Source organism: Pygocentrus nattereri, chromosome 7, assembly GCF_015220715.1.
Source record: "Pygocentrus nattereri isolate fPygNat1 chromosome 7, fPygNat1.pri, whole genome shotgun sequence".
NCBI lineage: Eukaryota > Metazoa > Chordata > Actinopteri > Characiformes > Serrasalmidae > Pygocentrus > Pygocentrus nattereri.
Genome location: NC_051217.1, coordinates 28,015,494 through 28,087,582, shown reverse-complemented (window position 1 = coordinate 28,087,582; position 72,089 = coordinate 28,015,494). Strand labels below are relative to the sequence as shown.

Genomic DNA, 72,089 nt, shown 5'->3' with positions numbered 1-72,089 from the left:
AATGACCAGAAATGTTTTATTACACCCCTCTATAACCTAAGAATGGCTCAGCCAGTTTTCATTGAAGTCCCTGTAGTTACTGAATAGTAAGTCTTAGTAAATAATAAGCCTGGGGTTAATTTCACAACTATATGAAGTATAGAGGTGCATTTGGGTTAATGTTTAGGTAAGATAATGAGCTAACAGAGCATTGGATGCTGATGAGGAATTCAGTATTTGAATTCTGGCACGTTGAATACTCAAGTATGCACATGCCCTTTGAGCAGCTGACATGTTTGACATTAATATTTATATACTTTACTATAATTTTTTACTTTTTAACACTCAATCTTTTAACTTTGAATACATGCTTCTGTTGCTCCAATGTCTGGAGCATTTTGAACTGGTTAAAACACTTAGTCATGATCATTTCCTGATGTTACCAAATGTAGAGTACATTCAAGTAATGCAGATTATTCTTCCAGGTATTTCATATCTTTTTACCGGTGTTGATGGCCTCAGGGAACTTACTATCGTAATATCATATCTCCATCTCTTCTTCCTCTTCTTGACAAGAGTCAAAAAAGATGTTCAACAGAGAAATCCATTCATACCGTCCTGATGTTTCAACATCCTGGAGTGTACACTGCTCCAGTTACTCACATGATAAAACTGTCTCCTTCCTCGAAATGTTAAAAAAATGAATGAATGGTTTAAAAAGATAGCCATCTTCCTGCAGGGTTTAACTTTCTCAACAACCTACCTGCTTCCGGCATTTCTATGATATGCATCATCCCTGAACAATAATGCTTACCTGTTTATCACAAAACACACTAAATAGGCCGAAGCTGCCTCTGTGTACTTTTTTCAGATACAGTTTGTGCAAACCTCTAGTTCACTATTTTCAACATCAACTTCCAAACTAAGGGTACCACTATCAAATCTATGATTCTGCATCACGACTGGAGCCGCCATCAGTACATACAAGTTTATGCCCATCTATGGCCACATCCTCACGTTCTCCAAACAAATCAGTGCAGTGTCAATATGCTGAGAAATTCAAGGCCACCTCATGGTGATTAAAGGCATTAATTTAAGAAGTCTGCTGTTGCCCAATTTTAAGAAGTATTACTGTGCAGTACAAATACGTGCAGCAATGTTTTACTTCATGGCAGAACCTTCACCTGCTTTGGCATTAATTGAATAACAAAGTTACATCTTTTCTCATTTGAAGCTACAAAAACCTATAAACATCACAAAATCCATTTCTCAAAAAGACAATAACTGTTTGTAGGAAACTCTCTTCTACCTCAGTGAAGCTTCACATTTCTACCATTTCAGTCCAATGTTTTTGGCAATGATTTGCATCCTGGGAACTCTGACTATGTTTTATGATGTGGTTAAGGCAAGGAATAAGCAGTATGTCAGACCATTATAACTAAGGGAATATTATGACATTTGAAGATCTTACACAAGGGGACCTTCTAAATGACCTTCTGGACCCCAAGAATTTTAAAAATCTAAATTTCAATGGGGGTCCCTGGCAATAAAGTTATCATGATGTTATGCTGTCAGTTAGGAAAAAACAGACACTGAAATACAAATTCAATGAAAAGTCACTGTGCAGCCTACTAAACCCGCTAGTTGGGTTAGAGCAAAAATGTGGACTTTCTACGTAGCCCTGGGGTCTTGGTTGGGAATCACTGTCGTAGCATATTTGTAACTTGTCCAGTTTCCCAAAAAACTAGTGGAAAGAATGGACTCTTGTTACTCATTTTCCCAAACCGAAGAGATTTTTAAGATCTCCATAAATGTATGGAAGACCGCATTTCCAAAAAAAAAAAAAATAATGGTTAAACCAAACATTTTTTGCCACTGAAGCTATGCTATAGCAAGGAAGTTGCAGCCAGCTAACATAACCAACCCGAATACCTGGGGGTATTTTGAACACTTCTTCTAAAACATATGTTCAAAAAGATTTATAGGTTTCAACACACCAATGCCTTGACATACCGCCATTATCTTCACTAGAAAAGAGTAAACCACATACATTTAGGAGAAAGAGGCTAGGTTTCTATCCTTTCTATCTATAGGTTTCTGGTGGGTAAATCAAAATAATCATTCTAGTAACTCTAAACTTCAAGCCTGGACAAAGGACCTACAGGAAAATAAAGGGGGAATGGAGGCTTGTCTGTCTAAAGGCCCAGGTGCAAACATTCAATAGTAAATTAAAACTTCTCCAATACAAGTGGCTAGGTACATTGTACATTACCCCATCCAAACATTCTGGATACTTGTATTAAGTATAAACAGAATAAATGTACAATATTTGTGGGAATGCACTTTAATACAGGATTTTTGGAAGGAGTAATTGATTTAGTCTCACTGATGTCCCACATAGTCCTAAGTTATGTATTCGTCATATATTCTCACATGGCATCAAAGTAAATAAAGAATCCTGCTTGATCTTCATATGTCTATGTCTATCTGACTATGTAGTCAGATATGCTGAATAGCTGAGGAGCACTATATAAGATATGGTTCTGGGTGCATTGTAACCAAAATACAAAGAGTTTACATACACTTGTAACCCCCTGCCTTTTTTAGTATGATTCTTCACAATTATTGTACTAAATAATTTTATTATAATCTCTAAAATAGCCAATAAAGCCAAATAGCTCTTTCTTGATGTATGGCTTTATTGGAAGTATTGGAGTCATTGCAGTCAAAATATATCTTGCATTATCCCTTTTCACAATACCCACAGGGAAATTCATCTCTGTTTAAAAATATAATGAGGTTAATTCTTTAGGGGTATGGCCTGTACCCACTAAAATGACCCATTTCAATACATGAGCTCTGTTGAAAATCTCCAGCAGTTAAGCCCACCATCCATCAGTGTCTAAAGCAGAGGTCTTCAGCTCTAGACTTGAAATCCAGTTTCTGGTTGATGTAACTGGTTGGCCTTCTGTTGTCATACATAGCAGATCTACAGGTTCCTCTGACCACTCTTGTTGCAACAGGTATTGATTGAAAAACATCTATTTTCAGCCAGCAAAAAGTATAATAAAGTAAAATAATATTTAACACCTCTTTTATGAGTTTTTTCTTACACCAGAGGCACAGAACTCAAAGTGTTAGACACAAATTTAATGTCATTTTCCATGTATGACAAAGCAACACCTGTTTTGAAAAAAATATAAAAAGTTGTATAATAAAAGACATGGTCTTACTCAACCTGTAGGGAGAAATAAAATGTTTCATTTGACTTTTATCTCCTTTTGCACATTATGTACTCAATCCCCATCTCACATTACCTTGTTGGAAAACGACATTCGATATCACTACACCTCTAAATGCTGCTTCTTAACAGCATTGTTTTTTGGGTCAGTCTGCAGAGTTCAGTGTCCAGTTACAAAGTGAGGTGATTTCATAGTGGCCTCTCCTTTTATTTATAAGAAGCCCTTTTCAAATGGGCTACTTGATCTAGATCATAATTGAACCACACCTTATTTAAATGAAAGAACTGGGCAGTTCTACAGATAATACAATCTTTTGTTTTGGTTCATGAGAGCGTGTTAATGGCGCTGTTAGAGGTTACAGGTGCTGAGTAGGCCCCTGGTGGCTCAATAACTGTGCCACCTGGTGTCAATGATGTGAAACGTTGAGAAAGAATAACTTCAAGAGAATAATCAACCATTAACGAACTTGAGTCAAGATGAAAGTTGGCAAACTGCAAATCCTTCATCAGGAATAAAAAGTACCTGGAATTTTTGGGGTTCTGGTCCCTGTGTATTAAAGTAAACATACATGGTTGATTTGCTGATACTTCTGCTGAAATTTATTTTAAAAAGTATCAAATCAAACATATTTAAAGATTGACATTACTCATTAGCGTTATGTAATACATCTGCTCTTACTCTCATATTTTACCAGCTCGTGCAGAAGAACTTGGGAGATGAATAGCCAGTTTCCTCAGCTCAAATTAGTAGCTCTATTATTGAGATGATATGCACAAACTCCAGCACAGGTGTAGACTGAAGTAAGATTTTCTTTTTCCCTTTTGCCGGAACACATAATCCACAGTCCTTAAAATGACAAAACCAGGAAATAAGGCTGCCAATTTAATATGCCACCTCCCAAAAGGGTGGGCAGCCAGTGTAAAATTGAACCTTTCTCTTATCAGTATGCAATAGTGTATGCATAGCTGCACTCATTACAGACCAAAGCAGTAATTAAGAAGCATAACAAATATATCGTGTGACAATCAACACATGTTAAAACATTTAAACTTCCCTTTGAAGAAGTTTTTTTTTATATAGTTCTTTATCTTAAGCAGTCTTGTAAAGCCTTGCTTTATCATCTTTTATCATCTTTTATCATCCTTCATCTTGAATTTAACATTGTTGAACTTAATATTATAAAACTGTCTGGAGTTTTCTCCAAGTGATGGAATGACTTAATAGTATTAAATTAAAATTAAGTTTTGGTTCTTTGTCAAAGATTGAAATATCACAGTATTTCACAGTACATTATTATGACAACTTGAGAGCTTGCACTGATGTAGTCTTATGGTCAGAGAATGGGCAAATGTTGGTCTAGCATTAGTTTAGTTTTAAAATGTTGTAAAATTCTGTCACATGAATCTCTGTGTCAAATCTTTTAGATGATATTTTATTACATTTACTGCACTGAGGTAGCAATAGATAAGTGCCTTGGGTTTCAGTTGAGACATCATACATTCTTTAATATACAGGCTCCAATTAGAATTAAGCACAAGCAGTGGCATGCATTCAAGTTCTTTCATGCCCATCACCTTTCAGCTGTTCTAGACCCTCATGCCTCATACATCTCTTAATTACCAACACCAGTGGGATGTGTCTATGGTAAACACAGAGGTGACTTGATTTGGCATGCTGCATTACCCTGTGCATTGGGAAGTGACACCATAGATACAACAGGTCTTCCTCAGGTCACCTTGACCAATCTCACAATAATGAACTGCATAATGTGCACTGCAAATTGCAGGACAGACAACTGTCTCAATAAACTAATGTTTCTCCATTTTTATCTGCTCTTCCTCTAAATGGTCTTTGCAGTGCATTCTTTTTCATTTTTTTTTTGCTTGCAACATTTGATTTGATTATACTTTGAATTGAAGACATGATTCATCAGTAAGACTTTTACTGACATGTACTTAAACTATAAAAATGTTTTGATATGATTAGGCAAACTCAAAAAAAGGAGTAATAATTAATGACTTAACATTAGTGAATGCATCACAAATGCATGGTGTACATGTGGTTCTTAATTATTCCAAGAGTATTAAATTTGAATCTACAATAAATACATTTTGTGTCTTTATTCTATTCTGAAGAGCTGCATTTTGATATTATATAATTGCACGGGTGTATAAGGATGTCAGGTGCCATGATATCCCTAATGATTTTTGTTTACAGTAAACATGACAAATATTCAGTCCAGTCTTATAAATAGGAGGGTAGCTGGACAAGGTGGGGCAGTGCCAGACCTGGGAAACAAGGTGCTGGAAGCATACTTTTGAGGAGAGCTAAGGAGAGAGACTGTTTTGCTGTGGGTGACGTGAGCTATGAGCGCTAGATTTTACATTTTCTTTTGATATTTCCTGCTTATAATTTGTTAAAAACGAGGCAACAACAGAGACAGAGGAAAAGAGAAAGAGACAGAGAGAAAGTCAAGAAGAAAGACCAACAGAGCATGAGTGATTGCATTCTTGTGACCTGCAGCAATCTTCTATCTGGAAATCCACAGAAGAGCTTCTCTAGCAGGTAGGTTTCAGACTGAACATAACAATAAATTATACAGTATACAGATACTATTGAGCAACCTCTGGATTGATTAGATTCTCTACAGCTGGTATTAATTTAAAGCTAATTTTTTTGACTGGCTTGTAAAAATGTAAAGGGCCACTCCAGCCTAACACAAGTTAAATACGTTTTTTGTGTTGTGCAGTATTCTGTAGTGCAGACTTTTATCCCTCAGCCTCAGTGCTTTGACAGAATTCACATTTTTATGTAGTTTTCATGTTTTCCTTCATCACTCTTCATTTATTACAATAGGGTGCATTACACAAATATATCATACAACCACTGGGAATCCCTGTGGTGTAAACTGATTCAGACTGCTAGTCTAGCCACTAATCTATAGACTAATTAATTCTAGGCTTATTCAGTTATAAGCTATAGGCTAATTAGTGTCACTTAATTTGGTTGTTGAACAAAATTGTAAAGAAAACAATGACTCTATTACTATTCTGCAAAAAATAATTTATAACTTCAGTCCAAACTGAGGTAAGATGTCTAGATAGCCAGTTAAATACCTTGCTAATTTAAACATTTAGCTTATTGTCCTCTTCATCTGATGAGGCATTACTGTCACTTTATTTATCCTATTCTTCAATGTAATAACAATTTGAAGACCATTGTTATATAGCTGCAATCAGATATTCAGTTTTTTTGTGGTAATGTGGCTCTTAGAAATTTCTAACAGCCCTCTTCCAGACATACCAAAGGATTTGCATTTTTTCCTTCCCACTCTCAAAATATGTCATCAGAAAGTTTGTATCTAGTTTTTAAACTGGAAAATCTCATTGTAGAGAATACTGCAGGCTGATGTACAGATGTAGCAAAGATTATATTTTTGTTGGCCAGATTACCCTTTTAATTTTAATGGACAATAAAGTTGCCTATAGTATTAGCATGTTACCAGGGTGGACATAGTGTCAACAACTTATTATTTGAGTTTAATGATGAGGACAACATTAGCATTTGTGCTACATTGTTATGGCTGCTCGAGCTCATGACATGTCAGAACTATGTAGAAAACACTTATTATTGTTGAAGCAATTTCCCTGAGTGAAGCTATTTAGTTTCTGTTGATATCATAATGAATGTTTATTGTGTGATTTACACACAGAGAACAACAGTGACCTGAACTGGGAACAGATTTCATTGTTTAAGGCCACTGAGAAAATCCTGCCTACAATGCTCACTGGGGATATATGTTGTAACTGTATATTTTCAAATTTCTGTAAAGCTGCTTTTCATTTTCATTTCATTCGTTGTAAAAAGCGCTATACAAATAAACTTGAATTGAATTGAATTGAATGGACAGACCAGCATTGTGAGCAGGATTTATTCAGTGGTCAAACACAAAGAAATGTGCAATGTACCTAAAACACAGTGCGTGCAAAAGGCTCACTTTTTGTTTATTTACTCATAACAGGGATGTAGCACTATGCTGCAAACTGACAGTGTTTGAGGAGGAGCAATAAAATCTGTAGTCTTCTTGTTCTTTTTGCACACACCACTGTCAGTACTGGAATGTCTCAGAAAAAAATAAGAGGTATTATTATTACAAGGAAATCAAATGGTACAACAGAACATGGCTCAGTGTAGTAGCACAACAGGTCTGTTGGTGTTGTGTAAGACAAATACCTGTGGATCTTTCAGTGGAAAACTTTTGCAAGCCAGCATTACGAGTCTCAGTATTTTGAGATCAGTCCTTAAACCTACTTAGACAAAATACAGTGTTGCACCAGACATTATTATGCAGACTGCATTAAATGTCATACCCCATCCATACCCCACCACCATAAACATCAACTTCTGAAAGGCACAATAATAGGACATTCATGCTTTCAGGTAGAAGCTATGTATACTTAATCTGTTGCATTTTACTTATTCATTTGGGGTGCAGGAATGAATATTTCCAGGACTAAATAATGATAATAATTTTTTTACTGTTTCTATTTCACACTTTGAAGTCTTTGCATGAAGCACAAATTTCCTCTCTATGTTTAATATGTACCCAATAAAAACATACTTAGTTATAAAATAAAGCAACTGTTATTCAGTGTACTATAAGAACCCATGTCTGTATTCTCTCTTCAGACTGAGCTTCCTGTATTTTGAAAATGAAGTGCTCTATGAGACAACTGCTCAGAAGTTACTTGAAGAAGCATCCGCTTTGCCAAAATCGTTTAGTGACCAAAGATGGTCACTGCAACATCGAATATGGCAATGTGAAATACAAAAACTTCTTTGCATACATTCTCGACTTCTGGACCACCTTTGTGGAGATCCGCTGGCGCTTTGTTATCTTCTTCTTCGTGGCCTCCTTCACTCTTAGCTGGTTCATTTTCGGGCTCCTCTGGTACTGGATCTGCCGTAACAATGGTGACCTGGAATGGCAAAACCCCCCGGAAGGCCACAAACCATGTGTACTTAATCTAAAAGGCTTGACCACAGCTTTCCTTTTCTCGCTGGAAACTCAGACGACTGTAGGCTATGGTGGACTGGACATTACCCCATACTGCCCTGGTGCTATTGCTCTCATCATTATCCAGATTCTTGTTGGTGCAATTATTAACTGCTTCTGGTGTGGAGTGGTCATGACCAAAATTGCTCTTCCCAAGAAAAGAGTCAAGACCATCAGATTTAGTGAGGTAGCTGTCATCTGTCCAAACAAGGGCGCCCTCTGCTTGCAGATACGAGTGGCCAACTTACGCAAATCTCTGATGATTGGCAGCCAGATCTTCGGAAAGCTGCTTCGGACAAAAGTCAGTTCTGAAGGTGAGACCACCATCCTGGACCAGGTCAATGTTGATTTCATGGTGGAAGCTGGGAAGGACAGCCTGTTTTTTGTGTGCCCTTTGACACTTTACCATGTGATTGACAAAACAAGTCCATTCTTTGACATGGCAGTGGACACTCTAAACCAGCAAGAGTTTGAACTGGTGGTGTTTCTGGATGGCACAGATGAGTCCACCAGCTCCTCCTGCCAGGTCAGGACTTCTTACATCCCTCAGGAAATCATGTGGGGCTACAAGTTCCTCCCTTTCATCTTCCGCAACAAAGAGGGAAAGTATTGTGTGAACTTCTCCAATTTTGCTAAAGTGGAACCGGTACTAACTGCCAGCTGTGCTGAATGCTTTCACAACGAGAAATGCCATAAGCACTTTTCCACAAAAGGCATTGACAATCAAGGTTTTGAGGTCATTAACATTAGTGATCCTGCCAGTATCACTGAAATGTAAAGTGTGGAATTTAGGTACACCTGAGAGAGGAAGCTTTAATATTACTCTATTTTCTAATTTATCAACAAAATTTATGTGCTCTTCATCAAGATCCAGGAAATTTCTTCAAATTCCTTAAATTTGATGGGTTTATTTCTTTTATTTTATTTTTTTATTAGCTCTGCAACTGTATGCAGTCCATTTACATTGGTGCACTCTTGACGTCTTCTATACTTCAAGCAACATGCAGTCAGATTTCTTTAAAAGCAGGCTTATACAAATCATGTTGTGCTGTAAATTCTATCATAAATTAATATGCTTGCTTTATGATGTACAAATCAATTCTGTACAGTAGCACTTAAGTTTAAGTGTCAAATGAAGGATTTGAATGTATTAGGTCATGATTTTTGATACAAGAACTTGGTCTCAGATTTAGAATTTAGGTTTTTATGTCAAATAGTGTGAAATGTAAAATTTGAATGTATTACTGAGATTTAAAAGTACTGATAATATGGATGATACAGATACAGTTATTTGCCTCTTAAGGCCTAAAACATACTGGTTATAGCAGGATTAGGCTGTCCTCCTGAAGTGTCACTGAACATACTAACTTATACTGCACTGATTGTATAGACACCTACCTCAGGTCATTAAAATATTGAAAAGCCTCTCAAAATCAAACAATGGTTTAATAGTTTTAGAACTAATTTCAGAAGGAGTTTGGCACTCTGTAAGAAGGACTGTCCAATGGAACAACAATCATGATTTTTACAGCAATCTCACTCTTTCTACTTCAACATGGGACCAGATTATCAAGTATAAGTGTAAATAAATGTGATTACAGAATGAACAAATGGTGAAATTTACCTAATTTTGCATTTGCTGTTTTTTTTTTTTTGGAGACGTCACTGTTATCAACCAAATGAAAATATAAATAAATATAATGCATGAAAACAAATGTTTTTTCTTGAAATTAAGATCTAGATCTAGGAGTGTTAAAGAGTCTAAACAGTGGTTAATATCATACACCAAGTTATATCTGAAGGCAGAAATCTATAAAACTATCACATACTAAGTACTACAGAAAGCTGCTAATTCTTTCATAGCACCAAAACACAAGTGATGAGCAGTAATATAGCAGTTTTTGCTGTTAAAGTCAAAAGTTAAAAGCCTGAATGATTCCTTTTTACCACTCATCGGGATGTCCTTTAGCCCTTGCTCTCATCTTCCTGCCTCCTTACACCTCTCTTTTTCATCTACTCTTTGTCTTTTTGTTATGGCTGAAAGAACAAAAACATTCATTCTGCATGTTACCAGTAAAAGTACCTTCGAATGATTGTTAATCTAAGCTTCTGTCCAATCTAGACATTTTCAGTACAATGCTTTGGTAAGTAACAAAACACAACTTAATTCTCAGTTTTATTATACATGAAGATGAAACCATTTTTATGGACAGCAGTAAAGTCAAGAATAGTATGGGGGGAAATGACTCTTGGAATATTTGGAGAAAAAAAAAACAGCGCTTGATGAATGGTTCATAAATCATAGAAACACTGTAGATATTATTTAAGTTAAACCAACAAAACCACATAAAAACATTTCCTAAAGGCTAATGGCACAAGCTTTTTTGACAAGGTAAACTGCTCAAAGCCATGCAAAACATTAAAAAAAAGGTTATCAAAGCAACCACTTTGCAACAAAAATATTAATACTCCCTGTTCAAAAATTGTATTAATTATAAAAATGTATTTGCGTGTCTATACATGGCACCACTATCTTATACTCCCATTAGCAAGTGTGATAATTTATCATGTACATAAGAAACTTAAAAAGGCACAGGAGCATCCCTTAACCTTTACACTTCAAATAAAAATATGAAGGAGTATAAATATGCACAATTCTTCAAACTGTAAAAGCACCCTGCCTCTCAACTTCTTTCCCCTGCCTCTTCTGTCCAGCCAGCATGCCATGCCATTCCCTGTTGACCAGACTGAGCAGATGAGATGGAACAGAGCAGACACAAAAATAAGCTCCAATTGCTAAGCAGAAAATAGAGTATTCATTACCCACTACCATAAACTCAAAAAGAAGTACTAAATGCTGAGTGAAAGAGCACAGTGGAACTGGTTATGCTGTCTTAGTAAGCTAATAACTTGCCACGCCACAGAACAGATTAAATTTCATCTTTCTGTCACCTAAATTCAACCACATTTGAATAAATTGTCAATTTCAGACATATGTTTGATTTTCTAAATGTTGCTCAGGTGGTGAAACCATGTTGTGGTGATTAAAGCTATTTCAGCCAGTAGGAAGAATGTTGGAACAAGGGTAGGCCTACTTTAGTTCACAGCTTTACATGCAAAACCCAGTGGAAGTGATATCATTGATCATAACTTCACAAGTAGCCTGTGATTCAACTACATTGAGTTTGGAGTGTTATATTTAGTTATAATTGGGATAATATTCAAGTATGGGCTCAAATATGGGCTCATTTTTATAGATCTCTCAGACAATAGTTCTCAGAGTTGTCATTTTGTAGATGATAGCATGATGAAATTAAGAACTCTTGGACTAAATTCTGCCAAGGAAAATGTGGGAATGTGGTGACGCTGCCAGTCTCATGATGTCAGTTGAATGAGCAAGAGTGCATACTTGATTGTATCAATATTTACTTCTTAATGACATTGTAATTTAGAGGAACCAATGAAACTCAAAAGATTTTTATTTATTTCTTTTTATTTCCATCTTGTTCTGCAATATACGCCTATAAGAGTCCTCTCTTTGGCCTAGAACACAGATTTATAGCATCAATGTTATCTGCAAGATCAAACCACCTGTTGCTGTGGTGTCTTTTCTGGCTTGGGACAGGATGTGGGACTGAGAAATGCTATTAAAATATTGCAAGTGTGATTCAGAGACCATTCATATATGTGGAAACTGTTACAGATTATCTACAACATTTAGCTATCAGATCTATCTATCATGTCTATCTAACAGACGAACATAACTTCTGGCTTTAAGGGTCAAGATGGCCATTCTATTAATTTGTCATTTTCTAAAAGAACCTTGTGTTATACAGTAATCTGCACTGCTGAATTAGGCAGATTATTAAAAAAAATTACATTAAGTGTGTAGATACATAAAACTGTAATACATAACACTGGAGTCTGATCAAATGATTCAAATAAAAAAGGCATTGTGATGACTGTATGGTAACTTTCTCTACTCCTGTTTAGGCTACATGTTTTGTCATCAGACATGAAGACCCAGGTTAACAGTTGCTATATAGTTAAGATTTATATAAGAAAGTATAAGAATTTGGTTAATATCTTAATTAGCATTTAATTCATTACTAAAAAGAAACCTAAGAACCCTAAGAAACAGTCTCGTTGCTTACTCTCAAGAGTATTTTAGTAATAAGGTGTAATAATAAGTATTAATCTCTGACGTGGTGTACCAGATTCAGAATGATTCAGAGGCATGTTCAGCCTGTGTAGTGAACAGCTCAGCTGTTTGTTGCATGTAAAAAAAAAAGGTTTAGCATGGCTTGGCAAGGAGGAAGGGAGGGGTCTATGGGGAATGATTCTTGAAAAAGATGAGCCACAGTCTTTAATGTACGATCAAGGTAGCTGGTAAGTTTACACACTGGTGAAAACCTAAGCAAAGCTGTGATGCATGATACAAGAACACAGAGTCAGTGTCATTGCTGTGTGGAGGACGATTCATCATTCAAAAAATATCTGCCTAATGGTGACCAGCTGCTTCTCGCTTTCCATTGATGGACAAGGTAGGATGGTGACTGACAAACTGTGTATTAAGACAGGTTAGTCAGTAACTGTAAACCTACAAAGTGCATACCTGGTAGGTATATCTAAAAATAGCCAATAAGTATGAGTAATTAATGTGGTGTTTACATTATTTTGTACAAACCTGTAGGTAACTAGTGATTTAAAAGTGATTTGGTGAATTTGAACTCTTGTGACTAGAGAACCTTCTAGTGGTAATTATGGTACTGCAAGCAATATTTGTGCACTATTTTGATCTTCTTTCTTGTGTAAATATTCTGTAAAACAATGTTAAGATATATGACAAAGTGATAATGAATGTTATGTGATGTGTATTATTTTTATTCCTTTTTTGCACATTGACAGACTGTTTGTTGTTGATACTGTACCAACGTTATGTTGTAATATGTTGTTAATAGGGTTCGATCAAGATGTGTGTGTAGCACCGCATGTGCTACCTCGGGCTCAAGGAGGACGCTGCAGGCAGGATTCAGGTTTGCAGAAGCCATATCTTTTAATTCACCCAAATAAACACACAAAGTAAACACAACCAAAGGTACATCGACCACTTTTTCAGTGGCTTAATTTCAACTAGACTTTTCAGTCCTTCTCTCTACCAAGCTTTTCAGCTCTTTCATCCTTAGCAGCTGCTGGTCCCTTTTTTCAAGTGCTGTTCCCTCAGCTCTTTTTAAAAGGCGCTCACGCTGCCAGCCAGATCAGCATCAGATGGCTCTCATTAAGGGCAGCTCTCATTAGCCACGTTTACATGCAGCCTGATAATCCGTTAATAATCCGACTAATCGCTCAATCGGAATAGAATACGTCCATGTAAACACCTCAATCGGAATAGACTGATCCAATTGAGGCCATTCGGAATACAATTTCTACCTGATTGAACGAGGTGGGTAAACCTCTAAATAATCCGTTAAATATTAGAATATTAGCCATGTAAACGCCTGAATTACACTCCAATTGGAAGGTGTAAGAACGTTCTGCGCATGCGCGGCATAGTGAAAGCTTCATACTGTTCAACATGGCGGAGCAGTAACTGGTATGCAGAGGAGACGAGGTTTATACTCTGAGCTTTAAAAGACTGTGGTGGGATGGACGTCCAGCTTATGTGTCTCAGAGCCGAGAGGGAACGAGAGCTTGCAGCGCCGCCTCCAATTTACCGCCAGCAGGGGGCAGCTCGGCCGCGCGGGTCGAACGTGAGGTGTAGTGAAGCCGCCTCGCTGCGTAACAGGGGGCAGGGCCCGGGCCCGGGCCCGGGCGTAGGAGCTCGGGACTCGCTCCTTGCTCTGGTGCCTCTCGTGGCCGGCACCAGCGTCCTCCTCCTCCTACCCTCACTCTCGTGATTCGCATCCGTCGGTGGAGCTCGGGCTTTGCGCTCTCTCCCTGCCTTCCTGCCAGCTCTCGCGTCCGTCATCGTCTGGACCACATGCCACAGTGGATTTAAGTAATAGTTCTTCTCATGAAAAATAGGATTTGGGTTTTAGAGCTAGAAGGGTGCTCTCAGTCATCCACCTCAGTTAAGGCAAGAGATGGGAAGAGGTGGTTAGCTAGGACAAATTTTAAGGCCCCAGTTTTACCGGCACGCTCTTTTTAAGTTATAAGCAACTGAAAGGTTGAAGAGCTTAATTAATGACTTGCAGCCGTCTTGAATTCCACATGGACATACATTTCAGATCATGTTTATACACCTGATCCAGCGGGCGTAAAACAGTACTGACCAACACCTGTTGGAAGTACACCTCAAACATTAAACAGAGACCATCAAGTCCATGAATGATGTGAAATGGCTTTATTGGCTACTTTCCCTTGTTTATCTGTATGAGATAAACAAATTTTGCGAAAACACAATATATACACTATATACTTCTTAATGCTATTTTAAAACAGATTGAGCAAACTAATCACAAGAAAACAAGTTCACCGTTTTCACTTTTTAAATGCATAAAGTTCTTCAAATGTAATTATTGCCCAAAATGAGCTCTCTGCAAAGAGCAGTTTTTCATGTCAGCTACTGTACCACTACAATACTCAGAGAAAACCCACACTAGTAACACAATTTTAGCTGCAAAACACTCCATGCATCATACCTATTCCTCATATAAGCCGAGAAACAGCAACTACAGTTGTGATCCAAAACCCAATAGCAGAACTGTTGCTTTGTTTGTAAGGAAACCAGCATAGAGGGACTGTTCATAAATATCCAGTTTAGTTCCAATATCTACATAAACCACACCAGAAAGAAGGTTACACATGGATGTGCCCAGAAGTATTCTTAAAAAAAGAAAGAAAATCGGGCCAAATTCTCTCTGATAGTTTGCATTTCATACCTTAACTTTAGTTAATTTACTGTTAGAGAATCTCATATGTGGTGTGGTGAATTCTTTAACATGACATGTAAAATAAGCACTAATCATGTATCACCCACAGGTCAAAACAGTCAAACAAATCAATGCAAACCCTGTTACTATCAGGATCAATTATTATTTTTTTATTATATCAGGAAAAAAAAATCAACCTAATCTAACCTAAATCCTAAGGGAATTATGCCTCTGCTAAACAGTTTACAGCAGGAACACTACGTAAAAATCGGATATAAAAAGCAAAACTTGTGTATGATGGAAAAAATTCTAAATGAATATTAATATCAGCAGCAGAAATAATGGCAGGTAGTCACACTTGCATACACGAATTCTTATTCAAGCTTAAGCAAAAGGAAGTCGGTATGAGACACTCAATGGAGGATACGGCTCCTCATTAACGCAGGCCTTTTATTATTGGTCAAAAGAAATGGCGGAATTTTCCCATTGGTCCTGAAAGCAGGGTGAGCGGCCACTCCAACGACACTATACGATACAATACTATGGCGACCATAAAATAAATGGTGTTGAATTGAAGGAATACAATATACATTAATATTTATGATAGAAACCAAATGGCTAATCTCTCAAATACCTCAAAAACTATTAACAGTTAGAAAGTCACCGCTCCGCTCGGCGTTTGTTGCTAGGCAGAATATGCTAATATATGCAATGCGGCCATCTCTGCAGCTACCATTCTGAGGTAAGACCAACTTCAACGATATTGTTAAAATAATACATACTCTAGTGAAATTGATCCCCGAATGGTAAGCACAGTTTCAAGATTATCTTTCCGTAAGTATTTCTTAGGTTTTGCCGACCGTCTATCTTTTCGCTGTTAGTTACAATATACGTGTTTTTCGGTTCTCGGCTTGAACGAGCTTGTTGTTGTGTAGTCCCACCCAAAATGGAGACTTTCCTTCCTTGTTCTACAGAAGGCACAGGGCTGGGCTCAACTATAAGTGGGGAGCGAAGGGTCTGTTTGTAATATTTAGAGTCCTTTAAAAATCTGCTCCGTTTTGTCAAAATTATGGTAAAGCTCTGTGCCAACAGAGATATGACTGTGTTCATATCAGTGTAATGTTAATGGCTACCTCTCTGGGGTTATCTTCAATAATGTTGGTGTTGCTGTGCGCCAAATGCCCGTGTTTCTGCCGCTATGATTTTTGTGGTATGGTCCGGTTGGAACTCAGAACCTGAGGGGTCAAAGCAGGGGGGAAGAGTAGGAAAATAATGTAACCACTGTATTGTAGTAACACATTTTATAGTCTGTCATTTTTCTTTCACAGTTGTAGCAAGGCCGTGTTATAGTATATTTGCATCCGTTTTCGTCCCCGGCCGTTGGCACAGTTTCACCTGCGTTTCCTTCTACCCCCGGAGAGTTATTAGACTGACCGTTCCTTGCAGTAGCTAACACGTTGGTTTATGATGGTAAAACCAACCCTCAGTCACTAGAAACGCGACCGACACAGCTCGTGTAAACGTTAGAAGTATTGTAGCTAGTAGCTTTCAGTCCCATGAAACGTTCCCAGTTTGCTAGCTAACGTGGTGTTTCCACAAGAATGAGACAAAGCCCGCTAGCAAGTAACAAAACTGCGTTCATATTTAGTACCGATTCATACAACCAGCAGTTTTTTTTCTTACCGATTTCTCTGATGATGGATTCAACCCTTTATCTAGTTAGAACTTTTTCTCCAAACATTTTCAATTTTAACTAGCCAGCAAGCTAATCTAACACAATAAAAACAAACATTTGTGCTTTATTAGTTAAAACAGTAACAACGCTTCTTTTAAAAATATTTATAATCTTTCAATTACCTAAATATATCATTTATCCCATTGAAAGATCGTTTCCAGTCTTTACGTTCCAGTTTGAAAGTAATACAGTACATGTACACTGAGATCTTACAATGTTGTGCTTCACATTTTTGTTGCTAGACTCCTTCCTCCCTTTTAGTCTGCTCCCTGGTTACTCTTTAGTGGTTCATGAGGAGGCTCTGCACTAGGTGTGGGAGGTGATTTTGGGGTGTCCTCAAAAAGTTGCTATGGAGGCAAAACAGGAAGCATCCCCTGTGTGGAGTCAGGCCCCCAACAGTGAAGCCAGCAATCCCCCACAGGTACATTTGTCCACACATGAGTTATCCAAGTTTTGCAACTTCATATTTTTTGTTTCTTTATGGTGTTCAGAGAGGCAGAAATGTATTCAAAGTAGTATGTTGTCCATACGCAAACATGTCAGATTTTGATCATATTCTGTACATTAATTAAGCAGAATGCATGTTTTTATTTATTCACAAACTACACACATTCTTTGTAGATCCTACTTTTAATAAGCTCTTCTATGAAGTACTAATATTAGTAGTTGAATGTGCTGAGGTGTTATGTGTTCTCTTGATTTACTATAGGTGCATTTTGAAGGCGGTGCAGTGGCTCAAATTGTGTACAGTGGAGAACAGCCTGACAGAGGGCAGCAGCAGGTTGTCTATACTGCAGATGGAAGCTCCTACACATCAGTAGAGTCAGCAGAACACACACTGGTGTACATACATCCTGCAGATGGAGCACAGGTGACGATGACTACTATTACATATCCATATCAGATTTATATATATGAACACACTTATGTTTTTTTATTTAATTTTTGCTACAATGGCTACTGTATGGTTTTCTATGATTCTGCTCCAAATGCCCTGATGGTTAGGATAAAAATGAGCATTTTGGTTCTTAATGTGATGGTTTAGCCAAAAATGCAGTTTTCCCCTTTTCTCCAAATGTAGTCAGTTAGCCAAGAAATGCTTGATGTCTGAAATCTGAGTTTTGAACTAATCATCGCTTCCACTGAGTTTCTGAATTTGATTGTTTCCATTCTTAGGCTGTTTTTGCAGACCAGCCCCAAGTGGCCTACATTCAGCAAGATGGTACAACTCAGCAGGTATGCAGTCATATAAAATGTAGTCCTGTGAGATTATTCTTGTAGTCTGTGGATGACTGTTAGATAACTGTCTTTTTTCTCAGGTTACAGTGTTGCTTCCAAGTGGCCAGAACATGAATGCTGCCAATTTACATGTGCTCAGTAATGTAGCAGATGCCCCTCAGGCTATACTAGAGCCTGTGGCACAGGTAAGCACAGAGACATTTGTGCATGTTTCTCTTTGACGGTTATATATTGATACTGTCATGCCATACTCGAAACAGTGATCCAAATTTTTCTAAAACGATAAGTGAACTCAAGATTAGGTCTGTTGCAAGTATTATCAATACATTTATTGAGACATCATAGGGCTTATGAAAAATCTTATAACATGGTGCCCTTACATATTTAGAGGGCAGCATTGAGTATTGTTTGTTTCTTTGTAAGCTGTATAGGACATTATAAGGTTCTTAGCATGTGTGCTGACAGAATGAGGTTGTTTTTTTTTTTTTTTTTAACCTTATATCTTGTATTTTAACCTTGTATTACCACTTACCTTATAGGTGCACCTTGTAGTTGTGTGTAATCTTTGTATGTGATTCCTTTTGACTTGAGTGCTTCCATTTTCTCTCACACAAGGCTAGCGCTGTTCTCCCTGCCATGACAGACCCTGCACCTAGTCCTCTGGGGGCCACAGACTCTACCGTGGACTCTGAGGATGAGGATGAGGAGGATGATGATGATGATGACGATAGAGATGATTCTGAACTGGAAGATTGGGAACCTAGGCCACCTCAACCTTTCACCCCTCAACATCTGTGTGAGTAGGGAGCATCACCAGTAATGTCAGTAGGCATGGTAAAGATCTTTCAACATTTATCCAATTTCCATGCCATGTTGTGGTTCTCTGACTAGCCCTTGAAGATTTGTAGTTGACTTTTTAAGATTTTACTTAAAGTTACTTAAATAATTCTCTTCCAATCAACAGTGTTTAGTGCAAGCACCTTCTGCTTATTTCCATTGTAATTTCCTTATCATTACAGGGTGTGAGGAATGTAACAATGCCAACCCTGGTGCATGCATGAAACATGGCCCTCTCCATCCAATCGCTAATAGGCCTGTGATGTCCAGAGCTCGAGCCAGCCTACCCCTCATTCTGTACATCGATCATTTCCTGGGAGGAGTCTTCTCCAAAAGGCGTATTCCCAAACGCACTCAGTTTGGGCCTGTGGAGGGGCCTCTGGTGCCACAGAGTGAGCTGCAGGACGCACACTTACAGCTCAAAGTATGTTTTAATTCCAAGTTGAATTTGTTTTAAAAATTGTGTCTGTGGGAACGTGTAACTATTATATGCAGTTGCAAGAGTTTGAAATACCCTAGTCAAATTATATTTTTGTTGATATTCTAATTGAAAATACACAAACAACACATTCTCCTAAAAATGGCATTTTCTGCTATGTTTAATTTCAACTTCTTTTTGTTTGCTGGATTTAGCATATAGAAAAAATATAAAATGTCCCTTAACTTGTGCGCAGGATGTAGAGTATGTGTTAACTTATTGTCACATACATTGAACAGAGGCACCAAACCTTTGTTCTATGACTTTGAACAGAACAGAAGAATGTTTTGTAGTCTGCTCAGGCCTTGCTCTCAAACATACCTGTTTTCTACTACATTTTCCCTTTCCTAGTTATGTATGTTGGACCCAGAAAAAGATGGCGAGAGAGCAGAGGACTTGTGGCTGGACTTGTCTGATGAGGATCGCTGCAACTGGATGATGTTTGTTCGGCCAGCTGAGAACCACCTGGAGCAGAACCTGGTGGCCTATCAATATGGCTCAGACATCTTCTACACCACCATAAAGAACATTCAGCCAAAACAGGAGCTGAAGGTGGGCAATAGCGATACTTGAGAACAGAAGATGTCCATCTCTGTAGAGTACTGTCTATTTAATTTTAGTAGGATCCTAAAACTACTACATGATTTATTTTGTATAATCTTATGTCACTGTATCTGAATTTGACATATGTGCTTCTGCAGGTCTGGTATGCTGCATCTTATGCAGAATTTGTCAACAAAAAGATTCATGATGTCACTGAGGAAGAGAGGAAGGGTATGAGATTTTTTTTTAAATGATTATTTTCATTTTTGCAAGTATCACGTCTCAGCTGGTAAGAGTAGCTAGCCAAACGTAGCTAATTTGCAGAATACTAGATAAGTAGTGTCTTACAAGACTTGTACCATGGTAATTGCTGAATCCAGCATTCTGGCCTAGAGCACAGCAGCACTAAATTCTTCAATCTCAGCTTGACACAATTATGAATTTTGTTTTACATGTTTTTGTTCATTAATATTCTCTCATTACAATACCCAGCATCGCTTGAATTAATGTGATGTGAAACTGTCCTTACTACTAACCTAGCCACTGATCTGTAGTTTAATAAATACAGCCAAACCAGCATTATTGTAACTTCTAACTCGATCGTTACACAAGCAATCAAACAGCAATCCCAAAAATGCACCCCAGTTGTAGTTCCAGAAAGGAAGTTTCCTAGCCTTTAAACTGGAAAAACTCTCTCTAGAGACTACTACAGCACCGATGTAAAATATGAGGTGGGTATATCTACAGCAAATGTAAAGATGGTTAAATTTTTTTTATTTTGGCCAGAGTGTCTCTTTAAGTACAGTATAATGTGCACGGTTGTTTACTGTTTGTAGCTCATAATGAAATTCACCTGCTCATTCAGTCATGTCCTCTGTGTATGTCAGCACTGCGAGAGCAGGAGAAGAACTGGCCATGTTATGAGTGTAATAGGCGCTTCATGAGCTCGGAGCAGCTCCAACAGCATCTCAACATGCACGATGACAAGCTGGACCTCATTCAAAGGTTCAGCCCTTGCACACACATTACAAACATGAGATTAAATGTTGCACACAGCACAATCATTACTCAACAAAAGATGTGTTATTTATCTGTGATGGCATTTTGTTTTTGGGCCTTGGAAAGTGACTTTAAGTCGGCTCCGAAAAGATTCTGGCAAACCGTCAGGCGACTCAGAAGGGGAAAGCAGTGTGCCACTAGCACTGTATATAGTGGAGATGGTGTGCTGCTGACTTCGACTGAAGACGTCATTGGGCGGTGGAAGGAATACTTTGAGGACCTTCTCAATCCCACCGACACGTTCTCCAGTGAGGAGGCTGAGTCTGGGGACATGGGAATAGGCTTGTCCATTACTGAGGCCGAAGCCGCTAAGGTAGTTAAGAAGCTCCTTGGTGGCAAGGCTCCAGGGGTGGATGAGATCCGCCCTGAGTTCCTCAAGGCTCTGGATGTTGTGGGGCTGTCTTGGCTGACACGCCTTTTCAACATTGCGTGGACATCGGGGGCGGTGCCACTGGATTGGCAGACTGGGGTGGTGGTGCCTCTTTTTAAAAAAGGGGACCGGAGGGTGTGTTCCAACTACAGGGGAATCACACTCCTCAGCCTCCCTGGCAAGGTCTATGCAGGGGTACTGGAGAAGAGAGTCCGGCTTATAGTCGAACCTCGGATCCAGGAGGAACAGTGCGGGTTCCGCCCTGGTCATGGAACACTGGACCAACTCTTCACCCTCTCCAGGATTCTGGAGGGTTCATGGGAGTTTGCCCAACCAGTCCACATGTGCTTTGTGGATCTGGAGAAGGCATTCGACTGTGTTCCCCGGGGTATTCTGTGGGAGGTGCTTCGGGAGTACGGGGTACATGGCTCTTTGCTACGAGCCATTCAGGCCCTGTACAAACAAAGCTGGAGTTTGGTTCGCATAGCTGGCAGTAAGTCAGACTCGTTCCCAGTGAGAGTTGGACTCCGTCAGGGCTGCCCTTTGTCACCGATTCTATTCATAATTTTTATGGATAGAATTTCTAGGCGCAGTCAAGGGATGGAGGGTGTCCGGTTTGGTGACCTCAGGGTCACATCGCTGCTGTTTGCAGATGATGTGGTCCTATTGGGGACATCAGGCCGCGAACTTCAGCTTTCACTGGATCGGTTTGCAGCCGAGTGTGAAGCGGCTGGGATGAGAATCAGTACCTCTAAATCCGAGACCATGGTTCTCAGGGGGAAAAGGGTGGAGAGCCCTCTCTGGGTCGGGGATAGGCTCTTGCCTCAAGTGGAGGAGTTCAAGTATCTCGGGGTCTTGTTCACGAGTGATGGTACAAGGGAGCGGGAGATTGACAGGCAGATTGGTGCTGGGTCAGCAGTGATGCGGGCTCTTTACCGGTCTGTTGTGGTAAAGAAAGAGCTGAGCCATAAGGCAAGGATTTACCGGTCGATCTACGTTCCCACCCTCACCTATGGTCATGAGCTTTGGGTAATGACCGAAAGAATAAGATTGCGAATACAAGCGGCCGAAATGAGTTTCCTCCGCAGGGTGTCTGGACTCTCCCTTAGAGATAGGGTGAGAAGTTCAGTCATCCGGGAGGGACTCGGAGTAGAGCCGCTGCTTCTTCACGTCGAGAGGAGCCAGCTGAGGTGGTTCGGGCATCTGGTTAGGATGCCTCCTGGACGCCTCCCTCGGGAGGTGTCACAGGCGAGTCCACCTGGGAGGAGACCCCGGGGAAGACCCAGGACACGCTGGCGCGACTATATCGCCCAGCTGGCCTGGGAGCGCCTCGGAATCCCCCTTGGAGAGCTGGTGGAAGTGGCTGGGGAAAGGGAGGTCTGGGCTTCATTGCTTAGGATGCTGCCCCCGCGACCCGAACCCCGGAGAAGCGGAAGATGATGGATGGATGGATGGATGGCATTTGTTTTGCATTCAGATGACTAGCTATTTGCTGTAATTTATGTATATCCTTTGTGTAGGCCAAAAGGACGAGGTCGAGGTCGTGGAAGGAAAAGATTTGGTGCTGGAAGACGACCTGGACGTCGACCCAAATTTATCCGTCTAGAAACACCAGCAGAGAGCACAGATAAGACCCAGGTGAGTGCTTTTGTTAAGCTGCACTGAATTCACTGGCAATTAGTCAGCATATGTATAAAATAACTTCACTTACTAATTTTGCCAAAAAAAATTGGTGGTTGTAGGACATACTGCCGTTTCCTGATAAACTACCATATGAGGAACCAGCAGGCGGGACCCTGAATGGGTTGAAAATGGGTGAACTGGGAGACGATGCTGTGGGGACTGTGACGGAGGGAACAGTAGAGACCCCGGCAGGCCAGCCTGAGGCTCTTCAGGATGTGGATAATACTGACACCTCAACGACAACCTCTAGTGTTCCTCCACCTAATAAGGAGGACCAGTGTGTAGTAGCTGCTGGTGATTCCCATCTCTCTCCACAGGACATTAGGCGGGCCCGAAGGATTCGGGTAAGATTGAGGTCTGCCGATACACCACCACCACCCCTCATCCATCTGTAAAATATAGTGCATTTAGTGGGTGTGGGATTGATTGACAGAAGCGTGTGTGTGTCTTTCTCTTTCGCTGTGCGCTGCACGCTAAGGTGGACTTGCAGGTAGGTCTAATTTGGACCACAGAGGAGTCTTAAACAATATATATATATATATATATATATATATATATATTTATTATTATTATTATTATTATTATTATATATATATATATATATATATATATATATATATATATATATATATATATATATATATATATTTTTTTTTTTTTTTTTTTTTTTTTTTTTTTTTTTTTTTTTTTTTTGACTCCTGTATATGACTCCTGCATCCTCATTACATCTGTCTGTATCAGTTCAGTGGTTTCTTCACTCCATCTGCAAACAGGAATATTATAATCTTATGCATACATCCTGAAGGCGTTTATCATTTAAGAGATGCAAGAAGTGGCTGTGATGAAATCACTGTTGTCCAAATTCAGATGCATTGCGTCATTCCTTTCACCTTGACCTGAATTAAGCAAATGTCCTTCTCATTTGTTCACTTGGAATTCGTACCCAAACTCTCAAAGTCTCAGGGCTACTGCACACTGGTCAGCTATACTGCATTGTATAACAGATAAGACAAAATGCAGCCAGAACACATTTTAAGTTAATGCTTACTTTATTAATCTCGGGTTTGTTTGAATTAACTCTTCACAACTTGAGCAACTTGTTTATTTTAGGAAAAGGTAATCCATCTTATATTTTTATGTAAATTTCTAGTCTTATCTACTATGGATTTTTGCAATCTTGTTGAGTTTAATATAATAGCAATATAACAAGTGCTGCCTGAGGACACCAAGCAGTTCTAAAAGTTGCTGAGTCACAGCGTGCATCAGTGCTGAACATTGTCAGATTCACCAAAAACTGGTTTACAAATTTTTGACCTTGTGTGTTGTCTGCCTGACATGTCTGATATGCAGAAGTTTTCATTTTTTATACCCACTTATGTTTCCTTTTCATCCTAATTGATACTTTTTGTCTCCTCTCTTTTCCAGAATGCTGCTCTGCAGCACCTTTTTATTAGGAAATCCTTCCGGCCCTTCAAGTGCTCTCAGTGTGGGAAAGCCTTCCGTGAGAAGGACAAACTGGATCAACACATGCGTTACCATGGCCGAGATGGCTGCCGTCATGCCTGCCATCACTGTAACAAGGGTTTCCTCAGCAGCGCCGCTCTGGAGGACCACTTGCAGCTACATTCAGATCAGCGCACCTACTCCTGCTTGTTCTGCACTGAGTCTTACGACAGACTGGACCTGCTAAAAGAGCATGTTGGGGTTCACCTAGTCAATGGCTGCTTCTCTTGTCCCTCCTGCAAGAAGACCTTTACTGACTTTATACAGGTCTGCTTCAGGACATTTAAGCCTGTTTTATAGACTAAATTACTAGCTTAGTGTTATATATTAGGTAGAGGTGATATGCAAAAGTGCAGTTTTGCAAAATTTGTCCACATCTTAATGATACACTATGCATCTCACGATGCGTTTATTTTTGTTATTATTAAACGTAATGCAGTAGAAAAAGACCAAAAAACATCTGAGTACCTATACTACAATAGTACAGTCATTTTTATTTTATATTCTTGATACTTGTAATATGTCTCTTTTTTTTTTTCATGATGATGATGCAGTTGTTCAGTATTGTCATATCACCCACTCCCAAAATTATATAAACCTTAAATATTATAAAATAATTATCATAAAACATAATCTGGAATTATATACATTAATATTGACTGATTTTAAATATCAAATTATATGATATCAAATTATTATCTTTAATGTGTTATGATATATATATATATATATATATATATATATATATATATATATATATATATATATATATTTTAATCTGTTTACCAGCAACTCTGTTGTTAAAATGTGCAGGTAAAGAAGCATGTACGCAGCTTTCACTCAGAGAAGATCTTCCAGTGTACAGAATGTGATAAGGCTTTCTGCCGGCCAGACAAGCTGAGGCTGCACATGCTTCGCCACTCTGACCGGAAAGACTTCCTGTGTTCCACCTGTGGCAAGCAGTTCAAGGTTAGAGTGTTTAAACATGGCATTGTTTTCATTAGAGCTTATTTGAAGTTAGTTTTACTAACTTCAACTTACTAACTTCAGCTGCTAACTTTAACTTACTAAAACAAATGCTTTAGTAAGGTGCTGGGCCACCATGAGCCAGAGAATAGCTTCAGATCTTCTTGGCATAGACTCTGTATATCTCTAGAACTCTACTGAAGAGACGAAACACTATTCTTCCGAACAATGTTACATCAGTTGGTATTTTGATTATGATGATTGACTTTGCTGTCTAATGCATCGGTCCAAAATGTTTTCATAAGTTTCAACTAGGGTGAGATCTCTGATGGCTGTAGCATATCATTTACATCATTTTCATATTCACCAACTCATTTAGTGAACCCTCATGTGCTGGGGGTGGGGGCATTATCTTCCTGGAAGAGCACAATCCCGTCAAGGTAGTAATGTTTCGTTTTAGGATAATTGTGATCAGTCTGAATAATGTATTATATGGAAGTAACTTGCACTGACCCTTTGCTCTATGGGTATAAGTGGACTCAAACCATGCCAGCAAAGTGTTCCCTGCAGCATAATGAGCCACAAGAACCTCCTACTGTAGTGTTCAGTCATTCAGGCCTATACTGTTCTCTTGCTCTACACATACTTGCTCATTTGTTAAGAATAAGGATGACTTAACTGACCATACTTTACCAGACCCCTGTAGACCAGTGCCTGTGGTATTGATACCTCTCAACTCGGTGTGCATTCATCTTTTGTAATGTGGGGTTTATGCGCTACAGCCCTAAATTTTTTTTTGTACATATCACACTAATGTGGGATAAGATTGTGGCCATTTGATATGTGCTTTCAGCAACAATTTCCTACCCTGTTTCATTATATCTTTCCCATAGATATAAATGCATATGTCAATTAAGTCACTGTTTCTATTAAAACACAAACCAGCTGGTTACATAACTGAAGCTCCTGATGTTGGTGCCGCAAAATGAACCTTTCAGTGTCACACAGATCTTTTCCTCTTGCAATCTTTATCCAAAATTTAGGTGAACTGGGCCTGCCCAGCTTTTTTTAATAAATGCCACAGAACATGGTAGGTTGTTCATTACCTAATTGTTTCATGAAGGGCACCTGTTTGGATGGTTCTACACTTATATTGCTCAATTAATTTATGCAGGTTTCCCTTTAATTTGCCACCCATCTGTATCTCACTAGCTTATTTTTGTAAGTAAAGAGCTATTTAGTATGTCCTTTTCAGTGGTTTTTCTGTTGTTTTATGTCTGAATAAGGCATCTCAATAACGACAAAATTTGAGTTACTCAACATTCTTAGCAAACATGATTTTTCTGTTGATGGGTTTTGCCTTTGGAAGTTGGGCTGGTGAAATGAACTTCTGTGAATTGAACAGCACGTTGTATACTTTTGCAACAAATGCTAGGGTCACCTTCACTCTAACTATAGAATGGACTTAATACTGTGTTATTAAAATCATTCAAAGTGTCTACTGTTTCTTGTGCAGAGGAAGGATAAACTGCGGGAACACATGCAGCGCATGCACAATCCAGAGCGTGAGGCCAAGAAGGCTGACCGCATCCACCGTACAAAAACTTTGAAGCAGAAGGAGCCCACCACCGACTTTGAGAGCTTCATGTTCAAATGCCGGCTTTGCATGATGGGTTTCAGGCGAAGAGGCATGCTGGTGATGACCTTTATTGTTCTCTACCTACAGTTTTGTTTGCTTGTAGTACCTCTCTTAAATATTGTGTTGCTTTGTTCATGACTCACACAGTGTGTTGGTATATGGGCATGTCTAATATATATAGCTTTTTTGTTTTTTTGGCAGGTAAATCACCTATCAAAGCGTCATCCTGAAATGCGAATAGATGAGGTCCCTGAGCTCACCTTGCCCATCATTAAGCCGAACAGAGATTACTTCTGTCAGTACTGTGATAAGGTGTGCAACGGTTAATGTAGATATTAATGGAGAGACTTGGAATCTGATGCCTTGATCTTGAATTTAACATTATTTGACCGTGCTCTCTGCTGGTATATTTTACTAAATTACGGTATTGTGGTGTTGTAAATCTGCAGGTGTATAAGAGTGCAAGCAAGCGGAAAGCACACATCCTAAAGAATCACCCTGGTGCTGAATTACCACCCAGCATCCGAAAGCTTCGCCCGGCTGGGCCGGGTGAACCAGACCCCATGTTAAGCACGCACACCCAACTAACAGGCACTATTGCTACAGCACCTGTCTGCTGCCCACACTGCGCCAAGCAGTATAGCAGCAAGGTATGTGCATCTGCATGTGTGTTTTAGTTGTGTTTTAATAGGTGTAGATCACTGCTCAGTGCCAGTCTCTATCACTATTTTTCCCAAGAAGTCTAATGGCATGTAATGACTTTGTGTTGTGTCCACAGACAAAGATGGTGCAGCACATTCGCAAAAAGCATCCAGAATATGCACAGATAGCCAACAGTATCCAGGCTCCTCTGGCTACAACGGTCATCAGTAGCACTCCAGCTGTTATTACAACTGATGGAGCAACTGCTGAAGCTGTAGTGGTGAGAATATAACCCCCCACATTCACATAGTAGCAGTGTAATTATGCACAAAGTTTATAATTCAGTTCAGTGTTTTTCGATACATCAAAAATAAGGACCGGCTGTCTATTAGACCATTCAAAATTATAAATGTATCGGTAATAGTTTCCTGATGTAATGATATTGCCTCAAGCTAACACACTAGCTACATGCTAAAATGTTAGTCACAATAAATGACAATATGATTGTGTGTGTGTGTGTATGTGTGTGTGTGTGTGTGTGTGTGTGTGTGTGTACGCACATACTTACACACACGTTAAAACATGCTTCATGTTATCAGTAATCAGCAGTCACTCAGAGTCGCTTTTGTCTTCCTAGACAACAGACCTGTTGACACAGGCTATGACAGAGCTGTCTCAGACTTTGACTACAGACTACCGCACAGTGCAGGGAGACTTCCAGAGGATCCAGTACATTCCTGTGTCTCAGACTGGAGGAGGCTTGGCCCAACCCCAGCACATTCAGCTGCAGGTGGTGCAGGTGGCTCCGGTAAGAGCACAGCCCATCACACACTCTAAAGGTGCAAGTCATTCATATACAAAAATGCCATTTACAGTTGTCCATCTGTTCATGTGTGTAACGTTTCTTTCTTCCTTTGTTCCCTTTTGACTGTTATGACTGTGTTTTTTATATTTTTGACTTTTTGTCTTCCCCTAGGCATCCTCTCCGCAGTCCCAGCACTCTACGGTGGATATGACTCAGCTGCAGGATCCGCATAGCTTCCCTCAGCACTCCATCCAGGTGCAGCACATCCAGGTTTCTGAGGCCACAGGGGCTGTACAGGCCAGTGCACAGGTCTGCTTAGATCAACACATGGGTTTTTTTACATATTGCACATCCATCGTTCATTTAAGACCAAAACTGTTTTTTCCTGGGAGACCTGGAGTGGCATTCACTGGGTAATGTTAATATCTCCTGATGGTATTAAATTATTTTTTTATAGCCATTGTTTCACCTCATTTTCCCATTTTAAGATTTTACACTAATTTTAAAATGCTATTCTCTGTTATTGTTTGCTATCTGGTGATGACCAGAAGAGGATGGGTTCCCCTTTTAAGTCTTGGTTCTCAAGGTTTCTTCCTCTTGCTCTTAGGGAGTTTTCCCTTTTCACTGTTGCCACTGGCTTGCTCTTGCGGGCTAGGACCCAGATTTTTCTGTAAAGCTGCTTTTGTGACAACAGCTGTTGTAAAAAAAAAACAAACAAAAAAAAACGCTATATAAATAAACTTTGACTTGACGACTTAACGTTACTTTAACATAGCTAAATAAGCAATTATTTTGTATACATTTATTGTAATTGTTGTAGTTGTTTAGAAATACATATTAAAAATTGCTTAGAACTAACAATGTTCAACATTATAATTTTCCCACCATTAATATGATAGCCTCCTAGGCTATAAAAATCACTGTGTCATATACATGTAGCTAAAGGTTTCACACTTGGCCTCAGAACTCTCCCAAGCGGTTAGAAATTCATGAGCCTGCCAGTTTCTTTGACAGACTGAAGAAAGGCATATTAAGAGATGACCAGTGTTTATACAGATGAAAATTCCAAGTTAATTTTTTGGCTCTTATGTTGACTGCTGAAGTACCGTCACTGAGGAAGCTGAGTGTATACATGGTCATTCATTTGGTCAGTGTAGTTGAGGAGATGAGACTAGCTGAAAAGTGGGAAAAACACAGACATAAAAGGCTAGCTAACAAGTTAAGCTGACTCATGTAAGCTCTAAAGTCTCCCTATAGATTGATACAAATTGGAGTCGAACACTGAAAATAACTTGCCAAGTCATCGATACTGACCAAGATTTATTTATGTAAATTTCAAATATGTGATTTCTTTAACGGAGTGATTTAAATTTAATTGACTTACCACTTGTGGTAGCCCTAAACACAGCACATCTAATTCAACTCACAAAGGGCATGTTTAAACTGAGCGTTGGTGCTGGTGTTATTTTCTCCAATAACAAATCAGTTTAACATTCAATGTGTCCAAATTTGCTGACTGCAACTTGTCATAATGGTTATTTTGATTGCTTGGTTGTTTATATTTTTCCTTCATATCAGGTGACTGGTCAGCCTTTAAGCCCTTCCTCTCAGCAAACGGCACAGGAGTTGAGCCCCGCTCAGCTGACCCCTGTGACTCTGGCCCAGAGCCAAACCCTACAGACATCCACCAATCAAACGCAAGGGACAGTGCAGCATGCTTACTTGCCTAGCAATTGGAACTACAGGAGTTATCGTGAGTATATATATTACGCTCTTTCTCATGTCTCCCTCTTGTGCAGTTTATTTTGATTGTGTCTACACAACAAATTTGCCCTTTTTAAAAAAATGTTTTTTATAGTGTTTGGTATCAGAGGTATTGTTTCTCTCTCCCTATCTCCCTTTTTCTTAGCTTCTGAGATACAGATGATGACGCTGCCTCATACTCAGTATGTGTTAGCAGAGGCTAGCACGCCAGTCACTGCTGCTGTAAATAGCAACCAGGTTAAAACGGTGAGTGAAATGGTTGGACAAGTCAAAGGCTGTGTTTGAAATACATTACTACATAGTGCTTGTGTACTGTATCTGTATTATGTCTAAAAGTAGTAAATGGTGTATAGCATGCAACCAACATGAATTTATCCAGTATGCCAAAAATACCTGGTGAGGGTACTATATGGGCCAAATGTTTCTGTATGCAGCCAGAGCTGTCTTGCTGTATGCTGCATTTTATAAAGCAATGCAGAAAAGTGGCTAGCAGCAGTTGCTAAACATTGATTAGATGGTTAAGGAAATGCCATACATTACAGTACATGGTACATGATGGTAATTGTGGCATACTGGATTCTGTACTGTATAGTCATATGAAGAGTGGTATTGAGTATGCAGTATATACTCACAGTACGCAGTATGATATTTCAAACAAAGCCAGTTCCAAACAGAGTTACTTTTATATTGCTGCACCTACTGTTGTAGTATTTGATTCCAGTCTCTGCTTCGGGGACAGTAAATTAACAAGTTCAGTCTTGTTTTGGTGTCTAAATAACTTTGACCTGGCCTTGTTTCAGTCTTGTTACTACTATGTTTTCATGTAGTAATAAAAATGGGGTATGCAGTTAGGTTTACATTTAGTTTTATAGTAGAACAGACAGATACTGACCGTTATTGGCTTCCAGTATAATAATATATAATTATATTTTTATATACTTTTTTTTTTTTTATTTCTAAAATTTTGTTTATGTTGACCGCTTTATTAAAATCACCTTGTTACTACACTCAATGTCTAGTTTATCAACTCAACTTATAGGGGCATTTTGTAGTTCTATAATTACAGACTGTAGTCCATTTGTTGCTCTGCATACTTTGTTAGCTTGCTTTTACCATGTTTTTCAGTGGTCAGGGCCACCACAGAGCAGGTATTATTTGTGTGGTGAGTCATTCTCAGCACTGCTTTGCCACTGACATGCTAGTGGCATATTGTTGTGTGTTGTGCTGGTACGATTGGATCAAATTTCAGTTCATGAAAAAAAAATTCCTTTTTTTTCTTTTTACTTTTATATTCTAAAAAAATAATTGGGCTTGTCTTCGTCTCACCACTCCTGCTCTTGGTTCCGGCTAAAGTGCTGTGTATTGACTTCGTACTGACTAGGACTCGATGTGTGCAAGTTTCAGTCTTGACTTGAACTACAACACTCCTGAGACCACTAATCCTTGTTCATATACTTTAGACTAGTGAAACCTAAAAACATGGGTTAATTCTTTAGTCAGTGAGGCCCAAAGTGTCATGTTTATCCACCTACTACAGCCTCTCCTGCATGATGTTTACAGTGGTAAAATTTAAGTCATTTGGTTTTGTTAGGTATCATTTTGTGACCTTTAATTTTTTGTTGGTTTGAGGTGCAGACTCACTATGTGATCTCAGAGGGGCAGGCTGAGCTGGACAGTAAACAAGTTAATGCCCCACCCACCACCAGCCAGGTACACCCTGATCCATTGGAGCAGCCATCCACCAATCAACAGGCTACCACCCAGTACATAATCACCACAACAACTAATGGAGCTGGTGCCAGCGAGGTTCATATTACTAAACCCTGAGCCTTGGTGCCTTTTAACATACATGCACACAAACACTGAAACTGTTAATGCTAAATCTGATTACTCACTCTCTAACACCTGACTTGAGCTTGGTTGGTTTTGGGATTAACTTTGGTCTGCAGATTCTGATGAACTGGTGAACATTAAATGGACAAAGAGATTTATGTTTGATATTTTCTTGGACTTTAATAGAGTAAAAATAATTATTGTAAAATGATGGAAACAACTTTATATCATTATTTTGAGAAGCAGTGGAAAATGTAAATGTAATTATGGCAACCCCCCAGGCCAAACCCAGCATAAGCATGATCACTAACTGTTGCTCATGGGCTTTTAATTCCTGCTCAGCATCTTTCATCATTTTAACTGTAATTTGATTCGTCAATACTTTCTTGAACCCTTAAAGAAGTAATTAGAGGCTTGTGTAGAGTTTGTTTCATTTAGGTCTATGCTCTTAAAAAAATAATTTTATTCAAGGGTTCTTTAGTAAAAACAGTGGTTCTATATAGAACCATGAGCACTCAAAGAACCATTTGCATGCTTAAAGGCTCTTTGCATTGTGAAACTTTTTTTTTTTTTTTTTTTTTGATGGATGGATTGGTGGATTGATGGATAATGTGCTGTATATAAGTCTATTTACAACCTTTTTAAAATGGATTCTAAACAGTACCAAAAAGGTTTGTGATATTGTTACAATGTTAAGCTTATCACCAAAAATGGTTCTTCCATTGTTACATGTAAAACCCTTTTCCGTAAGGTTCTCCATAGAACCCTATACAATGTATATCAATTAGAAGAAATATTTCCTGATGTTAAGAGTCCTTTAAGTATGCAAATAGTTCTTTGAGTGTTCATGTTTCCATATAGAACCATTGTGCTTACTAAAGAACCCCTGAAGAACCAACTTTAAGATTGTCATTTATATATGGGACTTCATTGAAGAACCCATCGAGTGTATTTTTTTTTTTGCTTTTTATATACAGGAATATGGAATTTTCCCAAAATAATACAGGTCCAATTCTGTGAATTTTTCATATCATTTGAATTCATTTTGAGGAGTTAACGTTTTAACTTGACGCTAATGAGTGTTAAAACTAACATTACTTATAGTGACGAAAACTGGTTTCATTATAGTGTTATTAGTCAGTTGACTAATGGTTTGTTATTGCAGACAACTCTCCAGCTGGTCTGGAATTGAGCTACATTAGCACAGTCACAGACCAAACTTGAGTTTGAAATTGAACCTTGAAAATGAATAGGACAAAAAAATTCTCAGTCTTTGAGAATATTTTTAGCATCCTCCTTGAAAAGTGTCCTATTTTGTCGTTTTATGGTTTTTGGGGGTTGTGGATCTGTTTATTTGTACAGTACTGTGTTTGTCTCTCAAACATGTACTAATGATCATACTGTTTATCTAATTCTGCTGCCTTCTCAGTTCATGGACATTTGGTATTTATTAGGGACATACACTTCAGCTACTGGTCAGCTGAACCTGTGTTATACTTTTAGAAAAGATGGAGCTATAGAGGATCTTTAGTAAAAAAAATTGGTTCTACATAGAACCATGAACACTCAAAGAACCATGTAGAACCATGTTTTTTCTTTACTTAAGAATCCTTGACGCACCACCTTTCGTAAGAGTGTACCTTAAAAGGGAAAACAAAAGTCACTATTTATACAATGGGAGGCCTGTACAATGTTAAAAAAAGAGTAGCTGTATTATTCTGATATTATTAGCCTGATGGCTGAGTTTACAGTGTGTGTACAGTAAGAACCTTGTGTGTCCTGATGTCAGTAGTGTTGGGAGAAAATAAACTCCTTTTTTTTTCTACACTTGTTTAGTCAGGCTGCTGGGTGGAGTTCTTTCTAATTAGTGAAAAGTTCCTGTATAATAAAAATATAAGAAATTTAAAGGGGGAAAAGTACTTCAGGCACTAATAGACTGGCCATTCCAGAGCTCCAAGCTTAACTTTGGAGATGTGGAAAAACGTCCCTGTTGGTTTCTTTTTGAAAAAAACCCAGAAAGGAAGCCTGATTAAAAAAAAAGGAAGCTGTAATAAAGTCAAATGGTTGACATATTAAATACTGGAAATTTTGATATCACTAGTTGATGTGTCTGTATATTGTTTTTTTTTGTTAACTCACCGAGCATTTTATTAGGAACACCTTGTGTTTACACTCATTGTACATCTAATCGGCTTCACATTCCACGTAAGTACACTTTGTAGTTCTACAATTACAGTCTGTAGTCTGTCTGTTTTTATGCTTACTTTGTTAGCCCGCTTTTACCCTGCTCTTGAACTGTCAAGACACCCAGAGAGCAGTTATTATTTGGGTGTTGGGTCATTTTCAGCTCTGTAGTCACATTGATGTGGTGGTGGCATGTTTTGGGTGTTACATTTCTAAGAATGGAGCAGATACAGTAGTGCTGCTGGAATTTTTAAACACTGTCCACTCTTAGACACTCCTACTTTGTTGGTCAGTGTGGTAGAGGTAAATTCAGAGGCATTAGCTGATCCATGTTCGTGTTGATCATCCTGTAGTCCTTTATCAGTGGTCATAGAATGCCATCCACAGGACGCTGTTGCCTAGATGTTTTTGTTTGGTACACCATTCTCAGCTCTTTGGGTGTCCTGTGGGTCTCCTGACCAGTGAAGATGAGGGTAAAAGAGGACTAACAAAATATGCAGAGGAACGGACATATTATGGTCTGTAATTGTAGAACTACAAAGTGCTCCTATATGGTAAATGGGGCTGATAAACAATGAGTGTAGAGACAAAGACATGTTTCTAATAAACTAAGGGTATATACCAGTGATAAAGGAAGAAGACAACTATGGCAATTTTGACCTAGAACTAGAAAGCAGAGGGGAAAGTTGTTTTTTAAATAACAAATTTTTGGTCACCAGGACACCTAAATCTTTTAAATACTGTATGGAAGTATTAAATGGCCTTTTGATGGGAGGAAGACATGCAAGATGATTTTTGAAGAGGTACAGTGGGGCAAAAAAGTATTTAGTCAGCCACTGATTGTGCAAGTTCTCCTACTTAGAAAGATGAGAGAGGTCTGTAATTTTTATCATAGGTACACTTCAACTATGAGAGACAATATGAGAAAAAAATCCAGGAAATCACATTGTAGTATTTTTAAAGAATTTATTTGTAAATTATGGTGGAAAATAAGTATTTGGTCAATAACAAAAGTTCAACTCAATACTTTATAACATAACCTTTGTTGCCAATGACAGAGGTCAAATGTTTCTTGCAAGTCTTCACCAGGTTTGCACACACTGAAGCTGGTATTTTGGCCCATTCCTCTATGCAGATCTCATCTAGAGCAGTGATGTTTTGGGGCTGTCGCTGGGCAACACGGACTTTCAACTTCCTCCACAAATTTTCTATAGGGTTGAGGTCTGGAGACTGGCTAGGCCACTCCAGGACCTTGAAATGCTTTTTACGGAGCCACTCCTTTGTTGCCCGAGTGGTGTGTTTGGGATCATTGTTATGCTAGAAGACCCAGCCACGTTCCATCTTCAGTGGTCTCACTGATGGAAGGTTTTGGCTTAAAATCTCACGTTACATGGCCCCGTTCATTCTTCCCTTAACACACGGATCAGTCGTACTGTCCCCTTTGCAGGAAAACAGCCCCAAAGCCTGATGTTTCCACCACCATGCTTCACAGTAGGTATGGTGTTCTTGGAATGCAACTCAGCATTCTTCTTCCTCCAAAAACGAGTTGAGTTTTTACCAAAAAGTTCTATTTTGGTTTCATCTGACCACATGATATTCTCCCAGTCCTCTTCTGGATCATCCGTATGCTCTCTGGCAAACTTCAGACGGGCCTGGACATGTACTGGCTTATAAGCAGGGGGACACGCCTGGCACTGCAGGATTTGAGTCCCTCTCGGCGTAGTGTGTTACTGAGGGTAGCCTTTGTTACTTTGGTCCCAGCTCTCTGCAGGTCATTCATTAGCTCCCTCTGTGTCGTTCTGGGATTTTTGTTCACCGTTCTTGTGATCATTTTGACCCCATGGGATGAGATCTTGCGTGGACCCCAGATCGAGGGAGATTATCAATGGTCTTGTATGTCTTCCATTTTCTTACAATTGCTCCCACAGTTGATTTATTCACACCAACCTGCTTGCCCATTGTAGAGACACTCTTCCCAGCCTGGTGCAGGTCTACAATTTTGTTCCTGGTGTCCTTTATTATATATTAATATATATTAATATATTAAGCTACAGTGCTGGAACCTGGTGTGACATGTAGAGGCCTTTCCAACGATAGATTATTTGCTGGGGTGTGTTATTTGCAACGGGAGCTTTGCCTTTTCAAAATGGCTGCCATCTCAGCAACCACATTTTATGGAAGCAAGAGAAGGAAGTAGTAGATATATTTTAGGTAGAAAAATGTTTTAGCTATTTTTCACAGCAGTTCTTTATTGATATGCATAAAGGTTTAACCACATAACAGTATACGTTTTTGTATCATTTTTTTTATGTCCTCTGTGGTGGAACGAACTTTATCTGTTTTATATGAAATTTATGGTGTCACAGGAATTTCAATGAGGTAGAGTAAATTAAAGTATGATCTCACTACTCACCACTCTTAGAGTTGGAAGCAACCATGTGTAAGCTGAGCATTTAAACACATTATGTGATGTTACTGCATCTATTTTTTTTTTTTTTTTTTTTCTTGGTCCTTTTTTTTTGTTACTGCCAGTATTTTAAGTATTACTCTTACTGCTAAATGGACAACTGGAGTAAGTGTATGCAGGCATTTAACCACAGGATCTGAGCTTTATTTAATTTCCTAATTTATTAGCAAATCAACATTTGTGTAATTATATATTTAAAAATTAAATATACAATTGTTTGTTTATAAGATTAGATAACTAACTGTTCCAGCCATGGAACAGTTTGCTGCTAAACTTTGCTGCTTACTTTGAGCAGTATGTTGATTATCAGTTTTGCAGCAGGGTTTTGGGCTGATGCAGTATAGTAAACAAGATAAATGACACCAACAAAATTACTATCCAATGTCCTGTTGTCCACTATGAAGGACATTACATAAAATATAGGTTTTTGAAAAAAAAATTCACTGACTTAAATTTTTCTGGGTCTCAGGAGGATATAGTCTCTCCTCATACTACAACAAATTGTTGAAGTCATAGTCTGAACTCACAAGGAAATATTTCCATAGCATTTATCAAACATACTCACCTGCCACTTTATTAGGTACACCTTGCTAGTAAAAGATTGGACCCTCTCGAACCAGTCTGCCCATTGTCCTCTGACCTCTCACATCAACAAGGCATTTTTGTCCACACAACTGCAGCTTACTGGATATTTTCTCTTTTCCGGACCATTCTCTGTAAACCCTAGAAATGGCTGTGTGTGTGTGAAAATCCCAGTCGATCAGCAGGTTATGATATACTCAGACCAGCCTGTCTGGCACCAACAACCATGTCATGTTCAAAGTCACTTAAATCATCTTTCTTCCTCATTCTGACGCTCGGTTTGCACTTCAGCAAGTTGTCTTGACCACCTCTATATGCCTAAATGCATTTAGTTTCGGCCATGTGATTGGCTGATTTAGCTATTTGTGTTAACAAGCAACTGAACCTAATAAATACCTAATAAAGTGGCCAGTGAGTGTATTTACTAAGGGATCTATCCACACCTCTAGATGACACACCGAAGTTGGGCAGATACAGGCTGTGTATCCAACCACATTCCATACATTCTGTCACTGAATGAAAAGTAAAATTAAACCTGCCAGCCTAACTGGTGCTACAGGATGGGCAAGTCTTTTCTCTCTACAATGCCAATGCAGAACTGTAGACACACAGTGAGTGAGCTTGTGCCGATGCAGGAGTGTGGCGCTGATGCCTCAGCTGACAACGGTGGATGCAAGGGACCGTAAGGAGAATGGAAAGGAGGAGAGGGGAAAAGAAGGGGGAATGAAAGAGCAGGAGAGGACAGAAAGAGTGCCGAGGCTGAGCTGGAAGAGGTGAGTGTAAATCATGTATGTGTTCTCTGCGTTTGAGGAACTGATGACGGAAGTGTGTGTTTCTGAGTGTGTTTGTATGGTCGATGTAAAGGGTAGGAAAACTGACATGAACTTTTCCCTGCTTATATTCATTCATAGTTTCTGCTCCTTTATGGGTAATATCCATCATCTTCACCTCTCGAAGCAGTGTATTTGTCCAATAGAGTGCACTCGCACCACACAGTTAGTTTAGACAGATGCCAGACTTTCTCACAGAAGAGAATACATGACTCTGAAAATAAATTCAATTGACATTTATGTTGTCTGAGGGAAAGTATTGCTATCGTTTGTAAGCAAGGTTCTATATATATACACAGAGTTGCCAGTTTATTAGGTATCATATGATACTGTAAAATTTATCATCTGCCTCTATACCATCCATCAATAGAAAGGATCCACTATAAGACCACTGCTGACCAGATGTTATTTGGGTGGGCTGCTTTTAACATAGCGGTGATAATTATATAGCAACACCTACAAGTTAAATACCCCTACCCAAGGAAGAATTGACTGTCAGACATTTTCTTTGATGGACAGAAACTCTAACTTACTTATTGAATCTATTTACTGATAATAATAAGCTGTTGTTGTTGTCGTCATCAGTAGTAGTAGAAGAAGTAGTAGTATTGCATAAACTTATGCTATACAAAGGAACTTCAATTCTTCTACGAACTGATTAGATCTGCTACCTACATCAACTTATTAATAGCAAACAAAAGAATATAAGCACACAGAAAAGTCAGTAGATGCAGTTGGTACAGATTTTACAACAGGGCAGTGTTGTGAATGAAACACATGCTGACATGATAAAAAGGAAACAAGACTGAGGCAGAGAAACAAAAAGCTTGCAATTTTGATGATATTCATCTTCACTGGCTGGAGGTGTGGAATGACTCACACAGCACCTGAAATGTAATCTAAAGGTGGATTTACTTGTAGATAGAGGATTGCAACAAAAGACATGCATGGGGAGAAATGCACTCTCTCAGTGCAGTGGTATAAGCAACTGAACTGAGCTTACAACAACAACAATAAATACTCTTCCAAACATACTTCCCACTAAGTCACATATAGCAATGCTACTGGTTACTGAGCAACAACACTGCGATAACAGTATAACATTAACACAAAGGCAGCTAGATAACTGCACAAAGTCACCATCACTACAATACTGAGGCACACTGTGAGATCCACTGTGAGGTCAGTTTATTATGTTTACCTCCACTACATTGGTATAGATATTTGGGCACCCAAAGTCACACCGTTAAACACTTGCTGAAACAAAATCAGGGGTATTAATAAGGCTTGTTCAACCACTTTGCAGCAGTAACAGCCATTTCTCTTCTTGGAAGGGGTTGTACTAGATTTTGGACCATGGCTGGGGCAGTCGTGGGCTGGAGGTTAGGGAACCAGCCCTGTGACCGGAAGGTTGCTGGTTTGATCCCCTCGACTGACAGTCCATGACTGAAGTGCCCTTGAGCAAGGCACCTAACCCCCAATTGCACCCCAGGTGCCGTGGATGGGACTGCCCACTGCTCTGGGCAAGTGTGCTCACTGCCCCCTAGTGTGTGTGTTCATTAGTGTGCATGTATGTGGGTGTTTTACTGCATGGATGGGTTAAATGCAGAGGTCTAATTTCACAGTGTGCAAACACAGTGACAAATGGTTCTCAATTCAATTCAAAGATGTGCTTCCATTCAGCCACAAAACCACTAGTGAGGTCAGGTGTTAATGTCAGGCAATACTGTTGAAGTTTCAGTTCATCCCAAAGATGTTGGATGAGGTTGAGGTTCTTTGTGCAGGCCATTCAAGTCCCTCCCCCTAAAACAATTCTGTATTAAGTTTATTTTTTGTGTGTGGGGGTATTGTCCTGCTGAAAAAGGAAAGAGTGTACCCCAAACTGGAAGCATTTTCTCTACAATTTGATTTTATGCTGTACTGTTAAAATAACCTAAATTTATCTGTCAAATTGGCAGATGGTGAAGAGTGGATCTTTATTATACAAAACAAATTTCCACTGCTCTAAAGTATCTGGTTCCAGTCATCATCGGCCAAAATACTGCAGACATCAACACCTGCCTCATTAAACACACTTGATTCAGCTCATCAGCTAATTAGTAAGGCCTTCATGCGCTGAATTCAGAGTGTTTGATGACTACACTACAGTGGGTGGAAGTAGGATGCTGGAGGCAGGGCTGTGGGTCGCAGCAAGCACTTAAACTTTATTTTTATACTCAAAACACAAACAAAACGAAACCAAAATTGATAATCTCTTTGTGACCTCTAAACTAGATTTTCCAGTCACTTTCTTTTCTTCTTCTTCTTTTCCTTTTTCTTCTTCTTCTTCTTGTAATGCTACTGCTGCTGCTGCTGAAAAGCAGCTAGCAACAGTTGCTAAGCAGTGATCGGAAGGCTGTGTTAATGGGACAGGTCTTGAGATGGTTCTAATTGGCTCGATTCTGGTTGTTGGTCTTGTTGCTTCCCTGTCCTGTAGTGCATGGCTTGTGTTGTATACTGGATACTGCATTGTATACTACTGATTAAAAGCAGTATGCAGTATACAACATATAGTACACAGTCACGACCTTTGTTAGCTTGTAAGGTTCAGGTACTGCCTTCCCGTCCTCTTTTGAGCCTGTGGTTGGTGCCCGTGGGTTGGCCAACTGACACATCCACTAATTAGAAGGGACGTCCACATATTTTTTATCATGTAATACTTTTATCGGGTATTCCACTCCTGCAAAAAAAAATATATATATATATGATAGGGTGCCAAGACAGGAACTGTGGTACTGTATGAAGAAGTCAGGTGTAGCTGAAAAGTATGTTAGGGTGGTGCAGGACATGTATAAGGATAGTGAGACAGTGGTGAGGTGTGCAGTTGGAGTGACAAATGGTTTCAAGGTGAAGGTAGGGTTACATCAGGGATCAGCTTTGAGCCCCTTCTTGTTTGTCTGAAGGTCAGTAGAGACAAGACGGAATACATGTGTGTGAATGAGATGGAGGCAGGTGGAAAGGTGAAGATGCAAGGAGTAGAGGTCATAAAGGTGGATGACTTCAAATATCTTGGGTCAACCATCCAGAGCAATGGATAGTGCAAAAAAGAGGTGAGGAAGAGGGTGCAGGCAGGATGGAGTGGGTGGAGACGGATGTCAGGGCTGATGTGTGACAGAAGGATAGCAGCAAGAGTGAAAGGGAAGGTTTACAAGACAGTAGTGTGTCCTGCTATGATTGGAGACTGTGGCTCTGTCTAAAAGACAGGAGGCTGAGCTGGAGGTGGCGGAGATGAAGATGCTGAGATTTTTGTTGGGAGTGACAAGGATGGACAAGATTAGAAATGAGCAGATCAGAGGGACAGTGAAGGTGGAGCAGTTTGGAGATAAAGCCAGAGAGGCCAGGTTGAGATGGTTTGGACATGTGTTGAGGAGGAATAGTGGATATATTGGGCAAAGAATGTTGGAGATGGAGCTGCCGGGTAGAAGAAGAGGTGAGCCTCAGAGAAGGTTTATGGATGTAGTGAAGGTGGACATGGAGATGGTTGGTGTGAAAGTAGAGGAGGCAATGGATAGGGCAGATGATCCGCTGTGGCGACCCCTAAAGGGAGCAGCCGAAAGAAGAAGATTTAACTTCCTAGCACTGATGTTAAAAAAGCAAAACAAATCAAAAACATTGTTAACATTAAAACATTGTGCCTTCAGGTATCCACCCCAAAGCATGTGTAGTTTTTTAAACATTGTTTTCTAGTCTTTAAACTTTAAATCTCACTCTCAAAACTATTGTGGCACCACTGTAAGCGGCAAGTAGTCATGTTTACAACAAAGGTAGCAATGATTAAACTGTTTATTTTGGCTGGAATGCTGCTTTGAACTGGCAATAAGTGAACAACTCTGTATATTTCTAATATTTTCCTTAATCATGTTTTTTTTGTTGTTTGTTTTGTTTTCTCTATTTTAACATCAGTACTGTCACTTATCTTTTCAGTCTGTGCTTGAAACACTGGCCCAGCTGGCTCCAGTGTCTAGCCCAGGTGGCAGCACTGTGGTTGGTGGTCCAAGAGGAGGCCCCACTACACCCCTCAGTCAGTCTTCTTGAGTCCGGGTACAGGTTATTGCTGGCTGGGTTGCTGTGGGTGGGCCTTGGCCTTTGTGTTTCTCTACTCCAATTTCTTTACCACTACAGGGAGACACATAAGCAGGTATGTTTAAGTATGTACCAAAATGATTTGCATAAGTCAGCTTGATAATTTGTGTGAATTAATTTCTGAAGCTTATTCACTTATATTTAACTTTTGTAACATTGTGTATTTTGTGTTTCCCTTAAATATCATATATTTTAACAATGGTTCATCTGTGTGATCTTAACAATAGGCTAACATACTGTTTTCACAGGAAAGCAGAGAAGTATCCCTGAACAGTGAGGTGGCTGTGAGAAGGGCTGAACAAGTCCATCAGGCACGGTGAGGAAATAAAGAGAGACAAACAAACAAAACATATCTTACAGGAACACACATTGGCACCACAGCCTTGTTTCATTATGATTACTCAGCCACTCATATGGAAAGTTTAGCATTGTAACTGGTGCAGTAATACAGAGTACATTGCCTGTCAACATTGTCAACCTGTGTCTAAGTAATGTTTTTTTACAGACTTAGGGTGATATAAACATATCATGTTTAATGGGCAAAGATTGCAACAATTACAACTAGCCTTATTTAAGTCATTATGAAGGGTCTGTGTACATTTGAGTAAATTGAGTCTTGCACTACATCAAAAATGAAAAGAAAAAAGAGAAAAGAGTTGCTCATTTTGTGTGTGTGTGTGTGTGTGTGTGTGTGTGTGTGTGTGTGTGTGTGTGTGTTATAATTCTACATTTAAGTATCAATAATACTCTTAGTCAAGAGAATTCCGTATTATACAGATCCAAAACTATGCATATCTTTAATGCTTATTATAATAGTCATAACTAAATGATGTCTTGAATTAGTATTTCTACTAATTGGAATTCAGTGGATATGTGGACCTGGATTATTTACTGGTCAAAATTAAAGTGTAAATATCTGTAATTACAATTTCTACTATTACACATGTTATCGAAAATAAATGTAATTATATTTTTGTAATTCTAGATTATAGATAAGACAGAATGAAATTCCACATAAATCAATATTAACATATGATGAGTTAAAATTACATTATGGATATGGTATCCTCGCAATATGACTAGTCAAAATGGCTTCATAGATATGCATACTTGATATTGTGGTTAGTAAAAAGTGTGTTATGGAGCTCTTGAAGAAATACAGTTTTACTTAGTTACATAGAGTTATGGCTTGTATCACTGGTGTCATTTTAGGCTAAAACGGCTTGCCATAAGTTGTCGGCTTGAATGTTTTACAGATTATGAGATTGATATCAAAAGAGTGATCTAAGAGATTTTGTCACAAAATACACAAATTTGTTTGGCATGAAACTATGAGATTTGGCTGTGATGTGTGAGTCATGGCTAGTGTGTGAGACTCGATGCACATGAATGTGGGCCTTGTCTTGTGATAGGTTTTCTCTATGTTATACTTGTGTTCTTTATCTTTGGTCTCTTCAGTCAGCAACATCTTGTAGCTATGGTCAGTGCTCTGCTGGATGGCATGGTGCTCTCCCTTCTCCATGAACCCCTGTCAAACTCCAGTCTTTCACAGATACGTGGCCTGCTCACCAGGCTTGAGGTCAGTGACATCTCTCTAAATATTGTAGCTTTCTGTGTGTACATTTTGTTACTCTTGGGGCATTTTTGGGTGTTGTTGCAAGACAGAGTAAAAAGAAAACTAAAACTAGGCCAGTTGGCTTTTAAAAAACAGCCTGAATGAATGTTGTATCAATGTATCTTTGCTATCTAGGTAGTCACCAATAGGTTGGTCAATGACAATATGAAATGAAACCTGTTAAGCATAGTTCATCAGAGCCAATTCAGATGTGCTGGTATCAGTTCATTCCATTTGTATAGGTTCCCTTGCCCTTGCTGAAGCGTAAAAAGAGCCAGCACAAGTGAATAGGAACTGATAGTACAGTTGGTAGCTTGACCTATGCACTTCTTATTGTTATAATTTTTATAAATGGAAAACAGTGACGGCAGATCTATGCCTCTTTACTGAAAGGGTCACTGTTAAACTGCTACATATAAGGTGAAATATATGTTAATATGTCTGTTATGAGCCTCACATATAACTCAGTGTCTTTCAAGCCCCAGATGATCGTGTTTAATCTAGAATAGTGTTCATGCAAAACACCCTTAGCTTAGTGCTAACATGCTACTAGAATCCCATAAAAGTGCTAGCAGAAATTAATATTATTGTAGAAGTGTTTCGCCCCCCTCTTTTTTCACAGAATTTTGTCAATGAATGCCTGAATTGTAGGCCTAATTTACCCTTTTAAAACTTTGTCTGTTGTTTTCTGAAATAAGTAGTATGGACATGCATTAAATAGTAGTAACATCTGCTGCAGTAGTATTCCATTTAATCAGTGTGGAACATAAATGATGCACTTGTTGTTTCTGAGTTGTCTGGGTGGAGTGCAAAATTCTCAGTAGCTTCAGGCCATGCAGTGTTTATTTTACTGTTGATGTTTTTTTTTTTTTTGTAGCATTAATGGAATGAGTTATGCTATGACAGTCATTAAGCTGTCAGTCCACTGTCTCTAAATACATGTCTGAGAGGTACTGAGGACACACAGTGTGCTTTCCCACACCCTCATATGAATGCTAATCCTTGAGATGACTTAGACCCTGTAAATCTGGCCTCCTGGAAGTTGAATCACTTTCTCTACTTGAGCTTTCAGCGGTAAGAGAAAACTACTCTGCTTGTCATAGTTAGACAATTTGGTTTGATACAGCTGATGATAGTCAGATATTTTATTTAATACAGCTTGCATGACATACACTTATTGTAGACATATCTCAGCGCAGTATGGTGTTATTTCTGACATTCTGTGCCAAAAATAAAGCAGAAATGTTTCCTATCAGGGCCGTTTTAGTCAAGCTTACTTTAAAAGTGCTTGGCAGCTTGTTGTTTCTCTGTATGTTACACAGTGGCATAAGTAGGATCTTGCAAAAGAATATTAATGGGCCCCATGTGAAAATTACTTGCAATGAATTAATAAGAGAATAATTTGCTTGTTTACTCCATATTGCTGTGTAAACCAAGCTATGCATGAATCATGAATATAAATTTTCATTGGCTTGTTCACACTGCCGTTATTAATGCTTCCATTCTTTCCAGGAGATTTTCTTTCAGTTTTTCAGAGAAATCTTCAGGAATTTTATCCACACCTCTGAAGTTCAGTCTTAGAAGTTGGTTGCATTTTGTACCTCTCACAATATGCATAGTCACAATTACAAATTTAGACTCAACAGTCCATAAAACCTCATCTGAAAGGTCCAGTTTTAGTGTTCTAGTACAAATATTCTTCTTTTTTTTGTAGTTTATTGACAGCTACACATCCTTGACCAAAAGGAATTTGTAAGCCAGCTAAGGTGTGTTTGGGTTGTTGCTTGTGGGAATGTTAGTGTCTCTTTAACACCTTAAGATGGATGAAAGAATTAAAGTTGCAGTAAGGTGCACAAAACACTGAACATATTAAATACTTACACTTATTGGTATATTGTAGGGTGTTTGCCCAGGTGGGGATTGAACCCCAGTCTACAAGGCAGAGGTGTTAACCACTATCCCAACATGAGTGTCCCTAAGGAAAGCTATTATTCTTCTATTCTCTTTCTGTCAGGCTGTGTCTCAAGCAATCAGTGAGAGCAGCTTTCACAACGGGCAACAGCTACAGGACAGTGATGAGGAGGGAAAAGTGAGTGACGAAGAATCTTCATTGAAAGAAAGACTCAAACACGTCTGCACTTACCTGCAGGACAGGTGAACCCTGTGCCACCCACATGCCTTTTGCCATTTTGCTGTTGTCTGTAAAAAGAATAAGTACAGTTTTTATTGACATAAATTATTTGATTCCTTAATAATGTCATCCCTATTTTATTAGGGATTTATCCCTACATCCATGTTTTAACATAAAGGATGGAAAAATGCGTTAATGCATCGATCTGAATGTTGTAATTGCATATAGCATCAATTATGATAAATCATAATGCAGTTTTAAAAATATCTCAGTACACAATATACATTGATATTTAATTTTTATGATGTTTTAACAAGTAAGAAGTAAGAAAAAAAAAGTGGTGCCACATTTAACAAATGTGATCAAAAACTATGTACAGTAATTTTTATTCAGTGATTCATATACTGTCCATATCCAATAAACAGGCCCAATAAACAGGCCTAATAGTGTTTTTTTTAATCAAACACGCAGTTAGTCAATGGTCTTTATATACTGACAAAATCCATGACATGCTTAGGAATGCATACTGTTGATAGAATTTAACACAATAATGATAAATATTGTCATACTGTGTAGTCCTACATAGTGTATTGTCTTGGTTTTCCTTCATCCACTACCATGTAAATAGTCTTTTCAGTTGTATTGTTTAAGAATAGTTCTGCATCGTACCAAAATTTAAAAGAATCATTGTGACATTTCATGATGCATCAAACTGTTGCCTAAAGAATAATAATCTTTAATAATTTAATAATTCTTAACATTTATTCTTTAGCATTTAATATTAACACCTCTTTTCTTCTTTCTCGCTCAGGGTGAGTGTGCTGCAGTCTCTTCTGCAGGTTCAGGATAATTATGGTGCATGCGTGGCTGATATTCAGCAAGGCCTGCAGGTTCACTGGGAGCTACTGGAGAATCTGCACACCAGAGTGACCCTGAAGTCTGAGAAGTGCCAGGGACTTGAAGATCCACACACTGTCCTCTTGGATACCGAGGTAAATCAGTAATGAAAATGTTTTCCTCTCCAAGAAGAGGAAAATGTTATGGAGATATGGGCTCCTTGTTTTGGAGCCCATATCATGAAAAATCAATTCTCTCGCCTCAAAAGCCTTTGATGTTATATACAAGCAGTGCTAAAATTTCAAAACATATCACTCAGGGAAAAATAAATTTCAAGAGGGTATCTGTCAAATTTCTGAGGATATGATCATTAATCTTAATTGGCCTCCAAATTTTTGTGTACAAATGCGCTAGTTACAAACATATAAACCTGAATAGTAAAGTATAATATGAAAAATGATACAGCAATAGTCAAATGAGAGTTTAATGTTAGTGCATCTATGTTTCAGAACCTCCGCACACAGCTGGGTCTGTTCAGGAGTAGGGTTCAAGAGTGTCAAACACACCTAAACACCAGCACACAGCTGCTTCAGGTGAAAAATGAACATTACACACCTAGACTCGTATGTCCTTAAACAGATGCTTTTGCTCTCTCTCTGTTTCTCTCACATACATAAAGCCATCATTTAGTCCTAGAGAGTATGTTCTATGTTCCCTCTTCTATAGGAGCTGGAGAGTAGTCAGCAGGTGCTGGCTGACACTGTAGGCGAGACACTGGAAGCTGCATGGACCAAACACTTTTTGCAGTGCAACACTCAACAGGTACACAGATGACTAAAAATAAGTTGTATTATAACGTGAATGTTTAAATGAAAAGTGAGATTTATGCTACCAACCCACTTATCCCAAATGTAGTCGTGTAGAAATTTTTGGTATCTGAGGTTCACTTCTTTAGTTTCACACTGGAGCTTCAAAACTAATATATGCCTTGATGATCCCAATTTTGAAGCTGTGGAGTTTTGTTGTTCTTCTTGTTGTTAACCTTGTAACATTTAGCATGACAATGAACCAGTAAAGAAAAGCAATGATGATGTATCAGCAGTCAATTGTAAGAGCTGGAGTTGCATTTTAAGCATTTGAAGTCGTTTACTACTGTGCTTATATACAGCTTTGTCTGCCATTTTTACGGATTTGAAAAAGGAAATGCGTCAAGTTACAATGATTTCTGTGGAAGTTCTGCTTCCGAATCGAAACTTGTGTCCACTTAGATCCTCATCCTAATGAAGGCTCATCTAACATCCTTCACTTGAGCAAATAATGTAATGGAACAGCCCTTCCTTGCTGTCAGGGATTCCCCTGAAGGAAAATGGCAAGGCCAAGTGGGCAAGGGCTTATTAAAACTGGTACTGAAATGGGAAGTAAGTAATGAAAGTTGACCCTTGAGTGGAGTTAATATTGTTCATCAGCATTGTTCACAACAGTAGTGATAGGAACGAGCCATTCCTATTAGATGTGTTTTTAATGCCTCTAAAAACTACCTCACACAATGTTATTACATGATATGATTACAAATACTTTGTTTGATGCCCAAGACATTACTGTATAATAGTTTTAAGATTTTGGCCTAAAACATGTATACAGTGGTGTGAAAAAGTGTTTGCCCCCTTCCTGATTTCTTATTCTTTTGCATGTTTGTCACACTTAAATGTTTCAGATCACCAAACAATTTTAAATATTAGACAAAGACAACACAAGTAAACACAAAACGCAGTTTATATATGAAGGTCTTTATTATTAAGGGAAAAAGAAATCCAAACCTACAGGGCCCTGTGTGAAAAAGTGATTGCCCCCTAAACCTAATAACTGGTTGGGCCACCCTTAGCAGCGACAAGTGCAATCAATCATTTGCAATAACTGCCAATGAGTCTTTTACAGCGCTGTGGAGGAATTTTGGGCCACTCATTTTTGCAGAATTGTTGTAATTCAGCCATTGGAGTGTTTCCAAACCACCTTTTTAAGGTCATGCCACAGCATCTGAATCAGATTCAGGTCAGGTCACTCCAAAGTCACAAATAGATGGACAGCCATTCTCCTTCAGGATTTTTGGTAGACAGCAGAATTCATGGTTCCATTTACCACAGCAAGTCTTGAAGCAGCAAACATGTAGCATGTAGCAAGTCTTGAAGCAGCAAAACAGCCCCAGACCATCACACTACCAACCTCATATTAATTAGCCTACCGTCACAACAGATCCACCTCGGACGCAGTCGCTGCAGCAATTCACTACTCCCTCTCCCACCTGGAAAACAAAGACTCCTACATCAGGATACTCTTTGTTGACTACAGCTCAGCCTTCAATACGGTCATCCCTCACAAACTCACCCACAAACTCTCCACACTTGGCCTGCACCCCACCCTCTGTGACTGGCTTTTGGACTTTCTGACTGGCAGGCCCCAGTCTGTCAGGATCAGCAACAGGACTTCAGCCAGCATCACCACCTACATCGGCACTCCACAGGGCTGCGTCCTCAGCCCTATTCTCTACACCCTGTTCACCCATGACATGACTGTGTCGCCTCCCACAAGGACAACATCATCCTGAAGTTTGCTGATGACACAGCAGTGATGGGACATATCACTGGTGGAGATGAAGCAGCCTACAGGAGGGAGGTGACCAGACTGGTGTCATGGTGTGATGATAACAACCTCATCATGAGGACATGAGGAAGGAGAGGAGACCTCATCGGCCACTTTTCATCCGGGAGCTTGAGGTGGAGAGGGTGAGCAGCTTTAAATACCTGGGTGTCCACATTAGTGAAGACCTCACATGGTCACTGAACACCAAGCAGATAGTCAGAAAGGCTCAACAGCGGCTGTATTTTCTGAGGAGGCTGAGGAAGTTTGGGATGTCTCTGGTGATCCTCAGCAACTTCTACAACTGCGTCATTGAGAGCCTCCTGACCAGCTGCATCACCATGTGGTACGGCAGCTTGACCGTGATGGATCGTAAATGCCTACAGAGAGTGGTGAAGACTGCAGAAAAGATCACCAATTCTCCACTGCACTCTCTGCAGAACATTTACAACCATAGAGTCCAAAGGAAGGCTGCCTCCATCATCAAAGACATCACCCACCCCCAGCACGGTCTGTTCAAACCTCTGCCCTCAGGCCGGAGGTATAGGAGCATGATGTGCAAGACCTCCAGACTAAAGAACTCCTTCTTCCCCACCGCAATCAGAGTTCTGAATCAGAAATAACTATTCACACTTCGGTCTGCCAGACTTGGGTACAGACGTATGATGTGTATCCCACTGGTAAAGAACTCTTTCCTCAGGAATAACCTGCAACTACTGCCACTTTAACTGTAGCACATGTTTACAATCGTACTATTGCCCTTTACTATTCATTTCTGCTGCAGATAATCATGTTCCCGGCAAGGCACAGCACTATCCATCCATATCACTGTAATTTATACATTGCATTATTTCTTGATTAATATATATGGTTGTATATATACTCTTTTGTATTTTTTAATGTTATATCTGGCATTCTTAGCGAGGAGCAAAGTAAGCTTTTCATTGTATATAAGGAAACCTGTTTCCTGAACTTGAACTGTTGGTATGAAGTTCCTTTTCTAAAATGCTGTCTCATTTCTACGTCAGAGGAGAGGTGAGGTCATCACTTTTTCACACAGGGCCCTGTAGGTTTGGATTTCTTTTTCCCTTAGTAATAAAGACCTTCATTAATAAACTGCATTTTGTGTTTACTTGTGTTGTCTTTGTCTTATATTTAAATTTGTTTGCTGATCTGAAACATTTCAGTGTGACAAACTTGCAAAAGAATAAGAAAGCAGGAAGGGGCAAACACTTTTTCACACCACTGTATGTTGTAAGGCAAAATAAGTACGCAAAGTAAGCTTCATTTTTTACAATTTCACATCAAACCACATTATGCCAATGACTTTACATCTCAACTATTGAATTATGTAATATAAAAAAAAAAAACCCCTGAAATTTCACTTAAATCCATATGACCATAAGGACTTTAAATCCAATGCATTATTCGTGACCAAGATTCAAATAACATGCAAACGTAATCATTCCAATTTGTTTACCATTACTCACAGTTTGAAAAAGTCCATGAGGATTTCATGTCCCTGGAGCAGCAGACTCTGACCTTTGTGACACACCTGAGAGGCCTCAGAGTGTCCGAAGAGGAGAGTAAAGTCAGCTTGCCTGTTCTGGAGCAGAGTCAGAGTGCTCCATCATCACCTGTTTCAGCAGTACCTGTATACAGTGTCGCTCTGACTGCAGGAAATCCCGTCCTAGACCCTGATCCAGAACCCCCACCCAAATCTAGCTCCAAATTCTCAGCCATGAACTGCCTGCGTGGGGTGAGACGGAGGAAGTGAACTTGTAACTTTGATTTTGAGAAAAAGATTTGTCAGTGTGTCTGTTACGTTTGAAGTGTGTGCTCGGGAGTAAAGACTTGCTCAATGACGGGAGATGAATTTTGAAATGAAAATCTAATTAATAGCAAAATCACATGTACTGTGCAAAAGTCAGAGACCAACATTCACTTATTTATTTTTCAGGTTTTTCAATTATATGAGATTTCTGAGGAGAGTAGATATAAGATTCACCTGTATAAGGAAGGAGAAAAGAAATTCAGTGAAAAAACAGGAGTTAACACACACACTCACAAACTCACTTACATGATCTATGCCGCTTATAATCCTGGGTTGCTAGGAGTCTGTCCCAGCAGTCATTGGGCAGAAGGCAGAATACTGGACAAGTCACCCTGGACAGGTCACCAGTCCATCACAGGGCAGAGATACAGATATGTACATTCACACACACACTCACACGTAGGGGAATGTCTGTCTTTGTACTGTGGGAGGAAACAGAACAAATGGAAAAAAGAGATAAAATGGGATTTCTAACAACAGTTTGCTAGGCAACCAGAGCTGCTGTCTGTGGTCTTTGAGGATTTTTTTTTGTAGATCTGAGGCAAGACTGGAATTTGATTTTGAATCTCTCAAAATCATACTCAGTTCCTGCTTCAGATCTAAAAATAATTCTCAGGTATTTATTCAACAAATTAACAAATCAATGCTATGAATCTGAAAGAATGTGTAGTTGTTAAGAAGCTAATTTGTGAAAAAAAGAGACTAAGAAAATTTGCAAATCAAGCATAGAAGCTGCTAGTCTTCTCAGAACAATGCAGACCTCAACATCATTGAATGTGTTTTGGGATTTTTTGGGATCGTGAGAAGCAGAAAATTTAACTTCTAAGGCTGAACTTTGGAGGTGTGAAAGCAAGTTTCAGAAAAAAAGAAATTATATGTATGTGTTCTTGAGTCTTTCTGACAAATATGTTTTCTGCTTTTTTTTCCCCAGGCAAAAACTGAATAACTTGTACTTACTGGCCGTTTTGACTGGAAAATTCCAGTTGATTGTTGGCTGTGTGCTGTCCATGTCTAGTGCTCAGCAGTCACTATAGCTGCAGTGTTCCTAATTTGAAATATCACACTGCTGGATACAACTAAATTGTAAGACAATTAGAAAGATATATATCTGCTTTAGTCTCTAAATATAAATAAATATGCCAAACAAGTAAACTGTGTTTACAAAGTGACTATACAAGTTATGTATCAGTTCCATGTGTTCACATGTTCAATACCATTCAAAAATTTGGAATCACTTGTCAGGTTAAAAATTGTTATTTAATGATAACATATAGCAACTTAGGTCTATATTTAAATATTATAAACTGTAAGCCAAAATGTAAGGTTTAGTTACAATTTAAAGTATTTTATATATAAATATATATCTATGTGTAATATATTGATGGATTTATATTTTTCTGTGTATTTTCAAGTGATGTTATGTTTATTTATTATTACATATATCTATGTGGAAAGCAGTCTGCTTTTTCATTTATTCCATTTTAGTCAATCATACTGATTTACTCCTTTTTAGTGTTAGATTTCATTCTGTTTTGTTGGTTAAACACCTGGACTGCATTGCTGTTGCTCATACCTCTCACTTTCTAGTTTTTAGACCAAAATGATCACAAAAAGAAAAGAACAACACCTTGCAAACTTCCGTTCTTACACTGATAAATGCTGGATGTACAAAAATGTTACACTGCAGTTCTGTACTTGGGTTTTCGTAAGAATTATGTTCATCTCACAGTTTGCATTATTATAAACCACCACGAGGAGGCAGACTTTAACCACACTTTAGCAAACCCTCTTTTTGGCTAAAGCACTGGGGTATGTTTCCCATCTGTCCATATTTCAGCCAGAACTCTGATACAGATTTTACACAGTCATTTTTCTTCCCACTGAGCACAGTGCAGCCAAACTCTTTCCACCAAATCAGCTTTATAGTGGGAAAGAATTTGCTCTAGGTCTGTAAATGTGTTTCAGGGAAAGATGAGTTTTATCTGTGAGAGCTAGGGTTTCCCCACATGCTTCCTCTCATGGTTTTCTGAAAAATCTTGATTTGGCTGCTCATGACGAGCTCTCAGAGTGTTTTAAGCTGTGCATACTCAGTCAAAAAGAAAATAATATGCATAAGGGAAAATACTGGTAGTTTAAATAACTGTATAAAGTGATTTACGCCTGTAGCTACTGTTTCTAATAGAGATTCAAGCTTTTCTTTCCTTTTTTCCTTCACACAGTTGGTTTATAATATGTACAGCCAATGTCAGATCAAAATTTTTTGTTTTTTTATACTTTTTACACCACTTGGTAAATGCAGCCCTTTACATGTGAACATTTCATGATAAACAGACCAATAGACGTATTTCAAAATTACTTGAAACAAGATTGTGTAACATTTGTGTAGCTTAGAAAGTTGATCATTTTTTTGCATCACCTATGAAGTTACCATTTTACAGATTTTGTATTTAATAGAATAACTGACAGATTTATTGATCATTTGGAAAGTGTTATACAGCCTGTAACACACTGACCCTTTTGACAGCAAGGTAGATTGTTTACAATTGCAACATATTTCATTACTTACACTACAACTGTAGGTGGAAATATGATTTTTCTATATTCATTTATCTGTTTACAACATTCATAGTGAAAAAGTATGTACATAGTTCATATTTTCCATAATATGTGACAAGGTGCATGTCTACCAACATAGCTGTAATTGTGCCATGGGACAGGTGTAACACTAATTTGTTATACTGTAATTTGGCCTATGGAATAAGCCAAATTTATCTCAATACACATTATCTTTTTTTTTCCCCTAAATTGTTAACGGTCATACATATATTTTTTTTTAATGCGTAAGAGTTCTGTATTTTTCCACACGCTGCAAGATACAGACTAAATCTTTTTTGTATTTTTTTTTTTTAAATTGCAAAAATCACCTTATAAAAATAAATAGTGTTAATAATAAACATAACAGCAGCAACAAACAACAAATGATTAAACAATTAAAAAAATAATAACAGTAAATATGTGCTATTTGAATTTTACTGTTATTGATTTTGTTATTGTTATGGAATATTATTGTTTTGTATTTATCTGTAACTATTAAACCTGGAGTGTCTGTAATGTAAGAAAATTAAATTTTCCAGTATCTTCATAGTGGAGATGTTTATGTGGTTGAAACTTAAGCTCAAAGAGGATGATACCATGTGTCATACCTATGATAAAGGCACTTAAAATTTCTGTCGCCAAATAAAATTGTGTTAGTGTTACAATTGTCCTTCTGTTACAACTAAACTCTGTGTACCCCACACCTGTATGCCCAACTAATAATAGACTCTAGTCTAGTTTTATTGAATGTTAATGTTTATGTTAATGAGAGGCTCCAGAATGACAAAGAAACTATCACTGACCTTTCAAGGCCTTCAGCGATGCACAACACAATGAGAGACTGGGCCGGAGGTGAAAAGGGAGGAGGAAAGGAGAAGAAAGGAAAAGTGGGAAAGAGGGGCACAGAAGGTCAGTGCTGGAATCATATCTGTTATTACTAAAAACTGAGCAGCCTTCTGGACCCTCTCTGGAGCAGCAAGCCCCTTTGATCCAAATTCAATTACCCTCACCTCCTCTGACATTGACAGATCATGTGCAATCACTTAGTGATAGGTTATGCTATACAGCTCAGTCAACTGAAGAAACTGGCTTAAGAGTTTCTTCAAAGGTGAACGATACCAGCGATACATGTTTCGGGAGATTTTGATTTTCCTTCAATAACCCTCCTTCCCCAAGCCCCCCCCCCCCCCCCCCCAAGTCTGAGGGAGGGATGGTTTAAACATATCGATCTTTGCCTGAGCTTGTTATTCGAGGAGCCCTTGCCAATGACATTCCAACATGTGTGAAACGTTTATGGGGTGGATAAGCCATTTCAGTACTTTTATGGAATTGGATCTTGAGCAAAGGATGAGATCAAGAGCATATTTAATGCTAAGATGTGCACAAATCTGTCCAGCAGACACTCTGAGAGAGTTTGCTTTAGCCGAGCAGAGAGCTAGACAGCTTATGACTGTGCAGCACTCGAGCTCTCTCTAAACCTCAAAACCACAGCTTAACTAGAGACAAACATGTCCAATTTAAGTAAGAATATAGAGTGTGCATAAATGGGCGTTTTTCAGTGGCTTGTTTAGTGAACTGCCTAATTGATTGTTTTGTGGCCCCCTTGCACCTGTTGTTCCCTATCAGGCTGGAGTCTAATTGAAAAGGGTGGGCAATGCCTCGTGCCCAGGGGGCTTCTTGGAGGATTGGAATGTGTGCTTAAGCACTGCAGGACAGGAGCTGTCACAATACCGGGCATGCACACACATAGTGAGAGAGGGAGGGAGACTGAGCATAAAGGTTAAGGGTCATGAAGTGTGTGCAAAGTTACTTCAGCAAAATTATTTCATCCTTTTGTTTGTCATGTGATTTTTCTATTGCTGCTACTTGATTCTGTATTATGGCCTCCTTGTAGCTCTTGGTTCCTATCAGGCTGGAGTCTAATTAAGTACACAAGTATAATATGTGTATTTAATAAGCTAACACTATTTATTTAGCACCTAACTAACTTGAGTGATCAATAAAAGTCTTGCTGCAAGCTTATGGTGTAACTATCTAGCAGGGCTGTTCAATTCCAGAAATTTTGGAGTTGACTCTAATTCCAATTCCAAGTGATGGGAATCGATGGAGTTGATTCCAAGAGTCGGTTCCACATATTAATCTATAACCCAAGACATAGAATGATATCTGGCAAAAATGTGCCCTATATCATTTTTGATCTTAGTATGGAAATTGGGCAGGCTAACATTAGCTAAATTAACTTGGCTGAATAAGTAGGGCTGGATTAACTGTACCGGATTCTCCTTCGGGTGGGCGTTTTGGCATTGGCGGCATTGGCAGTGTTGTTTGATTGTAAGCCATGTTTTCCACACAAATGTTTTCCACTCTGTCTAAAGTAAAATACAGCTGAGCTATGGATGTGTGAGTTGTGGAAGGTTGTATTTTCATAAAGGTTGTTTTTATACTCTTGCACTTTGTGTGTGCAGGTAGTGTGGAATCGAGTCCAAATCACTGGAGTCAATTCTCAATTTCAAAATGTATAGAATCAAATAATTTATTCTTTTTGAGTTTGACTCTATCTAGGTAATATGCTTAAATATGAAGTCTGCTAGGGCGGCACGGTGGCGTGGTGGGTAGCACTGTCGCCTCACAGCGAGGAGGGCCTAGGTTCGATTCCCTGGCCGGGCGACCGGGGTCCTCTCTGTGTGGAGTTTGCATGTTCTCCTCCGGGTTCTCCGGTTTCCTCCCACAGTCCAAAGACATGCAGTCAGGCCAATTGGACGTGCTAAATTGCCCCTAGGTGTGAGTGTATGTGTGAGTGACTGTCTGTGTCTGTCTGTCTGCTCTGCGATGGACTGGCGACCCATCCAGGGTGTATCCTGCCTTCCGCCCGAAGACCGCTGGGATAGGCTCCAGCACCCCCCCGCGACCCTGACGGAGAAGCGGCTTAGAAAATGGATGGATGGATGGATGAAGTCTGCTATGTTCATTGAAAGAAAAGTGACTGGTGGCAGGAGCATGCTAAGGAAAGCCTGTGCCAAAGTTTCGGATGTAATGCAATCATTTGGAATGTGTATTCAAAATACAGAAAGTGTTTGTATTGTGTTACATTTCAAAGGTAAGTATTCAGAATGCAGGTCATTTTTAATACTTACCCACTAAATGAAACAAAGAAAGAAACAGCATTAATTCTTGTTTATTAACCATTTTTTAAAATCAGCATGCAACATGTAAATGTCATTACTTGAAAGTCATATAGCTACCCATTTTATAGTCAAATTTGCAAGATTTTGTTAGTGGGATATGTTGAATTGTTGGATTAGTTCATGAGATGGCTGTGGGATTATATGGTCAGCAGAGGACTGAAGCAGCCGATGAGAGACAAAGTGTATATGTATATGTATATGTATATAGCCATCCAAATCATTGACTTCAGGTGTTCCAATTTCCTCCATGGCCACAGGTGTATAAAACCAAACACCTAGGCATGCAGACTGCTTCTATAAACATTTATGAAAGAATAGGTCGCTCTCAGGAGCTCAGTGAATTCCAGCATGGTACCATGATAGGATGTCACCTGTCGTGTCAAGTCCAGTCGTGAAATTTCCTTGCTACTAAATATTCCACAATCAGTTGTCAGTGGTATTGTAACTAAGTGGAAACGATTGGGAATGACAGCAACACAAAGTGATTAGGCCAAGTAAAATGACAGAACGGGGTCAGCGGATGCTGAGGCACATAGTGCGCAGAGGTCGCCAACTTTCTGCAGTCAACCGCTACAGACCTCCAAACTTCAGATCAGTGCGAAGAGATTTTAATTGAATGGGTTTCCGTGGGCAAGCAGCTGCATCCAAGCCTTACATCACCAAGCGCAATGCAAAATGTTGAATGCAGTGCTTGTAAAGCAGTGGAGACATGTTTGCTGTTTGGGGACGGACCCTTCCTGTTCCAAAATGACTGAGTCCTGACTTCAACCCGATAGAACACCTTTGGGATGAATTAGAGCAGAGACTACGAGCCAGGACTTCTCATCCAACATCGGTGTCTGATCTCATATATACACTTCTGGAAGAATAGTCAAAAATTCCCATATCACACTCCTAAACCTTGTGGAAAGCTTTCCCAGAAGAGTTGAAGCTGTTATAGCTGCAAAGGGTGGGCCGACATCATATTAAACCCTATGGATTAAGAATTGGATGTCACTGAAGTTCATATGTGTGTGAAGGCAGACAAGTGAATACTTTTGGCAATATAGTGTGCGTGTGTGTGTGTGTGTGTGTCTGTGGTGGGGGGGTGATAATAGTGAATATATAAAATAATAGTGCATTTTTCTGTAACTTCATTTCATTAACAGTGAGGAACAGTGTGAATAAAATTATAAAATTACAGAGCTTTTCCCACTTGCCTTAACATTATGTACTCTACATATGTTGTGAATGTGTGAACTATGTTTTTCATATATTATAATGAAATATGAACCTGAAAACATTTGGGACAGTGTATTCAGAATTCAGTCATAACAACTTTAAAGTATTCTGCCCAACACTGCATGTGGCAGTTGCCACTGACATTGAAGAGAATGATATTTAACATGTTGATTTAAAAAACATGTGCCAGTAAAGAGTGAGACCTGTCTCTGATTTCTGTGATGTACTATTGAGGTATGATTTTCTTATTAAAAGCTGATACAGGAAGATAAAATTGTTGAATTTATTTTAGGTAGTTTAAAGACAATTGGACACAGTTGGGGCTTATTATGGCTGAAAGTCCTGACTAATCTTAGAATTAGTTATGATTTATTCAGAATATTTGCAGCTGAATTCATGGAAAGTTATAATCCTTTGCTTACCTTATGGGTATTACAGCACAGCACATAGAAAGGCATCTCCTTAAATTAGGAAGTCAGTCCCCTACTTGATCCTCAAAATGGCAGTAATTATCCAGTGTGATATCATGCAATTCGCAAAGCTGTCCTCACAGCACTGAGTTTCTTAGAGAAACACAATAAAAATTTCCAGCAATGTTTATACTCAATCGACCATTATCAGATTTGTTTAAATCAGTACTGGTACACACTCTAATTTGATGCTGTGGGATTGTAAAGAATAGCAGTAAAAAGCAGTGAAACAGATGGAACAAGACATCTCCTCCATGTACAAGGCAAAGCAGAGAGAAATTCCCCTGATAAAGTCCTAGCTTTGGCATAGCTGATATGTGAGCTCAGCTGTCTGGATGTCCATCCTCCAGAGAGAGCCAGGTTATGCTAGAAATGTGTCGATAGACACCCACCACAGCACTCACAATGGGCACATCTATGCCAGACTATGCAATCTTTTTTAACATTTTTTTCCAGAGAATAACATTTATATTTTATTTGCCACACTGAAAAAAGTAATGTATTGAATGTACTTCCACAATAAAATGTTAATATGTTAACAATTAGTCCATGCTACTTCAGTCTGAAGTTTGGATGCAGTGTTGTTTCAATGTGTATGCTGTATGAGGCACTTTGTCTGCTGATTCATGTCTGTGTGCATTTGTTTGGTTTGGTAATGGTTATGATCAAGAGAGCTGAACTCAAACAAGATTCTGGGCTTAGAAGGAAACTAGATACGTGCCCTGCTGCTGGTTCCGAAAATATTGTGTGCTCTAAAGGTTAAGCCTCTTCTAAGCCTGAAAGTGCTGCTAGACTGCATTCTGCTATTGCAGAAAATTTGGACCATACATACTATAACATCTAAATTTGGACCATACATATTATAACATCTCCTATAATGCTAATATATATCAGCAACCATATGAGATTTCTAGTATTATGTTAGTGCTAGGCTAACGGTGGGGCACATGAAAATTTTTTTTGGCTTTTTTAGACTAAGCATGGTCTTTTGAAGCTTGCATGATGTATCTAGGATCTCAAGAAGGCCTAGAGTGCTGTTTTTGTGATTAATGTGAATCAAAACATGATAGGTGATTCCAGTGAGTTCCTAATTATATATGTGGATAATCTAACACAATCTTTCTGTCCTGTTCCTACAGAGCCCCGGAGGGATCACGCAAAAAAAAAAAAATTAGACCAAACATTTTGCAGTTTACATTTACTTTTACATTTTACAGTTTACATTTACAATTTACATTTTCTTTTATTCGTGGCCTCGATTTCTTAAATCATTCCCTCATTTTCTTTTAAATGTGCATACGTTTTCTTTACTTTGTGGGTACGTTTTTGTTTATTCGTGGTCATGATTTTCGTTCTCTCGTTTTCCTTTCTCGCATCTCTGAAAACTTCTCCACGAGTTTCTTGTAAAATGTCTCTCAATGTTCAACTTTTTACGAGGTTGAAGTCACTCATCCTCTAGCTTCTCATTCAAATTGTTAATTTTAACTTTAAACCTTAAATGGCGCAGCAGGGTGGAACGGGAGAATTCGAATGAGAAGCAGGAGAAAGAAGCTGAATTCATTTTCAGGAGTTGCTGCAGATTAAGCATATCAGGAAACCAGTGATTTATAAATGTAAATTCATGTAAAGTATGCTCATCTCCAAATTATCGATCCGTTTCGTTATCTCCATTGCTTTGTGATCAACAGTCAGTCTTCAGTGTTAAAGGTTGGTGAATTAGCAGTTATGTTAACTAGAAAAATTTTGTTCTGCTGTGGAGCCACAGCAGCTCTGCAGCAGTGCAGATTATTCAGGCCTGATTCTCACCCCAAACAGAGCCAGAGTCACTGATGAGGATTTTGAGGCTAAAGTGTTGTTGAAGTTTAATAAAGACTCAATGTTATGTCTGTACATACACTGATCAGGCATAACGTTATGAACACATCCTTGTTTCTATGCTCATTTTTACTCACTGCTGTGAGGGCCCATGGGGGTCCTGACCACTGAAGAACAGGGTAAAATAGGCTAATAAAGTATGCACAGAAACAGATGGACTACAGTCTGTAATTGTAGAACTACAAAGTGCAGCTATATTGTAAGTGGAGCTGATAAAATGAACAATGAGTGTAGAAAGAAGGAAGTGGTCATAATGTTATGCCTGATTGGTGGATCTTGCTGAAATACTTAAATTGGAGTAGTTTTATTTCAACAGTTGACAATGTTTTGCACAAAATTCTCTGGTTTGTATTCAGTTATTTTTATTTTTATTTATTTTTTTTTTTTTTGTTTAACCTGTCATGTCTGGCAATTTTTCGGAATGGTAATCCGAATGTACTGATGTACCAAACATATTTGTTTTCACAAGAAAAGCTCTATAGGTTACTAAAGCCTATTCTTGTTAAAGTTGGTATTTTATTTGTTTGGCCAGGCCTGACAGGCAATAAAAAAGAGGACAGGAAAGAAAGAGAAGAAGGGAGGAAAAAAAAAAAAGATAATAATAATAATAAATCATAATAATGATAATTAAATAAGTAAATAAATAAATAGAAAAAAAAATTCAGTTATTTTTGGTGATGTTTGTTAGGAAAAACCTGGAGTGATTGACTTTGCATTTAGTCTTTATTTTTGTTGGATATCACACCTTTGGGTTAGAGTTATATCTTTTTATATATTTGCAACTTTTCAACTGTATGTTTCTTTCTGGCACAGGATTAAATGCTTTGAAAGAACCTAAAAGTAGTGCACTACTTTTCAAAAAGTAGCTAAAAAGTAGCCACTACTCTTTCTGGAAAAGTAGCTAAATTGTAGCTAGTAACACATTTTGAGAAAGTTGCTACAAAGTAGCTAACTACTAATTTTTCAGTAGCTATCCCAACCCTGGTCTGATTTTGATTTAGGGGTTATGAGGAAACTGCAGCCCGTTTTCACAGCAAACGGCCCCAGGTTCATCAGTGCAGCTACTATTTGGTGGTGAAATGTAGAAAGACAAACTACAACCATAATTTTCACTAAACTGCACTTTCTAATGATCATATTACTGAGATACAGATGCAGCCTGACTGCATCTGTATGATGCATGCTGATCATTTCTTCTTGTAATTGTGTGATGGTCTCTAACACCGCCATTTCACCGGGAGCAGAAACATTTGCTGTGAAGAGAAGCTGCAGTTTTCTCATAATCCCCAAGTCATCATCTCATCAATCTAATTCATCAAAACCCATCAGACAGTGTCAGGGAGCTGTTATCAAAATACACACTACGTGCATTCAGTTAAAAATAAAACATGACAACGATAAACAAAATGAGAGAACGATTTAGAAAATCATGATCACGAATAAACAAAAACATACCCATGAAGTAAAAAAAAAATGTTTTGCAGTTTGTATGCATGTTTTCTTTTATTCATGGCCACAATTTCTTACATTGTTCTCTCATTTTCTTTTAAACTTGCGTACGAACTGCAAAACGTTTGCTCAAATTAATGTCCCTGTCAGTTTAAATTGTGGGAAAGGTATCTTAAATATATATGTTTTGATTGACAATTTTATGTTGGGCAATCCCACATCTTGATCCTTTTATTTCCATCTGAAACTTAACAACAGAATAAGCGTGTTACTACAATACTTGCAGAGTTTAAATGCAACAAGCCTGATGATTCTATTAAATAAAAAGAAATAAAAATGACATGTATATACTTGTATTAGTATTTCATGATTTTTAGAAATCAATACACTGTAAAAATGATTCAATGTTTTAACTTGAGTAACTTAAGTACATTAAGAAGGGAGTAACCCAGTTGCCTTAAAATTTTGAGTTCATTCAACTTCAAATAATAAGTTAACAGGATATCAAAAATATTATTGCTCTGTTAACTTACTGTTTGAAGCTCCCAACTGTTAGACAGTAACATTGTGCTGGACTAACTTAATGATGGCATTTTGAGATATGGATTACCTGCACTCACTGTCTTTTGTTAGATGTAAGGATTAAACTTTCAGTTTGTCCGGCACAAGGATAAATCTGTATGAAGACTTTTTTTAAAACATGCACTACAGCATTCATGTGTGTAACTCAGCAGTTGTACAGTGTACACACAATGCACAGTGTATATTGATTTCAAATGGATTTTTATAGACTTGTTGAAGCTAATGTTAATATCTGTGTGTGAAATCTTTGCTAATGAATAAGATGGTTTTCGTAGTAAATGATAGTCCATCCATCCATTTTCTAAGCTGCTTCTCCATCAGGGTCGTGGGTGCTGGAGCCTATCCCAGCAGTCATCGGGCAGAAGGCAGGATACACCCTGAACAGGTCACCAGTCCATCGCAGGGCAGACAGACAGACAGACAGTCACACACCCACACCCAGGGGCAATTTACCATGTCCAATTGGCCTGACTGCATGTCTTTGGACTGTGGGAGGTAACCTACGCAGACACAGGGAGAACATGCAAACTCCACACAGAGAGGACCCTGATCACCTGGCCGGGGAATCGAACCTAGGCCCTCCTTGCAGTGAGGCAACAGTGCTACCCACCACGCCACCGTGCCGCCTAAATGATAGTTGCTGTTTAAATTTTAAGAGCAGATGTGTGGTTTTAATGTGCATGTAAAACTGCTTTGTTGCATGAAGAGTTTTTAAAGTGTGTTGACATTTCTAGCCATGGAGAGGCTAAAGGTCTTAGCAATTATTGCTAAAAACTCTTGGATACAAAAAGAAAACTCAAGCTACAGATGTGTGCAATTAGCAAGATGGGAGAAATTCAGAGAGCAAAAGGCCATAAGCTGCCAACTTATTATAGATGATTTTATGGAGCCAAAAGTAAAAGGACCCTGATATGGCTGAGTTACGGGACAGTAAGAAATGAAATGATGTGTATTAGGATTTTGGGATTTATTTTTTGTGTCTCATTTGGTGAGGCTGTACACGCTTTAGGGAAAGTATGCATGCACATGCATTCTCATGTCTATCCACATGTGTATAAGGGGAGAACATCATTAGGAAATGCACTGTCTGCTTCCTGTTTGTGAAAAATATTTAACATATCTAAGACAAGAACAATTTACATCTGTCTGGCTGGCCTCCTTTCTTCACCCCTACTGTCAGCACCATTAATTTGGATTGTAATAGGAACCCCTTTACTTTTAAGTACTGACTCTTTAAATGTACAGGGCCCATCGGCGTGCCCAAAGTTTTAGCACACACTTCTATAATTTAAGAATAACTCAGCTAGTTTGCACTGAAGTTCCTGTAATTACTGAATAATAGCCCTTAGTATGCAATAAGCCTGAGATTTTAAGAGGTTAATGAAGACAAGTCTAATTCCTGTCCAATTAAACATTTAAAAGGCCCATATCACAGAAACACAAAATTTCCTTGCTTTTTTGAATGAAAGAGTTTGATGTATTATGTGAACTTTTCAAAATGAACAGTTCATTCCTTAGTCCATTCAGTCTGTATATGGAACTTAAGTGAAAAACAGACGCCACAAAAATCACTACTATTCTACCTATGGCAGTTTAGCCCAACTCATTCATGCTAACGTGAAATAGACCTAGAAATAAATAGAAAAGGCATGCAACATGTATTATCATATTAAGGCAGATCAGATTGTGGTATGGAGTCCTTTGATTTTATCTTCTTTGGAAGTTTCCTTTGAATTTTCAGATTGCTGACAACTTTTTTCTTAGTGCATTCAGCTAATGCAACTTGCTTGAAGCATCAGGATGGCTTTCCCAGGCTTTTTTCTATCCATGGCTAATAGACATTCTCTCCCTCTCTCTCTCTTTCTTGCTCTCTTGCTCTCTCTATCCTCTTCATGTATTCGATGTGTGAGGCAGGGTTCTCAGTTAAAGGCTAAACAAACAGCTTGGCCTCTAGACAAAGCCTCTGCCACCCTGACGCATGGCAGTGAAAACCCCTCAATGCAGTCCCCCCATCTCCCCTCTTTCAGGGCCTCCTCATCTCACAGAGAGAGAGAGCAGAGAGGGAGGGAGAGGAGGACGGAGCATTGTGATGCCCATTCAGAGATTGTCAGCCACTTACAAAGGCGATGGCCTGATGCTCAGGGTAAATCAGGAGTTAATGGACTTCTTTCTCAGGACTGCAGAACATGACAGAGGGCGTGTGTGTGGAGTTGTGCGTGTTTAGAATGTGTATATGTTTGTATGTATGTATATAAGCGCTTGCATTGTTTAACATTTGTGGTGTGCATGTTTCCTACTTACATTCCCAGCACTCAGGGTCCTTATAGGTTCAACCTGGTTGTTAGAAAACTGAGCGGTGAAAGATAAACACTGGCAGGATCTCATGGTTCACCAGCTCAATCTGCATAACCACATATGGTTAGACAAAGATCATGTAGTTTTTCTCTAAAAGGACACACAGAGTTCACAGCACAGTGCAAATACCAGGTTTAGCATAAGAATCTGAATTTGTTTGCTGGCCAATTTAATGCAACTGTTAAAAGTCTGAAGTTATTACTGTCAAGTTACTATAAAAATCTGTTTCCAAAAAGGTTGAGACACAAAATGTAAATGAAAACAGAATGCAATGACGCACAAATCAGTTAAATCCCATAATTAATTAAATATAGTACAAAGACCACAGAGTTAGAACAGAGTAATGTTATTTGTTGCCTATTTTTTATTTTTTGATGAATATATGCTTAATTTGAATGTGATGTCAGCTACACTTTTAAAAAAGTTGGTACAGGGGCAACAAAAGACAAAAGTTGTGTTAAAAAAAACATCTGGTGCAGCATCTAACAACTAATTAGGTTAATTAGCAACAGAGCAGTAACATGACTGGGTATAAAAAGTGCATCCCAGAGTCTTTGAGAGGTAAAGATGGGAGGGCTACACCAATGAATTTTTGGGCAAATAGTACAACAATTCAAGAGTAATATTTCTCAATGTAAAATAGTAAAAAACTTGAACATTTCATAATCTCTGGTACAATCTGGAGAAGTCTCTGTACGCAAGGGAAAAGGCTGAACAATGTAGTTATGTTAAAAGTCTGGAGGTAGGAGCACAGTTGAAACGCCCTATAAATTCACATCCTCACCTTCTTTTCCCTTAGCGAAGTGTTTGCAATCTCCACCACCACCCCATCTCCTCCCCATTCCTCAGTCCTGCATCAGTCCTACTACAGCTATGAGGAGGGTTCTGGTCTTCTAGCTACAGGCAGAAGCTGCCCAGAACTCCAGCCCAAGTTCTCAGAGTTCTCCCCCCTCCTTCAATCAATTCTCGCTCATACTACCACCACATATTGAAGGCGTGGTCTGAACTCACAAACCAGTATTGGCTGATCATAATCTTCAGGCACTGCATTAAAAACAGACACAATTCTGTAGTGGACATCACTGCATAGACTCAAGAACACATCTGAAAACCATTGTCTGTAAACATAGTTTGTTGCTGTGTCCACAAATGCAAGTTAAAACTCTACCATGAAAAGAAGAAACCATACATGAACAGGATCCAGAAACGATGCCCCTTTTTCTGGACCTGAGCTCAGTTTATTTGGACTGAGGTAAAGAGGAAAAGTGTCATTTGGACTGACAAAGCAAAATTTGAAATTCTTTTTGGAAATCATGCACATTGCATCCACTGGGCTAAAGAGGACAGGGACCATCCAACTTGTTATCAGCTCACAGTTCAAAAGCCAGCATCCATGATGGTATGGGAGTTCATTGGTGCACATAGCATCTATGAGGACACCAACAGTGCTGAATGATATACACAGCTTTTGGAGCAACATATGCTGCTATCCAGACAATGTCTTTTTCAGTGAAGGCCTTCCTTATTTCAGCAAGATAATGCCAAACCACATGTATCTGTATGAATTACAACAGCATGGTTCTGTAGTAAAAGAGTCCAGGTGCTAAACTGACATCCCTGCTGTTCAGACCTGTCACCCATTGAAAACCTTTGCAACATTGTGAAGCAAAAAATGACAAAGGCAACTCCGATCTGTTGAACAGCTGAAATCCATACAAAAATGGGAAAACATTTCACTTTCAAAACTCTCCTCAGTTCCCAAACGCTTACAGAGTGTTGAGAAAGAAAAGGTGATGCAGCACAGTGCTAAAAAACCCCTGTCCCAATTTTTTTGAAGCATGTTGCTGGCATCAAATTCAAAATGGGCATATATTAAAAAAACAAACAGACAAAAAAAAAACCAATAAACATTCTTAGTTTCAACATTTGATATGTTGTCTTTGTTCTATTTTCAATGAAATACAGTTTTTTTATGATTTACACATCATTGCACCCTTTTTTTATTTACAATTTGCACAGTGTCCCAACATGTTTAGAAACTGGGTTATATATTTGGTTTACATTTCATAAGCATTTATCTCTAAGAACATAATTAACCCCCTTAAATGGTACGGACCCACCAACAGGTTCACTTCTATAAAGCACACTTCCATCAATTATTCAAAATGTTTCCATAATTCAATTGTTGAGATGTGAAATAGTTAAGACACTGAATTTACAGTGATGGTTATAGTAACTATGTTTTGCGTTACCATCCAAATATATTGCGTTACCATCCAAAATGATCAGTGATCCTATATACGTTTTTATTTGCAATGTTAACAATGGTGATAAATCAGAAAAAACCCTTTTTTTTGTATACTATATTGCCTTACATCACCCTGCATGCACCTCTCCCATTTTCAGGCCAAAATCAAGTTTAAAACCCTCATAAAACAATGTGTCAGGCATCTAGCAGAGTTTCTGTAATCATTTCATGTAATAACTTTCTATAGCTTTTAAAATGTCTGGTTCCCATCACCAACTGTTCAATGATCTGAACAGTTCTGAAAAATTGGTGGAATGCCCCTTTAAGAATAGTTGAGCCAGTTTGTGTCTGTATAGTTACTGAATAATAAGCCTTAGGAATGTAATAGCCCTTCGTTTTCAACCCCTTAAATGACCAGAGCATGCAGGCCCAAAGTTTTATTACATGCTTCTATAACCTAAGAATTGTTTGCATTGAAGCACCTGTGGTTACTAAATAAAAAAGCCTCATATGTAATAAGCCTGGTATTCTAAAGGGTTAACTGAATATCTAGTTATATCAGGAATATTTAATTGACATTCTGTTTAGACCGTTTTAAGTGTTTTTTTCCATTTGTTTAAATGTTAAACATTGACAAATCTTAATAAAATATCTCTTTTCTCCAGTTATAATTGATTGAAAGTTTAGAAAACACACTTTTGACAGAATATCTCCTCTTTTGTCCATGAAATAATGTAAGAAGAGGTGGTCAAGGCGTATATACCATGAGGCATGAGACATTGTTTTTCCACATATTTTTTAAAATGCACCTTTGGCAGAAAGGTATCAGTAAGGCTTTGTAAGACAAAATAGTCTCCAATAAAACTCAAATTTACCACTATTTTACCATTATCAACAATATATATAAATCTCAGAAGATGTGAAGGATCACTGGTGCTTTCAGATAGTACATAAAATGCCTATATTTGCATTTCTCTACAATGAATCATTTCATATTAAACCACTTTGAGTGACTTTGTTTACATCTACTGTCAGAACAAAACCTGGTATCACTAAAATGGTAAATTTACAGGGGGAGGAAAAAACTTACTTTACTTTTAATGTATGTCAGTGGAACCAGACTTCTTTCCTCTTGTCATTTTGGACCATTTCTTTTGCTCCATTCATCATGAAATCTATACTTAATGTAACAGGCAACAGGCAAACTGAAAAACAACAAAAATGGAGATACGAGGCTTTGTTCCAATAGCAGTAATATGTGTGTCCATACTTTATGTTTCATTTAATTTGTATATAGTGTAAATAAAACACAGTATTTACAAATATTCGAATGTACAATAACAATAATAAAATGCTACACAATAAGGGCAGCAGTTGTGCTATCTATCTCTTCCATTGAACGCCTTTGACAGTCCATCAAAGATGTAAAGTGTGTGAGTGGCTATGTCTTATTAGCATGAGAACGCACTTAGCAGGGGAGGTAGCAACGCAGGGGCCTGCGTGCAATTTAGTTTCCTTTTGTTTCCTTTCTGAGAGACCAGTCATCTCTCTGTGCTCATCCCTTCATCTTAGGGAAGGATGGCATGGGTGGTGTCAAGTGCTCCTCTTTTCTCCCACTGGAACCTCCTGCTTTCCACAGAGCAACAGGGCAAGGGAGAAACAGTGAGAGAGAGAGAGAGAGAGAGAGAGAGAGGCAGCCCCAGGTATCAACCTCATTAGCAGATAAAAGCAACCTCTCCTCGTGACCTTTGAACCAGGGGTTGCCATGGAGTCTGCCAGCTGTGGCCGGGCAGGAGCATGCTGGGATTCCACTCAGCGGGGAAAGGAGAGAAAATGGACTGCTGGGAAAATTATTACCTCCATTCCAAAAGACAAACGCACATAGACAGGCTCTTTTTCTGACTCCATCTCTCTCTATCCTTTTTTTTCTGTCTCACAATACCTGTAACGTGCCCCTCTCATGCACAACCTGGCTGTGATGAGTGATTTTGTTCACTATAAAAATGTGTAGAATGACATTGCACAGTTCTTTTTATTTTTTGGAAACATTTTATCCAACTTTGGGGACCTTGTGACATTATACGTTTACTTCACATCTTGCCGGCTGTATATTTAAAGATTTTTGAACAACTTTGAAGACTTTGATGGAACCACAATCAGTCAGATCAGAGTGATGTTTTTGGGAGGAAACAGTGGAAGAAATTATAGCTTTATTTGTTTAGCAAGCACGGCCACAGTAAAAAAGAAAGAGACTTGTGTTGCTCTAGAATGTTCTAAAGCCAGGCAACCTATCAGTACTCATATAGGACATGGACCAGACCTGTTCTAGAGCAAAATCTCTGATGGTGCACCAGAAATAGTTTCTTTTTGGGATATTCAAATTAGTTAGTTGTGTTTTATAATATCAATGTTTGATTGTAATCACATAATTGTGAGTATACTTGGCAGGTAAGTTACTATATGCTTTACCTTTATGCATTTTAAGGCATGAACAGTGTATATTCCAACCTGGTCTCATGGGATATACGTACCTCTTACCACTTTTTTGCAGAGCCACAAATACGTACCCTTGTGTACATTTTGCTGCACTTTTGAGAAACAAATGTCCACTGGGGGTGCTAAAGAGAAACTTACGCTTTAGTGTAACATTATGCTTATTTTGCCTTTGAAAATGACTGTATTTGAGGTTTTTGATTATTTTTTAAGCTGTCAGTCATCAGCGCTATTTTAATGATAAAATGTAAAATAATTTCAGAGCACCTGTGATGTCTGCCGGTTCACGAGTGGACAAAGCAGGTAGTTAGCTAAAGCCGCCTCTAACACAGCTTCAGGTACATAGCTATAGCTATAGCTGGGGCTATTCTCCTCTAACATTAGTTTGGTGGATAAAGCAGATTGTGTACTTGTTGCAGAGGTTCCCATAATCTTTTACATGAACGTGGTTGGTTAGTGTAGTGGTTAACACCTTTGCCTTCTACGCCGTAGACAGTTGCCGTTCAGTCCCCGACCAGGGCAAGCACCCTACACTATACCAATAAGGGTCCTTGGGCAAGACTCCTAACACCACCTTGGCCTACCTGTGTAAAAAAAATGATCAAATTGTAAGTCGCTCTGGACAAGAGCGTCAGCCAAATGCCATAAATGTAAATATAGGGGGACGAGGGTACTGTCTACTGATTTAGGGGCGATTTATCTAGCTAGCCTCTTTCAGTTATGTGTTCTGCAGTACGTATACCCGAAATGATTAGTGCCCCCAGTGGACATTTGTTTCTCAGAAAGTGCAGCAAAATGTAATCGAGGGTACATTTTTGTGGCTCTGCAAAAACGTGGTCAGAGATACGTATATCCCATGAGACCAGGTTGGTATTTTTTTTACTTTAAACAGTTTAAATAGATGCAATCTACTGACATTTTCGTCAGTTGGCTTACTGTGAATGCCATAACATTACATAGTAAATAATTCCCTACATTTTTTATTGACCCCTGCCTCTTAGTGCACACATACTTATGCATGTACATAACACTTGCTTTCTCTGTTTCCCTCCCTCTCTGTCTCCCCCACTGTCATGAGTTTGTAAACCTTGTTTACATATTCCCTGGTGCTTTTAAGGACAGCCTCATGAGTGTGTGTGCATGTGTGAGCGATGGTATGTCTATGCATTAGGGAGTGGGTGTCCACATATGTGTTCCTGAGTGTGCTTGTGTGTGTGTGTTTCAGTGAAGGTTAGGGAGGGAAGGAAAAGAGGGGGGGATCTTGGTCATGCTGCCTGAGTTTTATAAGCTGTGGCTAACCCCACTCCCCACAGCTGACTGAATATTAAACAAACACAGCCAAGTGGCTGAATTCAGTCGGGTAAGTACTCAGGCAGGAGGAGCACACACACAACACACACTCACACTCATGCACAGCCCCGGGGCCCCTCGGCAGGCTGTCTTATTCTTGGCAGCAGCAGAGGAGGGAGGAATGGATGGGGTGGGGGTGTCATTGGGGGTTGGGGAGGTGGGTGATAGAGGAGGGTGGAGCCTCCCACTTTTAGACAAGGAAAGGGAGAGGAAAACAGAGGTGGAGCGGGGCACAAGAAAGTATAGGATTGTAAGTGAAAATAAGAAAGTGAAACATGACATCCAAAAAGGGGAGAGGGGAAGGGGGCGAAATGGAGTTTGTGTTTATTGCACTGGTTTAAAAATCGCAGAAATGGGAAGGAAAAAAGGGTGATTGTTGAAAGCAGCAACATTTTTTATTTTCTTGTGGTTTCTTGTGAGTGGGAATTAGCTGCTGTCAGCCGGGCTGCCGATTTCTGGGTGAAAACGAATGTCCGCTAAGTATGTCAGTGTGCATTTAAAGGGTGAAAGTGTGTCACTGTCAGCTTGTCTTTGTGTGATTCTTTGTTAATTCTCTGTAATGCAGCCTACAGGTAAAGGGGCAAACAGGACAGGCCACAAGTGAAATGAGACTCAGTGTTCACTAAGAAAACACCTCTTACGGTACGGTCTGATTAATAAATCCTCAGCTGTGGGGATGATCCTCTATAGTCCTTCCTGAACAAATGTACATACAAACACTGGCTATCCAGTGGTGAACCATGAATATTAGTTCTAGGCCTTTCAGGTCCAGCCATAAATGTCAA

General features: G+C 38.9%; 3 protein-coding genes and 1 long non-coding RNA gene across 8 annotated transcripts; 3 read left to right on the top strand and 1 right to left on the bottom strand.

Annotated features, from left to right (window-relative positions):
• The first annotated feature begins 5,513 nt into the window (after positions 1-5,513).
• On the top strand, positions 5,514-9,900 carry LOC108442493 (ATP-sensitive inward rectifier potassium channel 1-like). Its single transcript, XM_017722555.1, has 2 exons — positions 5,514-5,786; positions 7,911-9,900. Exon 2 carries the CDS (start codon positions 7,934-7,936, stop codon positions 9,053-9,055), a length of 1,122 nt encoding a protein of 373 aa, XP_017578044.1. The 5' UTR covers positions 5,514-5,786; positions 7,911-7,933; the 3' UTR covers positions 9,056-9,900.
• A 5,859-nt stretch (positions 9,901-15,759) lies between these two features.
• prdm10 (PR domain containing 10) lies at positions 15,760-34,345 on the top strand. 2 transcript variants are annotated; one of them, XM_037540045.1, is made up of 24 exons: positions 15,760-15,891; positions 17,127-17,305; positions 17,594-17,755; positions 18,061-18,120; positions 18,204-18,308; positions 18,739-18,919; positions 19,143-19,384; positions 19,790-19,990; positions 20,140-20,212; positions 20,869-20,986; positions 22,931-23,048; positions 23,153-23,437; positions 23,572-23,583; positions 24,519-24,863; positions 25,410-25,565; positions 27,079-27,258; positions 27,403-27,513; positions 27,651-27,851; positions 27,980-28,123; positions 28,481-28,651; positions 28,820-28,957; positions 30,227-30,401; positions 30,558-30,658; positions 32,048-34,345. In XM_037540045.1, the coding sequence occupies exons 2-24, from the start codon at positions 17,234-17,236 to the stop codon at positions 32,237-32,239; spliced, it is 3,543 nt and encodes a 1,180-aa protein (XP_037395942.1). In that variant the 5' UTR covers positions 15,760-15,891; positions 17,127-17,233; the 3' UTR covers positions 32,240-34,345. The 2 variants fall into 2 exon arrangements, with proteins under 2 accessions (XP_037395942.1, XP_037395943.1); XM_037540046.1 differs by lacking the exon at positions 23,572-23,583 and having other exon boundaries at positions 15,761-15,891.
• A 3,556-nt stretch (positions 34,346-37,901) lies between these two features.
• Positions 37,902-51,731, top strand: si:ch211-151h10.2 (uncharacterized protein LOC567699 homolog). Its single transcript, XM_017722564.2, has 9 exons — positions 37,902-38,251; positions 42,272-42,485; positions 42,679-42,746; positions 43,889-44,009; positions 46,060-46,199; positions 46,988-47,168; positions 47,523-47,606; positions 47,740-47,835; positions 51,140-51,731. Exons 1-9 carry the CDS (start codon positions 38,127-38,129, stop codon positions 51,422-51,424), a joined length of 1,314 nt encoding a protein of 437 aa, XP_017578053.1. The 5' UTR covers positions 37,902-38,126; the 3' UTR covers positions 51,425-51,731.
• On the bottom strand, positions 42,334-66,122 carry LOC108442499. 4 transcript variants are annotated; one of them, XR_005130444.1, is made up of 8 exons: positions 65,998-66,122; positions 65,160-65,259; positions 54,880-54,917; positions 52,439-52,557; positions 51,728-51,903; positions 51,138-51,253; positions 46,189-46,244; positions 42,334-42,463 (listed from the first exon to the last, which is right to left on the bottom strand). It is a non-coding gene; the product is annotated as an uncharacterized LOC108442499 (long non-coding RNA). The 4 variants fall into 4 exon arrangements; XR_005130446.1 differs by lacking the exon at positions 52,439-52,557 and having other exon boundaries at positions 51,138-51,397; XR_005130443.1 differs by lacking the exon at positions 52,439-52,557.
• Positions 66,123-72,089: the final 5,967 nt, after the last annotated feature.

Bases quoted from the DNA above. Each gene is read 5' to 3' on its own strand.
- prdm10 (XM_037540045.1), top strand. From the start codon at position 17,234: ATGGAGGCAAAACAGGAAGCATCCCCTGTGTGGAGTCAGGCCCCCAAC. The intron at 17,756-18,060 runs GTGACGATGACT...TTCCATTCTTAG, and splicing joins ATCCTGCAGATGGAGCACAG to GCTGTTTTTGCAGACCAGCC. The intron at 19,385-19,789 runs GTATGTTTTAAT...TCCCTTTCCTAG, and splicing joins ACGCACACTTACAGCTCAAA to TTATGTATGTTGGACCCAGA.
- LOC108442493 (XM_017722555.1), top strand. From the start codon at position 7,934: ATGAAGTGCTCTATGAGACAACTGCTCAGAAGTTACTTGAAGAAGCAT.
- si:ch211-151h10.2 (XM_017722564.2), top strand. From the start codon at position 38,127: ATGCCTCAGCTGACAACGGTGGATGCAAGGGACCGTAAGGAGAATGGA. The intron at 38,252-42,271 runs GTGAGTGTAAAT...TTATCTTTTCAG, and splicing joins CCGAGGCTGAGCTGGAAGAG to TCTGTGCTTGAAACACTGGC. The intron at 47,836-51,139 runs GTACACAGATGA...CATTACTCACAG, and splicing joins TGCAGTGCAACACTCAACAG to TTTGAAAAAGTCCATGAGGA.